Source organism: Sarcophilus harrisii, chromosome 2, assembly GCF_902635505.1.
Source record: "Sarcophilus harrisii chromosome 2, mSarHar1.11, whole genome shotgun sequence".
Taxonomy (NCBI): domain Eukaryota; kingdom Metazoa; phylum Chordata; class Mammalia; order Dasyuromorphia; family Dasyuridae; genus Sarcophilus; species Sarcophilus harrisii.
This window is the reverse complement of record NC_045427.1, coordinates 225578929-225651017: the sequence shown is the minus strand read 5'-3', so window position 1 is coordinate 225651017 and position 72089 is coordinate 225578929. Positions and strand designations below refer to the sequence as shown.

General features: G+C 39.6%; 1 protein-coding gene across 1 annotated transcript; it reads left to right on the top strand.

The window, feature by feature from the left end:
- Positions 1-33485: 33485 nt before the first annotated feature.
- On the top strand, positions 33486-64829 carry LOC100934390 (transmembrane protein 189). Its single transcript, XM_031951620.1, has 6 exons — positions 33486-33681; positions 43482-43601; positions 58865-58956; positions 59835-59979; positions 61852-62064; positions 62926-64829. Exons 1-6 carry the CDS (start codon positions 33501-33503, stop codon positions 63045-63047), a joined length of 873 nt encoding a protein of 290 aa, XP_031807480.1. The 5' UTR covers positions 33486-33500; the 3' UTR covers positions 63048-64829.
- The last annotated feature ends 7260 nt before the right edge of the window (positions 64830-72089 follow it).

The following is a 72089-nucleotide window of genomic DNA, read 5'->3' as shown; positions in this document are numbered from 1 at the left end:
CTGATTCTTTTGGACTCCAAGTATTCTTTCCACTGGTCCACCTGTTTCTTGGCAGGCTGTTTCCCTCTACCCCCAACCAGGCTTTATTGTACCAAATTAAATTCATGAACATTTTGTCACCAGGGATATATTTCTGGGAATCACAATTAAGAGCCATAACTTATGTAGGGGGAGAAAGAGGGAGGGAGGGAGAGAGGGAGAGAAGGAGAGAGGAAGAGAGGGAGAGAGAGATAGATGAGAGAGAGAGAGAGAGAGAGAGAGAGAGAGAGAGAGAGAGAGAGAGAGAGAGAGAGAACACCTTGTGTTTTACAAAATATACTAGGGTTTATATTCAGACCCTGAAACTCATTAACCATATGACAATGAGCAAATAATTTAAACTCTTTGAACCTCCCTTTCCTTCATCTGTACAACAAGGATGATTATAATCACACTACCTTTGGAATCTACAATTGAAAGCAATTTTAGAAAACATAAAATCCAGTCTTCTTCTTTTATAAATACCAAACCCAGGCCTAGAGAGTTAAACAGACTTTTCCCCCCAAGGCATTTAGTTTGCAGAGCAGAGATTTGATTTCTTGTCTTCTGGCTGAAAAATCCAGTAATCTTTCCCCACCAGCACATAGCTTCATAGTAAATAAGTGTCATATGGGATAATGCATGTGAAGTACTATCTAAATGTCAGCTATTATTATGATTATGTCTGTGTTTGTATATGCTTATGGTTATGTGTGTTTATATGTCTGTGTTTATATGTATAAGTATTTAAGGACATGCCTGGGCAAACTCTGACATGCATCCAGAAGAGTCTGGTAACCTCCCTTCCCCTTTATTGTCTTCTGAACAAGAGGCCAATGCATCTGTGCATCCTCTACAGGGAACTGGGAAGAAAGACAAAACCTGAGAGAGAAATAGACACAGAGATACAGAGAGAAGAGAAGAAAAAAAAAGAGGGGGAGGAGGAGAGAAAGAAGAAAGAGGAAGAGAAAAAAGGAGGGAGGAGGAATAAAAGGAGGGGGAGAAGGAGGAGGACAAGGAGAACAAGAATAAAAACAAAAACAAATACCTAGCCATAATTTGGATCTGGAAATAAGCCAACAGGGTGCCTCATCTTTTTTTCAAGCTTTTTATTTTCAAAACATATGCATGGATAATTTTTCACCATTGACCCTTGCATAGCCTTGTGTTTCAGATTTTCCCCTCCTTCCCCCCAACCCCCTCTCCTAGATGGCAAGCAATCCAATATACATTATACAAGTTAAAGTACATGTTAAATCCAATATGTGTAAACATATTTATACGATTCTCTTGTTGCACAAGAAAAATCAGATCAAAAAGGAAAGAAAATGAGTAAGAAAACAAAATACAAGCAAATATCAAAAAGAGTGAGAATATTATGTTGTGATCCACACTCCGTTCCCACGATCCTCTCTCTGGGTGTAGATGGCTCTCTTCATCACAAGATCATTGAAACTGGCATCAAGTATCTCATTGTTGGAAAGAGTCACTTTCATCAGAATAATTGTTGTATCATATTGATGTTGCTACTACAACGATCTCTTGGTTCTTCTCATTTCACTTAGCATCAGTTCATGTAATCCCCTCCAGGCATCTCTAAAATCATCCTCCTGATTATTTCTTATAGAACATTAATATCCTTTTCATTCATTCATATACCATAACTTATTCAGCCATTCTCCAACTGATGGACATCCACTAAGTTTCCAGTTTCTTGCCACTATGAAAAAAAAACTGTTTCATCTTCAAGACCCCAAAAAGAAAGAACAATTAACACAGCAGAGAAATATGCTTTCATAGCAAGGGATGACCTGGGCCTTTGCCTCCTGAATCATGTGGATTATACAGATTCAGAGAGAAGAGAAGGTGGACCCTCTGAGTGTTCAGGGCTTCTGGTATGAGTTTATGCCACATTTTTATTGTATTAAATAAAGCCTGTTTTGTACTGGATACCTTATAAACTTGAATATCTGTAGGGGAGTTACACAAGCAAAATGCTTATATTCCTAAGGGAACCCTGAGTTGAGACATGAACAAAAAAATTACTGAAGGCAACCCTCAAGGTGAACTTCATCCTGGGCAAACAGTTGACAAATAAGTTTCATATGAATATTTATATTCCTATAAACATAATTGTATGTGTATATGGAATGTATAGGGTGTTCAGGAAAAACCATTATCTTTGATGTGAAGACTTTCAGTTTGTTTTCGGGGTTGTCCATCCATTTTCGGTGTCCGTGTTTCACTCAACTCTCACTTGTTGCTCCAAGAAGCTGCAGCATGCACAGCAGCCATACCCTACTAAAACCATTTCATCAAACAGGGTAGACCAGGTTGAATGTAATCAGTGGAGAGTAAGACTGACAACTCTGAGCAACTGAGCCTCACTTAGATCTAATTCATGAGTAAGTCTTCAAGAATTAAGGATAAACAACATGTGCTTATATAAAATAGAGGTGGAGTTGTGGTTGGATGGATAGGTAACTAGTATGGTACAATATTGGATGTCCTTTCCCTCTTCACTCATCTACACATTTCTTTCCTTCTGTGTGTCCCCAGTAGGAAAAACTTGGGAGGATTCAATATTTAATACCAGGTGATTTGGGGAAAGCTATTTTGAATCTTTAGGCCTGCTTTCACAAATGTCAAATGAACAGGTTTTACCAGATAATCTTTAAGGTCTCTCCAAGTTCTAAACAATTTAACCAGAATTTATAAAACTTTAGAGATCATAAATCCCAGGATTGCAGAAGCTAGTTTTACTGAGCATTGCATGCTGGGTTTTGTAGGTGTAAGTAAATGGAACTAGTCACTCATGTGAAAGAAGATTGCATGGTATAGAGGAAACAGAATCTGAAAGACCTGAGTATGAGTCCTCTCTCTGCCACTTCCTATCTGTGTAACTTTGGACAGTCTTACTTGCTCTGGACTTCAGCTTCTTTTTCCATGAAGTGAAGGAAGGGCTTGGACAAATTACTTAGGCGCTCCTTTTCAGCTCAGCCTCTATACACCTATAAGACAACTTAACTGTTCTAACCATCTTCACCAACCTAACTCCTCATTGAGAGAAGCCAGAACCAGGGAAGCAGCTAGTGCACTGACTACATAAATGAGGTATGAGTAAGACTGTCTCTAAGCAAATCCACTATATGAAAATCCACATTTACACAGATGTTCGGGATTTTTTGCTTTACAAAAAGATTCATAATTCCTTTAAATGGATAGACTACCTTAATCCTGAGTAGTGGAAAGATTATTCAGTTTATAAAATTTTGACAAATGCTGTATGGAGCAATGGTGTGGAGTCAGGAAGATCTGAGTTCAAAGCTGACTTTAGTTAAGTGATCCTAGACAAGTAATTTAATCTCTGCTTGCCTCAGTTGCTTCATTTGGAGTATATTAGAGGCATAAGATAGGATACACTCTTAGAACCTGGAGACATAATCAGAAAGAATCACTGTAAATTGTTGTCCAGTTATTTCAGTCTTATTCTACTTTACATTACTCTATTTGAGCTTTCTTGAAATAATTTGTTATTTTCTTCTCCAAATCATTTTCAGATGAGAAAACTGAGGCAAATTGGGTTAAGTGACTTGCCCAGAGTCACATAATAACTATCTAAGGCCAGATTTGAGCTCAGAAAGAATGAGTTTTCCTGACTTCGGGCCCAGCACTCTATCCTTGTGCTACCTAGCTGTCTGTACCACCTGCTAAAACTGAAGCTAACAACAGAAGTCAGAGACTGTGGTTTCTCTCTCTGCAATGTCTAGCCCTTCTGTCTGTTCTTTCTCTTTGTTCACACCACCATCACCTGAGTTCGGGTCCTCCTCACCTTTCACTTCTGACTTGGCTTCCCTTCCTCTCATCTCTCTCTACTCCAATTCACCCTCAGATACCAAAGTATTTATTCTGAAGATTGACCATGTGACCTCCTTCTATTTAATAACCTTCAATAGCTCCCAATTCCCTTTAGGATCAAATATAAACCCCACTGTTTATAATTTAAAGTTCTTCACAATCTTGCTCTTTTCTATCCCTCTAGTTTTCTCACACATTACTTCCCTGCACAGATTCTATGGTCTCATCACGATGGTTTATTTATTATTTCTTACACACCATAGTCAGTCTCTTACTGGTCCTTCTCATTTTGAATGCTCTCCCTTTAATCCTTTATATCTTAGATTCCCTTATATCTAATTTCCTTCACAACTCATTTCAGAAGATCTCTCCCAGTCAGTTTTTTCCCCCTGTAAAGTTATTTTGTATAAATTCCAGAGATAGTTTGTACCTATGTACAAGTTGTCTCTTCTATTAGAGTATGCAAATTTGGGGGAAATAAATTACCAACTTGCCCAGAGTCACTTAGCTAGTGACTTTCCAGTGTGGGAGGCTGGATTTGGAATTCAGATCATGCTAATTCTATGGCCAGTGCTCTATCCGATGCACCGTCTAGCTGCCCCAATTAGCATTGATTCAATTCATCATGTATTGAATACCTGTGATGTATAAGGAATGTGATATATTCTACTGATGCAAAGACAAAAATAATCAACAGTTCTTTCCTTCAAAAAGTTTATATTGGTGGTATAGGGATTTCGGGGGCAGGACAGGGAGGGAACAATGTTAAAGACTACATCATTCCATTGTTGGTGGAGTTGTGAACAAATCCAGCCATTCTGGAGAGCAATCTGGAATTATGCCCAAAAAGTTATCAAACTGTGCATACCCTTTGACCCAGCAGTGCTACTACTGGGCTTATACCCCAAGGAGATACTAAAGAAGGGAAAGGGACCTGTATGTGCCAAAATGTTTGTGGCAGCCCTGTTTGTAGTGGCCAGAAGCTGGAAAATGAATGGATGCCCTTCAATTGGAGAATGGTTGAGTAAATTGTGATATATGAATGATATGGAATATTATTATTCTGTAAGAAATGACCAGCAGGATGAATATAGAGAGGCTTGGAGAGACTTACATGAACTGATGCTGAGTGAAATGAGCAGAACCAGGAGATCATTATATACCTCAACAACAATATTGTATGAGGATATATTCTGATGGAAGTGGATTTCTTTGACAAAGAGAAGATCAAACTCAGTTTCAATTCATCAACGATGGACAGAAGCAGCTACACCCAAAGAAAGAACACTGGGAAATGAATGTAAACTGCTTGCATTTTTGTTTTTCTTCCCGGGTTATTTTTACCTTCTGAAACCAATTCTCCCTGTGCAACAAGAGTACTGCTCGGTTCTGCACACATATATTGTACCTAGGATATACTGTGACATATTTAACATGTATAGGACTGCTTGCCATCTTGGGGAGGGGATAGGGGGAGGGAGGGGAAAAGTTGGAACAGAAATGAGTGCAAGGGATAATGCTATAAAAAAATCCAAGCATAGATTCTGTCAATAAAAAGTTATAATTATTTTTTTTAAAGACTGCATCATTCACACAGGTAATTTTTAAGAAGGAAAGGACATGGGAGGATCAGGAAAGGTTTCATAGAATAGGTGGGGCCAAGCTTCTAAGGAAGATAAATATTATAAAAAATAGATAGGAAGAAAAAACTGTCAGATTAAGTTATGATATATGAATATGATGGAATACTATTATACTGTAAGAAATGAGAAAATAGATTATTAAAAAATATGGAAAGACTTGAATGAGAGTAAAGTAAGCAGGATCAGAACAATTTATACTATAAAATTAACATTATAAAAATGAAAAATTTGAAGACATTTGTAAACTGATAAAGAATGAAATGTGTAGAATCAGAGGAATTTATACCAGGACAAAAATATGATAAAAACAAACAACTTTGAAGACTCTAAAAAGGATGATTGATATAATGATGAGTTGTGATTTTAAAAACTAATGATCAAACTTAATATCCATTACAGATGAATGATGGATTTATAATGTGTGTTGTATTGCATTGAGCCACTAGAATACTTTATTTTGTTTGACTTCACATATTTGTTAAAGAAATTTCTTTTTTTTTTATTTTTTCCTTCCAATGTGTCAGAGGATGGGAGGGGAAAAAAAATATTTGTTCATTAAAAAAAATCCAGGCTGTCAATAAAAAGTTATTTAAAAAAACAACGTAAGAATATTGCAGTAGTTCCATATTTGATATATTAGGTAACAAAGCACAAAGCCCAGCACATCATAAATGTTGAATAAATGCATTTTTCTTCAAAAAAAAATCCAGGGGAAGGGATTACAGAAGTCAAGTATTATATTCATTTTCAGATGAGGTCATTGTATTATTAGTTTTATATAACTGTTTTACCTTATTACTAGAGACCTCTAACAAAACAAGAGTAATCTGTAAACATGTGCAATTGTTAAGCAAAATATAAATAATAATAATAGCAGTCATTTATATAGCACTTTAAGGTTTGCAAAATGATTTGCAAATATTGCTTCATTTTATCCTCACAACAATATAATAGAGAGGTGCTATTATTATCCCCATTTTATGGACAATGAAATTGAGGTAGGCAGGTTAAATAATTTGGCAGCTAATAAGAATCTAATACCAGATTTGGTTTTAGGTCTTCCTGCCTCCAGGGCCAAAGTTCTACCTACGCTTTCATCTCAATTCCGGATTTCTTTCTAAGAAAACTAAAAATAAAATATATTTAAAATATCTAAAATAAATAAAATATCTAAAATAAAATAAAATATCTAAAATAAAAAGGCAGTACATTCAAGGCATAAGGGATGATTTATGCAAATGTGCACTGGTGGGAAATGGACTGCTGACTTTGCAAAAAATTAGTAGTTAACTTTTGTTTGTATAGAATTTTTTTAAAAATGAATGATCTGAGATAAGGCTAGAAAGAAAACCAGATTGTGAGGGGGTGAGGCTAAGTGCAAGACCATGGACTTCGTACTTTATTTTAGAGGCAATGGGGAACCCCACTAAGAGTTTTTAAAAAAAGGATACAGATATGTGCCTTAGGAAATTTTGGTAACTGTGTAGAGGTGATTCTATAATAGCTCACAATGCTACATGACTGCCAATCATAGAACACCATTGTGGAAATAAAACTGACATATCTCCAGAAGTGATATTAAAAAGAAAGTTATTATCAAGGACATATATAACTGAGAAAATGAAGTGGGCTACTCGTATAGTGAGAATAAAGGATAACAGATGATATACACAAAACCAAAAAGTTTTTGCATGGAAAGCAGAACTTCACTGGAAGACTAAGAATCCCACACAGCAAGAGAAGATGAATGGACTGAACTTTGGTCTAGTGTAAGGAATACCCATAGGAATGATGTCATAGATCTACTTAAAAGAATGTACATTTCTATAGTATGTGAAGGTTGACCAATTCTTTTCCTTATAACAGAGAAGGAAAGAAAGTAAGTAGTAACCTCATTTTGCAAATAAGAAAACTGAAATTGAGGGGTTGAATGATATGTTCAAATTTACATAGCTGAAGCCAGATTTTAAATCCAAATTTATTAGCTCCATATCCCTTCTAAGATTCCATAAGATTTCATGACTCCATTAGTCAAGTGCAGAATTAACTTACCTAATGTGTGAATAGGTTACTAATTTGATCCCATCAAAAGTATAAGCAAATGCAAAATTAGTCATGACATAAACAAGATTGGTTTATTATGACAATATCTTCTCAAGGTGAAAGTGGGGGATGAGGATTGAGTAGAATTCCTCTAGTTTAGCAGCTAGGTTTGATCCTAGAATAATCTACTGTCCCTAATTCCACAGACTGCTGGGTGCTTTCCTGCCTGAACCATCTCATCCCATACAGGATTTGAACATCTATTCTGCTCTAAAATGATAAACTGTCTTTGTTAGGTGGTAACCAAGATTTTGTTATTTAAGATTTAAGCAGAGCAATGAATCTGTACAAAACACAGAGCTAATTATGAATCAGCTTTGAATCTGCACTCTAGTTCATAGGATCATAGAGACAATGTTCAAAGATAATCTGTTCTAACTAGATAAGTGATTCAACCCATTGTACAGAAAAGAAAACTGGGGTCTAGAGACATGAAATAATGCCCAATTTCACACAGGTGAGAGAGCCATGTTTCAAATTCAGCTCCTCTGACTCCAAATCCTGAGTTGTCTCCCCTGAACCATATTGCCTCTCAAAGACAGGCCATTGTCCATGCTCTGTTGTATTTTATATTCTATGAGAGAGAACGAAAACACCTGCCCCAACATATATGATGTTAATGCATTAGAGAATTGTAGTTTCAAATCTTTTGCATATAGTAATAAAAATTTATTGTTTGTAAGCTAAAATGCATTGTAGTGCTGTGAAAGCCATGAGATGTACAATTAGAAGACCTGGATTTTAATCACAGCTTGGCTCCATAACTTGTGTGACTTTTATATCTCCTTTTCAACTCTAATTCCTATAAGCCAAGTTCATAGAAGGAAAATTGAAGGGATCTCTATTGGGCTATTATGCAGAATCTTGGCATCTTGGAATATTTGATAGAGTATATACTTTAAGGATTCAATGCCCTGAGGAACTCCACCTCTGCACTATCTGATTATCTCCCTTAACTTTTTAAATAGGGGGCCAGTTCACTTTGTTTTGTGGGCCTTTAAATAAAGAAACTTCATAGCCCTGGGTAAGGGGGATAAATCTCCTCAGCTGCTACATCTGGCCCGGGCCATAGTTTGAGAACCCCTGATTTTAGTCCATCTTTCATGTGGAACATGATACTGTGAGATGACTACCACTAATCTAGGGTTGGCATATCAAGTCTCTGTTCTACTGAGGACTCAAAATAACTTTGGGTTAGTTAGGTTCTTATCAGATAAATGGATTAGAATGAACGTTAGCCCAGAAGCAAATTATTTTCCACCAAGAGTTGGGCAGCTATGTAATGCACAGGATGCCAGGCCTAGTGTAGGGAAGACTCATCTTTGGGAGTTCTGGCTTCAGATATTTACCAGATAGTGACCTTGGGCAAGTCACTTAATGCTATTTGCTTTGTTTCCTCATATGTAAAATGAGCTGGAGAGGTTTTTTGCCAAGAAAACCCCAAAGGGGGGATCACCAAAAGTTGGATGCAATTGAAACGACTAAGTAACTTCTGCCTGAAACACGGTCCCTATCATTATCTGCCAGTAGAGGGAGTAAACCCCAAGGTGATGAAGGAGCTGAAGCAACCATGTCCTCCGCATAGCATCCACAAAAAGAAAGATTTGTACTTAATGGATTGTAAAATCTATTCCAGCTCTAATAGTCTATGTTCTGAGGTTCCTCCCAATACTGGCATTCTGCATTTTAAGGTTGCTTCCTGCTCTGACATTTTTGGGGAGGTTGTTTTGGGGGGTTTTTGGCCACTTATGTAGCACTTTAATAGCAACATCACTTTTTATCTTTTAAAGCTTTTTATTTTACCAAATACATTCAAAGATAGTTTTCAACCATATACCAAGATAAGGTTGAAATGGATTCATGATTTAGACATAAAGAGTGATATTATAAGCACATTAGAAGAACATAGGATAGTTTACCTCTCAGATCTGTAGAGAAGGAAGGAATTTGTGGTCAAAGAACTGGAACTCATTATTGAACACCAAATAGACAATTTCTATTATATTAAATTTAAAAGTTTTTATACAAACAAAACTAATATAGATAAGATTAGAAGGGAATCAATAAATTGGGAAAACATTTTGACATTTAAGGATTCTGATAAAGTCAGATATATAGAGAATTGATTCAAATTTGTAAGAATTCAAGTCAATCTCCAATTGATAAACGGTCAAAGGATATGAAAAGACAATTTTCAGATGAAGAAATTAAAACCATTTCTAGTCATATGAAAAGGTGCTCTAAATCACTGTTAATCAGAGAAATGCAAATTAAGACAACTCTGAGATACCACTACTATCTCTCAGATTGGCTAAAATGACAGGAAAAGATAATGATGAATGTTGGAGGGGATGTGGAAAAACTGGGACACTAATACATTATTGGTGGAACTGTGAACAGATCCAGCCATTCTGAAGAATAATTTGGAACTGTGCTCAAAAAGTTATCAAAATGTGCATACCCTTTGATACAAGAGTGTTTCTACTAGGTTTATATGCCAAAAAGATCTTAAAGGAGGGAAAGGGAAAATGTTTGTGGCAGCCCTTTTTGTAGTGGCAAGAAACTGGTAATTGAGTGGATACCCATCAGAGAATGGTTGAATAAGTTATAGTATATGAATGTTATGGAATATTATTGTTCTATAAGAAACGATCAGCAAGATGATTTTAGAAAGCACTAGAGAGACTTACAGGAACTGATGCTAAGTGAAATGAGCAGAACAAGGAGATCATTGTACATAGCAATGGCAAGATTATACAATAATCAATTCTGATAGTCATGGCTCTTCTCAACAAGGAGACAATTCATGCCATTTCCAATGATCTTGTGATGATAAGAGCCATCTATACCCATAGAGAGGACTGTGGGAACTAAGTGTGGATTACAACACAGCATTTTCACTCTTTTTGTTGTCATTTGCTTGCATTTTTGTTTTCTTTCTCTTTTTTTCTTTTTTGATCTGACTTTACTTGTGCAGCAAGATTATTGTATAAATACATATACATATATTTAATTTAACATTTTTTTGGCTGAGGCAATTGAGGTTAAGTGACTTGCCCAAGGTCACACAACTAGTAAGTGTTAAGTGTCTGAGGCCAGATTTAAATTCATGTCCTCCTGACTTCAGGGCTGGTACTTTATCCTGACTTCAGGGCTGGTACTTTGGGGCTAGCTGCCCCAAATTTAACATATATTGGATTACTTGCCATCTAGGAAAGGGAATGGGGAGAAGGAAGGGAAAATTTGGAACACAAGGTTTTGCAAGGGTCAATGTTGAAAAATTATCCATGCATATGTTTTGAAAATAAAAAGCTTTAATTAAAAAAAAAAACAAAGAGAGTTTTCAACATTAACCTTTGCTAAAGCTTGTGCTCCAGCTTTTTTCCCTTCCTCCCCTCACCCATTCCCATAGACACCAAACAATTCAATATAGGTTAAATATGTGCAAATCTTTTAAACATATTTCCATATTTGCCACCCTGCACGAGAAAATCAGATCAAAAGGTGAAAGGAAGTGGATGCCTATCAGTTGGAGAATGGCTGAATAAGTTATGATATATAAATGTTATGAATAGTCTTGTTCTATAAGAAATGATCAGCAGGATGATTTCAAAGAGGCCTGTAGAGACTTATAGAAACTGATATGCTAAGTGAAGTGGGCAGAACCAGGAGATCATTGTACACAGCAATGGCAAGATTATATAATAATCAATTCTGATGGTCATGGCTCTTCTCAACAATGAGATGATTAGGCCAGTTCCAATGATCTTGTGATGATGAGAGCCATCTACACCCAGAGAGAGGTGTATGGGAACTGAGTGTGGATCACCTTTTCACTTCTTTTGTTGTTGTTTACTTGAATTTTATCTTCTTTCTCATTTTTCTTCTTCTTTTATCAGATTTTTCTTCTGCAGCAAGATAATTGTATAAATATGCATACCTATATTCAATTTACATATGTTTTACCATAGTTAACATATATTGGATTATTTGCCATCTAGGGGAGGGGGTAAAGGAAGGGGGGAAATTGGAACACAAAGTTTTGCAAAGGTTAATGTTGAAAAATTATCCGTGCATATGTTTTGAAAATAAAAATCTTCAATAAAGAAAAAAAAGTGAAAGGGAAAAAATGAGCTGGGGGGGGGGGGGAGCAAACAACAACAACAAATAAGGTGAAAATACTATTCCATATTCAGTCTCCATAGTTCTCTCTCTGGATGCAGGTGAGTTTTTCCATCAAAAGTCTATTGGAATTGCCTTGAATCACTTCATTGTTGAAAAGCTTCCCTGGTATTTTATGTTCTGTCTGCATCAACTAGTCAACCAAATAGCATTTTAAAGTATCTACTTTGTGTCAGGAACAATAGATTCTCAGGAATACAAAGAAAGACAAAAATCAAAAACAGTCCCTGCTTTTGAGGAGCTCACAGTCTCAAGAGGAATAAATGTGCAAATAACTATGTGTATAATCAAGTTATATACAAGATGAATTGGAGATAACATCAGAGGTAGATCATAACAATTAAGAAGGACTAGGAGAGGCTTCTTGCAGAAGGTGGAATGAGAGCTGAATATTGAAGGAAGCCAAGAGGTAGAGGGGGAGGAGAGAGAGCTTTCTAGGCATGGGAACATACAGTGAAAACAGGGGGGGAAATGAGGGAGGAAAGCAAGCAAACAACAACAACAAATAAGGTGAAAATACTATTCCATATTCAGTCTCCATAGTTCTCTCTCTGGATGCAGGTGAGTTTTTCCATTAAAAGTCTATTGGAATTATCTTGAATCACTTCATTGTTGAAAAGCTTCCCTGATACTTTATGTTCTGTCTGCATCAATTAGTCAACCAAATAGCATTTTAAAGTATCTACTTTGTGTCAGGAACAATAGATTCTCAGGGATACAAAGAAAGACAAAATCTTTCTTTTTGAAATGGATTATGAATCACTAGATTCTAGAGTATATGGAGGGGAATAAGATATAAGAAGGCCGGAAAAAGAAGGATCTGAATTATGAAGCCAAACAGAGAATTTTACATTTTGATCCTGGAGGTAAGAGGAGACCATTGGAGTTTCTTAAATAAGGGATGATACTTGTACTTTAGGAACATCAGTCTGAGTGGAGTATGGACTGGAACAGAGAGAGACAAGAAAGAGAGACCAACCAGAAGGCGATGATAATAGTTGAGGCATGAATTGATGAGGGCCTATACCAGAATGTTTGTAGTCTCAGGAGAGAAAAGGAGGCATGTAGAAAAGATGTCATCAAGATAGAAACACACAAGACTTGACTACTAATTGGTGATGGAAGGCTGAGAGGGAGTAAGGAGATAAAGATAACACCTAGGTGTTAAATCTGGATGGAAGAATGGCAGTTCCCTCATCAGTAATAGGAAACTTAGAAAGAAAGGGAATATTTTGGTGGAGAAAGTTAATGAGTTCAGATTTATACATGTTGAGTTTAAAATGTCTGCTTGTTATCCATTCAAGATTTATGAAAAGCAGTTGGAGATTCAGGATTGGAGGTTAGCAGAGAGTTTGGGGCTGATTAAATAGATTTGAGAATCATCAGCACAAAAAATATTTGTGGCAGCCTTTTTTGTAGTGGCAAGAAACTGGAAACTGAATGGATGGCCATCAATTGGAGAATGGCTGAATAAATTATGGTATGTGAATGTTAGGGAATATCATTATTCTATAAGAAACGATCAGCCGGATGATTTCAGAAAGATGAGTTCAGAAAGAAACTTATATGAACTGATGCTAAGTGGAATGAGGAGAAGCAGAAGATCATTATATACAGCAATAAGATTATATGAAAATCAATTCTGATGGACATGGCTCTTTTCAACAATGAGGTGATTCAGGCCAATTTCAGTGGTCTTGTGATGGAGAGAACTGTCTACACCCAGAGAGAGGACTGTGGGAAGTAAGTGTGGATCACAACATAGGATTTTCACTCTTTTTGATGTTGTTTGCTTGCATCTTTTTGATCTGATTTTTCTTGTGCAGTATGATTAATTGTGGAAATATGAATAGAAATATTGTACATGTTTAACATATTATTAGTTTACTTACTATATAGGGGAGGGGGTAGGGGAAGGAAGAAAAATTGGGAACACAAGGTTTTTCAAGAATCAATGTTGAAAAATTATCCATGCATATGTTTTGAAAATAAATTTAATTTAAAATTTAAATTTTAAATCTAATTTAAAAAAAAAAAAGGAAAAGCAGAGAATCATTAGCACAGAGATTACAATTAAATTCATGGGAACTGATAAGATCATGAAATGAAATAGTACAGGAGAATAGAAGAGGACCCAGAAAAAATCCCTGGAGTATATTTATGGTTAGTGGGCATGACCTAGATAAAAATCCAACAAAGAAGAGAAGCAACCAGATAGGGTTTTTTTCTCAGCTTTAACATTCATTTTAACTAACATTTATTAAGTACCTACTGGGTATAAGATACTGAACTCAGTTCTGGGGATTAAAAGAATAAATATAGCAGTCCCTGCCCTTGAAAAATTTACTCATAGATGGCAGAGCACTAGACTTGGAGTCAGGAAGATGGAGGTTCAAATCCTAACTCAGATCCTAACTTGCTGTGCAGCCCTTAACCTCTATGAGCCTCGTTTCTTCATCTATAAAAAGGGAATGATAATAATACCAATCTCAAGGGTTATTAAAAGGATCAAACGAGTTGATATAAAGCATTTTCAAAACTTCAGTACTAAATAAATGTGAACTATTATTACTTTATTATTATATAATTATATTATTACTCAGAGAGGATGCAACATTTTCATAAGTAAGTAATGATATGAAGTGAGAGTATAGTGGGATAAAGAGAAATCCAACCCAAAAACTCCAGGCAATTTTGAGACTAGAGAGATCACTTTTATCAAAGGAAAGTTTTATGGACCATTCTATGTTCTATGTTCTAAGATTCCTTTCCAGTTTTGGAAATTCTGTTTTAAGTTCCTTTCTAGGTCAACATTTTAGTGCCCAAGGTCTCTAGCAGTTTTAAGATATTCTGATTTTTGTTAATAATTATTTGTTGGTGTTTTCCTGCATTGTTCAGGGACACAAATATTCAGGGCTCCTTGGCAGTTAGTTCTCATTATAAATGAATAAATCAGTATTTTGATTACTCTGTGCTTTGTGAATTTAGTAAACATGAACCAATCATTTCTCCAAGGCCTAGTTACCCCCAGATGATTTGATGAAATTGAATTCCTGAGCTTAAATCACTGAGGATTAGAACCTTTACCTGTAGTGATCTAGTCAAGTTTTTGCCTGCTACGAGACTCAGCCCTTGCAGCTGAACCTTCTCTCGCATAATGTCCTAAACTAAAACAAAAAAGCCTGAGAATGTCAAAGAATGTGATGGGAAGTGGGGGGATTCGGTCTTGGATATACCAGTGAACAATTATGTGACCTTAGGCAAGTTAATTCCATTTTCTAGAGTTTGTTTTCTTCTTCTCTACACACTGTACAGAGAGAGTGCTGCTAAAATCGGGAAGGGGAAGGGGAATCATTTTATTTCACATGAGCAGATAATTTTAGAGCCAGGAAAGACCTCAGAAACCCTCTTCTTGTTGTTGAGTGGTTTTCAGTCATATCCAACTTTTCATGACCCCACTTGGGATTTTCTTGGTAAAGACACTAGAGTGGTTTGCCATTTCCTTCTCCTGAGGTGAGGAGGGTTAAGGAGCTTGTACAGGGTGACACAACTGGCAAGTATCTGAGACCGGCTTTGAACTCAGGAAGATGAGCCTTCCTAATTTCTGAGCCACTGTGCACTATGGCGCCACCCAGCGGTCCTTTAGAAAACTTCTAGTAAGTAGGAAATTACTCAGGTTCCCTGATGGCAAAGCCAAAGTTCTTTACACCTTACCACACTGTCACCTCAAACTGCCTTCTAGTTCCATTAGTCTGGTCTGTGAATAAGGGCTGGAGAAAGTTTAAATTTGGGGTCCCAAAGAGTAAAACACGACTGAAATAATTCAACAAAAATAGATATATTGACAATAATATTTCCCAGGGGTTATTGTGAGAAAATTGATTTGTAAATTTTAAAGTACTGTCTACATATATATATATATATATATGTACATATGAGTTATTGCTATTATCATTGCATGTTATCTCATCTAGAGGCCACTACCAGGGTGATAGGAACAACGGACCTGAAATTAAGAGAACTCAGTTTAGATCCCATCTCGGCCACTTAGTTGCATAGTCTGGATATATGATTTCAACTCCCTGAATCTCAGTTTCCTCATGTGTAAAATGGGAGTTATACATAATACTACTAATAACTGCCTCACTGAGTCACAAATACTTTAGAGACAGCTAGGTGGTACAGTCCATAGAGAGCAAGTCTGAAGTCAGGAAGACTCATCTTCCTAAATTCAAATCTGTTCTTAGATACTTATTAACTATGTAACCCTGTGCAAATCATTTAATCATGTTTCCCTCAGTTTCCTCATCTGTAAAATGAGCTGGAGAAGGAATGACAAACTTCTCAAGTATCTTTGCCAAGAAAACCCCAAATGGGTCATGAAGAGCTTTGGACATGACTGAAAATGACTGAACAATAAAAAGGTTGAGATGCCCAGCTAATGAATAGATCTAAAGTCAGAAAAAACCTGGAAACAAGTTAGACCAAGCTTATATATTTAAAAAGGCAAGCAAGTTATACATAACAGAGATCTTCAATTCTCTATATAATTCTATTTTCCTGTTCTACTATGTATATAAAAATGCCCTTATGGCGTTTGTTAATTCTGGAAAAAAAATTATAATTGAGAAATAAAGAAATACCCAGGGGCAACTAGGTGATAGAGCACCAGCCCTGAAGTCAGGAGGACCTGAGTTTATATCTGGCCTCAGACACTTAACTGTCCTAGCTGTGTGACCCTGGGCAAGTCACTTAACTCTAATTGCCTCAGCAAAAAGAAAAGAAATAAAAGAAATACCCAAATATAAATTTAAAGATCATTGTTGTCATTTCTATGATGTCAAAAATTACATTAGTAAGTAGCAGAGGTAGCACTTGGATCCACATCTTCTGAATAGACTAGTTTATCCTTATTGGCTGAATTTATGCAGTTGCCAAAATGATATTCTCAAAGCATGGCTCTGACCAAGTTAACCCCCTTTGTCAAAAGATTTAGTTGCTCCCTATTTCCTTCAGGATCAAATACAAACTCCTCTTTTTGGCTTCTAGACTAATCCTACTATTCCATTATCCAATTTAGATTCCAGACAAATTAGGTTATTTGTCATGCTTCAAACACAACTTTTAGTTTCCTTTCAGTAAAGCTTTGTATAAGCAGTCCTGTGTACCTGAAAATGCCTCTTTACCTTAACCTCATGGAATTTCTAGCTTCCTTCAAAGTTGTGATTAAATGCTGCTTTCTTTACTATATGAGGTCTTTCCTGATCTCTCCAGCTATTGAGATATCCTGTGCCCCAGTTATCTTGGATTTACTTTACAAGTTGCACCATTGTTTTGCTCATATAAATTATGCATGTTCACATGAGGTCTGCTGAGATATGATTTTTATGCGGGTAAAAATAGCTCTCTCTAGAGTATCCTTGTCCACTTCCTTCTTCGAAGGAGACTTTAGGAACAGCTAGATGGTGCAGTGGATAGAGCACTTGCCTTGAAGTCAAAAGGACTAAAAGAGACTTTTAATTTCTGTCAGGAGAGCAAACAGGAGGTTGTGACCCAGAGGCTGTCTGTGCTGCTCTCTTTAGAGCTCACTTAAATAGTGTTAGTTGAGAGGGGATTTTTTTTAGGTTCAAGCTACAGCTTCTGGTTGTTGTTCCATAATGGAAAAGGAAGGCCCAAGCTTTATATCCAACAATGACCCTCTTCCTACCAGATACCAGTTCCACATTTAACACACAAAACAAATTGTAAACAAACCTATTTGTTCAAGTTGACAGCAAACAGAAATCAGAGAAAGTATACATAGGAGAATATATATCAGATAATACAGAGACAATAAGCTCTTCCACTAGGAGGAAGATAACTCAGTTAGAGGAGAGAAAGAGAGAGCAAAAAAAAAAAAAAAAAAAAAAAAGAGAGAGAGAAAGACAGAAACAGACAGAGACAAAAAGAGAGACAGAGACAGAGAAAAGGAAAGTCAAGGAAAGTCAGTCTCAGATCTCGCCAAGTGGAAATTCCCTGGAGTTTCTAGAATACAAGCTGGAAATAGAGATATGATTGTTACTTCTTCCTTCTTCCAAAGTTTTCCTCTCCTTTTAGTGACCTGAAAAGTGGTTGGAGTCATGCATCTTCTCTAAGCTGAAAGCTAGTAGAGCCTGAAGAAACTTGTAGAGGGCTATAGATAGTAGGGGAACTCTGGGTAAGGTATAAGACCCTTCAACCTAGAGGAAACCTGCTAACAATATCTGGTTTGGCTTCCCATTTGGCCTTTGGTGCCCATCTCCCTTCCTGAGAAGTCAGGGAGGGCTTGACCACCTATGTTCTACTTGAAGCAAGGGATACTTACAGCAGGGTACTTATAGTTAGCACTTAGTGTGATTGATGAGATAATGGTTCTCTAGTTCACACATACTTACTTAGTGTGCTGTAATGATGTAATCATACTGAAGTATTTGAGGGCTGAGAGGACTAGAAATGGGAGAGTCCATCCTTGACCATCCTCCCAACTCTCTGTCTAGTTCACCCCTCTACTAAGACCAAGGCTGGTCCCAAGATCCTCCAGAGAGCTAGTTCGGACACTACAGAAACTAGATCTCTCTCTTCTCTCTCACTTTTACTAGCTTTGCCCTGCCCTTTACACATGCATAACCAATTATATTTTAACTTTAATAATTGAGTAATCAATTTCTACCATTGAGGAGTCTTAGGCAATTAGCCCTTTGAACAAAAGATAACATTCTTTTTCTGAAACCAAAACTATTTGCAGTTCCCAGCAAAGATCAGCTGGCACAAGTTAAACTTGAAACCTGTAACTATACAGTGCAAACACATTTATCAGCACTTTAAAATATACACTACAAATACAATTATCTGTACTTTAAAAACAAGAGGTAATCTCTCAGTATCTTGGTTACCGACTTAGGATGCCACTGCAAGTATAAGAAAATAAATGCACATTAACAGACATGCATTATACAGGCATTATACAGAGCAGAGCCTGAATGGATCCTACAGTAACAAATCGTCTAATTCTATAAAGGACTCAGCACAAGCATACCTCTGAAGTGATGAGGTTTAGATTTAGGGAACCAAAATGAAATTAGGGTTTCTGGTAGTCAGGGAGTTAAATGACAAGGTTTATGCCTCAACCAGGAGGGGCTGGAATCTGAAAGGAATCACAGATCAACCTGAAAAGAATCACAAATCAATAGGAAATACAGTTTCTTAAAGGGACCACACCGGCTTCAAAAGTACATGCATATCTGTAATATATAGCAGATTAATCAAAAGCAAAAGCAAAGTTAGCAACATAGTCAAAAGAACATAATAGCAAAATAAGAAACAAATGATCAAATATTTACATATGAGGCATGTTTCACAGTGACATCTTCTAATAGTATTTCATAATACATCTTCAGATTTACCTGTAGCATAATTTAACCTAGTAAACTATCTGATATGCCTCTTGTTCTGTCATGTCTTATTTTTCATGAACCCATTTGAAATTTTCTTTACAAAGATAAAAGAGGTGTAGGTAGGTGATACAATGGATATAGCACCAGTTCTCAAGTCAGGAGGACCTGAATACAAATCTACCCTCAGACACTGGACATTTACCACCTTTGTGATCCTGAGCAAGTCACTTAACTCCAATTGTTTCCAAATAACAAAGATACTAAAGTGATTTGCCATATCCTTTTCCATTTCTTTTCACAGATGAGGAGCTGGAACAAGCAGGGTTAAGTGACTTGCCCAGTCACACAGGAAGGATGTGTCTGAGGGCAGATTTGAACTCGGGAAGATGAGTCTTCCTGACTTTGGTCCTGGTATTAGTTCTTTCATTCTTTACTGAACTTTCTACTCCTGTGACTGAGCTAGTAGTAATCCTGATGGATTACCATCAGGATCATTATAAACTTGTTTGACTACACTAGGACTAGCGGCCATGTCAGGTTAGCTATCACTGTGTTTCTGCTCTCTGAATTGAATCCACACTCCGAGTCTCTCTAGCAATTTTGGGCAGGAAAGGAGTTACTTCTACACTCAGTTCTCTTGCCCTGCAGTAAAATACACGATTTCCTTTCCTGGATGCATCACTTTCAATATCCATATCTGGGTCAAAAAGTCTGTGCAATCAGTGGAAATCTCTCAATTTTTGCCTCGGTGAGTGTCCAACTGTTCTCTCCACCTGTTCATATCTCCCTCTAGTTTTGTCTTTCTAGGTTGAGCAAACATTACTAGTCAATCTACCTTCTACCTCAAATCAAATCAACAAATATATTAAGCCCCACAGCCTTCTTACTACGGCCTCTTTGAAAGCTTTGTTCAAAGCTCCATCAATCACTGCCTCCCACAGGAAGTCTATCTTGATGCACTTCCCTGTTACTGCCTTCCATGACTATACCTTGTTTTTACTTTGTATTTATTTTGTATAAAGTGTTGTTTCCTTTAATAGAACATAATTTCCTAAAGGCAGAAACTTGTTCATTTTTTACTTTGTATATTCAATTGCTTAGCCAATTTCCTAAAGTGCCTGATACATAGTAGGCATTTAAAAATGTTTATTGATTGATTGATATAATGTTCTAAACTGAAGATATAGAGATGAGTAACAATCCCTGCCTTCAAGAAGTGTACACTCTCATGGGGGGGGGGGGGGGGGGAGAAACATATTTTACACAAATAAGTATGATACAGATTGGGGAACAGGCAGGGGCAGGGAGGGTCACAAATTTTAAAAAGGCCCTGAGATAGCACTCCAGGAATACTTGAGAAAAGATTGTTTCTAATTGGATGGGTTCAGAAAAGACTTCACACAGTCTCATCAAAACGGAGTCTTAAAAGATTTTAAGGAATAGAGAGGCAGAAAAGAGCATAGGCGTGCAAATGAAAAAGATCCTTAGAGATCTAATGGGTCTTATTTATAGATGAGGAAATTGAGACCCAGAGCATTTAAATGACTTGCCTAGGGTCAAATAATTATTAGCAGAGCTGGAATTCAAATTCAGCTTTCTTGGATCATTAAAAAATGTCCTAGGGGCAGCTAAGTGGATAGAGCACTAGCCCTGAAGTCAGGAGCACCTGAGTTCAGAGCTGGTCTTAAACACTCAACACTTTCTAGCTGTGTAACCCTGGGCAAATCACTTAATCCCAATTGTCTCAGCAAAAACAAAACAAAACAAACAAAAAATGTCCTTTACACCATGCCATGCTGCATCCTAGGCAAGGGTGAGGGGTAGGGTGGTTTTCATAAATGAAGGGGGATAGAAGAGGGTAGTGTCAACAAGATCAAGGAACAGTCTAATTTGGCTGGAACATAGAGTGCATGAAGGAAACGGATAATAAATTAGTCTAGTTTGGAGGCAGACAGTAAGTCTTAAACTTCAGAATAAAAAGATAATATTTTCAACAATGAGGTATATTTCAACTAGAATCTTAGATTTAGAAACTGAATGATACATCAGAGATAATTGTGTCCAATCCTCTCATTTTACAAATAGGGAAATTGAGGCCCAAGGAAATAAGTGGCTTGACTAGGTCAGAAAAGTAAAAGTATTGGGACAAATATTCAAACCCAGAACCTCTGACTCCAAAACAAGCTCTTTTCATTGTGACAGGATGAATGGACTCCAACAAGATCATGTTCTTGCTAGCAACCCAAGAACTGACTGTAGGATTATCTTGTACTGTCAGAATTACTTCTGCAGAAAGAACTATCCTGTATTCATACCATTGTTACTTTATACAATCTGGAGATTACGCTATAGATATCAACTCCTGAGGCTGTCTTGTACAAATAGAATGGGCAGACCACCAGCAGATTTACTGAAGCACAGAATTAACAAAGTTAGCACACCTTGTGTGTTCTTTCCAGTTAAAGGTCCCACTTCTTCTTCCCTTGTTAATTTTGAGTTCATTAAAAGATGCTCCAAGTCATTATTAATCAGAGAAATGCAAATTAAGACAACTCTAAGATACCACTACACACCTGTCAGATTGGCTAAGATGACAGGAAAAAATAATGATGATTGTTGGAGGGGATGTGGGAAAACTGGGACATTGATTCATTGTTGGTGGAGTTGTGAACGAATCCAACCATTTTGGAGAGTAGTTTGGAACTATGCTCAAAAAGTTATCAAACTGTGCATACCCTTTGATCCAGCAGTGTTACTACTGGGATTATATCCCAAAGAGATTATAAAGAAGGGAAAGGGACCTGTATGTGCACGAATGTTTGTGGCAGCCCTTTTGTAGTGGCTAAAACTGAAACTGAATGGATGTCCATCAGTTGAGAATGGCTGAATAAATTGTGGTATATGAATATTATGGAATATTACTGTTCTGTAAGAAATGACCAACAGGATGATTTCAGAAAGGCCTGGAGAGACTTACACGAACTGATGCTGAGTGAAATGAGCAGGACCAGGAGATCATTATATACTTCAACAACAATACTATATGATGACTCAGTTCTGATGGACCAGGCCATCCTCAGCAACGAGATCAATCGTAAATCATTTCCAATGGAGCAGCAATGAACTGAACCGCTATGCCTAGAAAAGAACTCTGGGAGATGACTAAAAACCATTACATTGAATTCTAATCCCTATATTTATGCACACCTGCATTTTTGATTTCTTCAAGCTTAATTGTACAATATTTCAGAGTCTGATTCTTTTTGTACAGCAAAATAACGTTTTGGTCATGTATACTTATTGTGTATCTAATTTATATTTTAATATATTTAACATCTACTGTCATCCTGCCATCTAGGGAGAGGGGGGGGGGTAAGAGGTGAAAAATTGGAACAAGAGGTTTGGCAATTGTTAATGCTGTAAAGTTACCCATGCATATATCCTGTAAATAAAAAGCTATTAAATAAAAAAAAAAAGAAAAAAAAATTTTGAGTTCATTAGGAATTTTGTCAGCTTGTTAAATTTCACAATAAAGCTTTGTCCTTTGACTTGAAGATGGTTTGAGGCTATGAATTCATTCCAGAAGACTTCACACCTTCCTAACTTAATTGTATCTCATCAATTATACCATGATACTTCCCTTAAAAAGGGCTTCCCTCAAAGGGACCTGTATGTGCACGAATGTTTGTGGCAGTCCTTTTTGTAGTGGCTAGAAACTGGAAACTGAATGGATGTCCATCAGTTGGAGAATGGCTGAATAAATTGTGGTATATGAATATTATGGAATATTACTGTTCTGTAAGAAATGACCAACAGGATGATTTCAGAAAGGCCTGGAGAGACTTACACGAACTGATGCTGAGTGAAATGAGCAGGACCAGGAGATCATTATATACTTCAACAACAATATTATATGATGACCAGTTCTGATGGACCTGGCCATCCTCAGCAACGAGATCAACCAAATCATTTCCAATGGAGCAGTAATGAACTGAACCAGCTACGCCCAGAGAAAGAACTCTAGGAGATGACTAAAAACCATTACATTGAATTCCCAATCCCTATATTTATGCACACCTGCATTTTTGATTTCCTTCACAAGCTAATTGTACAATATTTCAAAGTCTGATTCTTTTTGTACAGCAAAATAACATTTTGGTCATGTATACTTATTGTGTATCTAATTTATATTTTAATGTATTTAACATCTACTAGTCATCCTGCCATCTAGGGGAGGGGGGTAAGAGGTGAAAAATTGGAACAAGAGGTTTAGCAATTGTTAATGCTGTAAAGTTACCCATGCATATAACCTGTAAATAAAAGGCTATTAAATAAAAATAAAAATTTTAAAAAGGGCTTCCCTCTTATACTCTTTGTTGTTGTTCAACCATTTTAATTGTATGTAGTTGACTCTCCATGATCCCATTTGGTATTTTCTTGACAAAAATACTGGAGTGCTTTTGCCATTTCTTTGTCCAGCTCATTTAACAGATGAGGAACTGAAGTAAATAGGATTAAGTGATTTACCCAGGATCATGTAGGTAGTAAGTATCTGAGGCCATATTTGAACTCATAAAGATGATTCTTCCTGATTCTAGGGTAGGTACTCTATTATGCCATCAATCCCCCTAATCACTTTTTTTAAATTTTTAAATAGTATTTCTCCCCCAAATATATGCAAAGATAGTTTTCAACATTCACTTTTGCAACATTCTCTTCCCCTTCCCTCTTCCTCAAGAAAGCAAACAATCCAATATGTTCAATTCTTCTAACATATGTTGATATTCATCATACAGCACAAAAAAAAAATCAGACAAAATTAAAAAAAAAACATAAGAAAGAGAAAAAATAAGCAAACAAACAACAACCAAAACAACAATAGTAAAAATACTATGCTTTGATCACATTCAGTCTTCATAGCTCTCTCTGCATAAGGATGGCACTTTCCATTCCAAGTCTGTTGAATTTACCTTCAGTCACCTCATTGTTGAAAAGAGTCAAGTCCATCACAGTTGATCATGATATATGCTGTTACTATGTACAATGTTCTCTTGGTTCTGCTCACTTCAATTAGCATCAGTTCATGTAATTTTTCAGGCTTTTCTGAAATCTGCCTACTCATCATTTCTTATAGAACAATAATATTCCATTAAATTCATATAGCATGACATACAACAATTGATGGGCATCCACTCAGTTTTCAGATCTTTGCCACTACACAAAGGGCTGCTACAAATATTTGTGCACATGTGGGTCCTTTTCCCTCTTTTATGATCTCTTTGGGATTCAGACCCTGTAGAGACACTGTTAGATCAAAGGGTATACACAGTTTGATAGCCCTTTAGGCATAGTTCCAAATTGTTCTCTAAAAAGGTTGGATCATTTCACAACTCCACCAACAATACATTAATATCCCAGTTTTCCCACATCCCCCCTCCAACATTTATCATTATCTTTTCCTGTCATCTTGACCAGTGTGAAGAGAAGTGTAAAGTAGTATCTTAGAATTATCTTAGTTTGCATTTGTCTCATCAAGAGTGATTTAGAGCATTTTTTTCACATTATTAGAAATGGCTTTAATTTTTTCATCTGAAAATTGTCTGCTTATATCCTTTGACCATTTATCAATTGATTTCCCCCTAGTCATTTTAAGGACTTCCCTAAAACCTCCATCTCCACTATTTCCTTCATTAAGTTTGATCACCCCAATAGCACATTGTCAAAAGAAATTAGAGATTTCACTGTTTCTGATTTAGAGAGTCAAGCAGTCAGTCATTAATAACACAAATGTACCATATCTGTAAAACTTTTATTCCTGGACCAAGGGCTAAAGTGATCTCACAATAAAAAAAAAAACAAAATAAAACAAAACAAAAAAGCTATCAAACATCACCCTGTCCTTAAAAAACTTGTAGAATGAGTTAGTCCTGGGAAGAAGTTTCTCTGGAAATAGAAATAAACTTCATGATGTATAAGCTCCTACTACAAAAGGTTTTATCAGTCCCTTTGTCTTCTATAAACTCTTAATCTCTTGAAGGATCAAATGTAAAATCCTCTGTTTGGCTTTCAAAATCCTTCATAACCTGGCCCTTCAGACCTGCCCAAGCTTCTTCTACCTTAATTTACTTCACATTCTTTGCTATGTAATAATACTGACCTCCTTGGGGTTCTAACTCCCAATTCCTCCCATCTCCAAGTTTTTTCACTGGCAGTTCTATATGCCTGGAATTTACTCCCTCCTCATCTCTACCTCCTGGCATCTCTGGCTTCCTTCAAGCCTTAGCTAAAGTCTCTCTTTTGGTAAGAAAATTCCCCTAGTGTTCTTTAATCTTAACGCCTTCTCTCTGAGACTATCTATTAAATAATCCTGTTGATATTTTATTTGTACACAGTTATTTACATGTTGTCTCCCTCTTTAAATTGTGAGGTCCTTGAAGGCAGGAGTTATTTTTGTCTTTCTTTATATTCACTTTGTATTTCTTTTTTGGTATCGTTTTATATTTATCAGACACTGTGTTTGCCTGGCATATAGTTAACATTTAATAAATGCTAATTGACTGACTGGCTGACTTTTACATTAAGCTGAAAAGTGAAACATGACATTGGCTAAATGGGGTTTTTTTACACTTGATTAAAAAAAAACAAAAACAAAAAACAAACTTCGTGTTGTTTTTTTCCTTACTGGTTTCACCAGTTATTCTGACGTAGGAAAAAATAAGATTGTAACATATTACTGAATCCTTTGGGTCAATGCAGCTTTTATTGAGCTCCTACCACGAGCAAGGAAAAGTTTTGTGCTGGGGCTGGGAGAGCCAAGGAGATATAGTTTAAAAGATCACGAAATTTGGTATCAGAAGATCTGAGTTGGAATCTAAGTTCTACTCCCCCAATGGCTTTTGAGTAGATTCCGATCTGAACCTGTTTTCTTATCTATAAAATGAAGAAGCTGGAGGAAGCAATCTCTAAGATTTTACTCCGCAATAAATCCTAATCAATCCTATTCCTTTGTTCTCATGCAAAAGGTTAGTAAGAAACTCTACTTACCACAATTCAGCAAACGTTGATTAAATTCCTACTATATTTAGTGCTGGAACAAAGGTGAAAAACACCATGGTTACTGCCCACAAGTTGTTTACAATTAGCTGAGAGAAAGATGTATGCTTAGATTACTTTAATGCAGTATGAGATTTAAATGCATAGAAGAGATCAAATGTATTTTTTTTTTTTTTTTTTTTTTTTTTGCTGAGGCACTTGGGTTTAAGTGACTTGTCCAAGGTCACACAGCTAGGAAGTGTTAAGTGTCTGAGGTCAAATTTGAACCCAGGTCCTCCTGGTTTCAAGGCTGATGCTCTATTCACTGTGCCATCTACCTGCCCCTTAACATTCTTTTTTTAAAAAAAAATTTGAGTTCCAAATTTTCTCCCTCCCTTCTTCCTAAAATGGTAAGCAATTTGATATAAATTATATATGTATAATCACGTAAAATACATTTCCATATTAGGCATGAAAGAAAAAAATGGGGAAAAAAAGAAAGTGAAAAATTGGATGTTTTGATCCGCATTCAGGCTCCTTCAGTTCTTTCTTTGTAATTCAAATGCACAATTATCTAACAACACTATCTCTTCACTACCCTTCTTAAAAACTAGCTAGTTTTCTTCAAAACTTATCTCAAATACCACCTCCTACAGAAAGTCAATACTATCATAGATTTCTTTGCCATCTCTAGAGGCAATTCTTAGATACCACGTTAAGAACCCCTGATGTCAACAAATATCTTTATTTTACAGATGAAGAAACAGACTTTTCCTTAAGTTGTGACTTGTTCAACAGTAGGCAACTAATAATTAGGGGCAGGATTTGAAGTTAGGGCTTTCAGCATTCCACGATGTTCTGTTACTGTGTAACAATTCTTTTTCTGGATGCAGATGGTGTTTTCTATTCAGAGTTTATTGGGATTGCCTTGGATCATTGAACCACTGAGAAGATCTAAGTCTTTCATAATTGATCATCCCATAATTTTGTTATTGCTGTGCACAATGTTCTGGTCCTGCTCACTTCACTCAGCATCAGTTCATGTAAATCTTTTCAGTCTTTTCTGAAATCTGCCTGCTGATCATTTCTTATAGAACAATAATATTCTATAGCATTCATATATTATAACTCATTCAGCCATTCTCTGATGGGCATCCTCTCGATTTCCAATTCCTTTCCACTACAATAAGAGCTGCTACAAACATTTTTGCACATGTAGATCTTTTTCCCTCTTTTATGATCTCTTTGGAATACAGACCCAATAGTGGCACAACTAAATCACAATTTCATAGCTCTTTGTGCTTACTTCCAAATTGTTCTCCAGAATGGTTGAATAAGTACACACCAACAATGTCAATTTTCCATATCCCCTTCAACATTTATCATTATCTTTTCCCATAGTCTTAGCCAATTTAATTTCTTTATCTGAAAATTGCTATTCATATCCTTTGACCATTTATCAGTTGGGGAATGACTTGTATTCTTATAAATTTGATTCAGTTCTCTATATATTATTGAAATGAGGCCTTTTTATGGAATACTATTGTTCTATAAGATCACAGCAGGATGATTTCAGAGAGGCCTGGAGAAACTTACATGAACTGATGCTAAGTGAAATGAGCAGAACCAGATCATTATACATGGCAACAACAAGACTATATGATGATCAATTCTGATGGACATGGCTCTCTTCAACAATGGTATGATTCAAATCAATTCCAATTGTTCAGTGATGAAGAGAGCCAGCTATACCCAGAGAGAGGGCCATAGAAGCTGAATATGGATCACCACACAGCATTCTCACTCTTTCTGTTGTTCTCTTGCATTTTGTTTTCTTTCCCAGTTTTTTTTCCTTCTTGATCCTATTTTTCTTGTGCAGCAAGATAACTATATAAATATGTATACATATATTGGATTTAACATATATTTTAACATATTTAACATGTATTAGACTACCTGCCATCTAAGGGAGGGGGTGGGGGTAAGGAGGGAATAATTTGGAACAGAAGGATTTGCAAGGATCAATGTTGAAAAATTGTCCATGCATATGTTTTGTAAATAAAACCTAAAAAAATAAAAAAGCTTTAATTAAAAAATTTTTTTAAATTAAAAAAAAAAAAAAGAAATGAGGCCTTGATCATAAAAAAAAAATTGGCTGTAAAAATTGTTTCACAATGACAGGGAAAGATAATGCGGTATGTTGGAGGGGATGTGGGAAAACAGGGACACCAATACATTGTTGGTGGAATTGTGAATACATCCCACCATTCTGGAGAGCAGTTTGGAACTGTGCTCAAAAAGTTATCAAACTGTGCATACCCTTTGATCCAGCAATGTTACTACTGGGCTTATATCCCAAAGAGATCATAAAGAAGGGAAAGGGACCTGTATGTGCACAAACGTTTGTGGTAGCCCTTTTTGTAGTGACCAGAAACTGGAAAATGAGTTGATGTTCATCAATTGGAGAATGGCTGAATAAATTGTGTTATATGAATATTACGGAATATTATTGTTCGGCAAGAAATGACCAACAGGATGATTTCAGAAAGGCCTGGAGAGACTTACATGAATTGATGCTGAGTGAAATGAGCAGGACCAGGAAATCATCATATACTTCAACAACAATACTATATGATGACCAATTCTGATGGACCTGGCCATCCTTAGCAATGAGATCAACCAAATCAATTGCAATTGGTTGATGGAGCAGTAATGAACTCAACCAGCTATGCCCAGAGAAAGAACTCTGGGAGATGACTAAAAACCATTACATAGAATTCCCAATCCCTATATTTTTGCCCACCTGCATTTTTGATTTCCTTCACAGGCTAATTGTCTACTATTTCAGAGTCTGATTCTTTTTGTATAGCAAAATAATGGTTTGGTCATGTATACTTATTGTGTATCTAATTTATATTTTAATATATTTAATATCTACTGGTCATCCTGCCATCTGGGGGAGGGGGTGGGGGGAAGGAGGGGAAAAATTGGAACAAGAGGTTTGGCAATTGTCAATGCTGTAAAGTTACCCATACATATAACCTGTAAATAAAAGGCTATTAAAAAAAATTTTTTTAATTGTTTCACAGATTTCTGCTTCCCTTCTAATCTTGGTTGCATTAGTTTTGCTTGTGCAAAAATTCCTTAATGTAATGTAATCAAAATTATCCATTTTGTATTTCATAACATTTTCTATCTCTTCTTTGGTCATAAATTCCTCCCTTCTCCAAAGATTTGACAGGTAAATTATCCCTTTCTCTCTTAATTTGCTTATAATATCACCTTTATGTCTAAATCATGATACCTATTTTGACCTTATCTTGGTATGGGGTATGAGATGTTGGTCTCTGCCTAATTTCTGCCATACTATTTTCCAGTTTTTCTAACAATTTTTGTCAAATAGTAGATCTTATTCCAGAAGCTGGAATCTTTGGATTTAACAAACAGTAGATTACTATAGTCATTTACCATTGTGTCTTGTGTACCTAATATATTCCACTGATCCACCACTTTATTTCTTAGCCAGAACCAAATGGTTTTGATGACTGCTGCTTTACAATTCAGTTTTAGGTCTGGCATGGCTAGGTTGCTTTCCTTTGCATTTTTTTTTCATTAATTCCCTTGATATTCTTGACCTTTTGTTCTTCCAGATTAATTTTGTTATTATATTTTCTAGCTTTATAAAATAAATTTTCAGTGGTTTGATTGATGTGGCACTGAATTAGGTAGAATTGTCATTTTTATTACATTAGCTTGACCTATCCATGAGCAATTCATATTTTTTCATTTGTTTAGGTCTAATTTCATTTATATGAAAAGTGTTCATTTTCTGCATTTGTCTTGGCAGTTAGATTCCTAAATATGTTATAGTCTTCAGCTGTTTTAAATGGAATTTCTCTTTTTATCTCTTGCTGCTGAGCTTTATTGATAATATATAGAAATGCCAATGATTTATATGGATTTATTTTATATCTTGCAACTTTGCTAAAGTTGCTAATTGTTTCAAGTTTCTCAAGTTTCATTGATTCTTTAAAATTCTCTAAATATAGCATTATATTATCTGCCAAGAGTGATTGTTTTGTTTCTTCATTGCCTACTCTAAGTCTTTGGATTTCTTTTTCTTCTCATTGCTAAAGCTAACATTTCTAATACAATACTGAAAAATAGTGGTGATAATGAGCATCCTTGTTTCACCTCTGGTCATATTGGGAATGCTTTTATCGTATCCCCATTATATCTAAAGCTTGCTCATGATTTCAGACAGTTGATACTTATCATTTTAAAGAAAATTCCATTTATTCCTATACTCTCTAGTGTTTTTATTAAGAATGGATGCTATACAGGACCAGGAGATCATTATATACTTCAACAACAATACTAGATGATGACCAGTCCTGATGGATCAGGCCATCCTCAGCAACGAGATCAACCAAATCATTTCTAATGGAGCAGGTAATGAACTGAACCAGCTACGCCCAGAGAAAGAACTCTGGGAGATGACTAAAAACCATTACATTGAATTCCCAATCCCTATATTTATGCCCACCTGCATTTTTGATTTCCTTCACAAGCTAATTGTACAATATTTCAGAGTCTGATTCTTTTTGTACAGCAAAATAACGTTTTGGTCATGTATACTTATTGTGTATCTAATTTATATTTTAATATATTTAACATCTACTGGTCATCCTGCCATTTAGGGGAGGGGGTGGGGGGGGGGGTAAGAGGTGAAAAATTGGAACAAGAGGTTTGGCAATTGTTAATGCTGTAAAGTTACCCATGTATATATCCTGTAAATTAAAGGCTATTAAATAAAAAAAAAAAAATAGAAAAAAAAAAAAAAAAAAGAATGGATGATATATTTTGTCAAATGCTTTTTCTGCAATTGTTGAGATAATCATATGATTTCTGTTAGTCTTGTTATTGATATGGTCAGTTTTGCTGATTGTTTTCCTGATATTGAATTGGCCTGGCATTCTTTCATTTTTAACCTTAAGCCACTTGGTCATATTATCTTGATGATAAATTTCTGTAATATCTTTGCTAATATTTTATCTAATATTTTTGCATTTATAAATGCCAGTCTTCTTGCAGTTTCACTAACATTGCCAACATTTGCTAACCTTCTATTTCTCTGTCTTTGCACTTGCTGTTCCCAACACCTCTCATTTCAACTCAAATCCCACTTTCTCTGGGAGGTCTTTCCTAGTTTCTCCTCTCCCCTACCAGGTGCTAGTTTTTCCTACATTCTGATTGTCTTCCACACCCTGTAAAGGTTTTGTATATCAGCCTAGGAGTTGATTTGTTGTCTCATTCATTAGAATGTGAACTCTTTGAAGGCAGGGAATATTTTAACTGGGTTTGTTTGTTTTGTATGCTTAGGCCTTACTTATACAGTGCCTGGGACAAAGTAAGTACCCTAATGAATTTGCTTGTTGACAGTTTAAACAAGTTTAAAGAGGGAGGCAATTTTAGGGCAGAGAGAATAGGTTGAGACAATGCTTTTTAACTGAAATATAGAACAGAAAGAGATAAAGCTACAGAAAAATCAGAGATAATTGTCCATTTATCTTAACGAGGAGGGTGATATAAGCTAGAAAAGAGATTTGACTTTAGAGGACAATGAAGCCAAAACGGTTTGGATGTGGTGACTCGGAATAAATTGACTAGGAGAGGACTTTTATAGCAAGCATAGAAAAGAGAAGCAACTGATTAATCCCAAGTGTTAAGTGTCAGCTTTAGGTGTTACTGATCCAAAAGTAAGAGTTCCGAAAAAGAGACAGGAGGGGGCACTTCACCCTTCAGAAGCACTATGCCCTTCAAATGTCATTCTGTATCCTGCCTCTTCGCATGATAGAATTAAATTTAGTCCTCCTTGCATCAATAGTATCATACTTAGAGATAATTATTTCATAGCTGAGGAAATCCAGCTCCAATCAATCAAAAACTTGTTTATAACTGAACCAATACTGGGGAACAAGAACCTACTAATTGCTCCCTACAATGTTTCTTTGTTTGGAAAGAAACCAGAGTTTATTTTCCTAGCATGACGGAGCTAAGAAAAAATAAGTTTGGGGATTAGGGTTTGGGAAAAATGGGCTTTAAGTGACTTTGTATGTACCTGTGGATCATAACGTCAGTAAGGTTTTCTAGGCAAGCAAAGTCCAATGAGCGGTTTGCCATTTCCTTCTCCAGTAGGAGCGACTTGCTTAGGATGTCACATCTCTAGACCAGTCCCTGTCACTTATTTGCTGGCAAACAAGTCCCTCGGACTGCCTGGATCTGCGCCTCTCTGTGTGTAAAATAAGGGTTTGGGGCTGTAGAGGTGGTCTCCGAGCTCTCTTCCAGCCTGGGAAGGGTTTGATAAAATACTCGGAATGGAGACGAAAGCGACGTGCCCGGGCTGAGGCCTGAAGGAGGCGGGGCGGAGCGGGGCGGGGCGGGGGGGGCGGGGGGGGGGGAGGAGACCCGTCGCAAACGAGGGCCGGCAAAGAGCGGGGGGCGGGGCGGCCCCGGAGGCAGAGCGCGGCCTGGAGCCGGCTCTCGGACGGTCCCCGGCTGTAGGGTCCTGGGCGCGTCACGGCGTGCCCAGAAGGAACGGCTGGCGCGCCGGGGTCGTTCCTGGCCCCGGGAGTCGCCAGGACTGGGCGCGACGGGACGACAAGCCCAAGGGCTGCACTAGCTCAGGGACTTCCAGCTTTGCCCGGAGGAGTTCTGCTTCCAGCCCTAACGCAGCCCCGCGCGGTTCCGGCGCAAGGTCACAAGCAGCCCCGCCGTTCAAAGCCGCCTCTCCTTTGGCCGGAGAGCGAGGCGTCACAGCAACTCTGCGGCTCTGCAGTTGTCAGGGCTTTCGTGGGCCACGCTGGAAGCCCCCACCCCGAGACCCCCGGAGAGCTCGCAGGGAGGGAGTCTGGGGGAGCGGACTCAGCCAGGGGCGGGGGGAGGGCGCCAGATGTGCCTGGGGCGGCGCCAGATGTGCCCCTCCTCCCTCCCTCACCCGCACGCGCCGGATTGGCCAGGTTTTCGATCGCGCCCGCAGCTTGCTCTCCATTGGCTGGGCCGCCCGTGGCGAGGACTCCGATTGGCTATGACGCACAGGGGCCCGGGCGAGGCCCAGTCGCGGCGCCGCCGCCGCCGCCGCCTCCGCTTCGGCCCCTCCAGTTCTTTAAGATTCGCGATCGGTCCATGCGGTTCTGCTGGCCGCAGCTGCTGAGCCGCTAGCGAGCAGGGCAGGGGTCGCGGCGGGGAGGCCATGGCGAGCGGCGGGGGCGGCGGGGAGGAGGGAGGCGGCGAGCGCGGCTGTCCCGAGCCCGGAGACCCCTCGGAGCCGGGACGCGGGCCCGAGGGGGAGGAGGCGGCGGCGGACGGCGGGGGACGGCGCTGGGGAGCGCAGCACGCAGGGGCCCGCGAGCTGGCCCAACTCTACTCTCCAGGTAGGACAGCCGGACGGTGCCGGGCCCTTGTCCGGCCGGCGCGGCATCCCTGCCCCTGTCAGGACCCCCGACCTCGCCCAGCCCCCTCCCCCTCCTGCGTGCCCACCCCCGGGCAGCGACCTCCACCCCGCCCGGCGCTCTCCCGGGGGAGGGACCGCGAACCCTCCCGCCGCAGCGTTCCTTCCCCGAGCCCTCGGGGGCCCGCTGAGAGACCTGCCGAGCTCTCCCCCGCAGTAACCCTTAGATTAACCTCGCGGGGAGAAGGCGATGGATGCCCTGGGCCATCTGGTGGGACTCGCCGTGGAATACCTGCAGGCCCTTCCTTCCAGCCCCGGGACCCCCAGCTCCAAAGAGATCGGGGCGTTTGGTGACCTGCACGGGGAGAATCCGGTGCCTGTCTGTAGCCTGGGGGGCGGATGTGGGAGAGACCTTGTTTTTCCCCCCCGTCCTCTGGAGGTGGGGGGGGGGGGCTTTCATGGTTTGTTCCCCTAAAGGCCTGAAGTTCATCCAGCTTTATACCGAGATCTCAACCCTCCCTTCTTTCCCTATGCCCAGCTAACCCCCCTGCCTAACTCCCCACCCATGGGCTGCTCACCCCCTGGGCCTCCCTCTGGCTCCTGGGCTCTTTTCACATCACAGATTGCACCCTTCCAGCCAAGGGCAACAGCAGCATCCCCAGTGCCTCTTCCAATGAACTCATTTCTTAGGTACTTTTACTTTCCCCCTCAAGGTCTTCCTACCCAGAGGTTTCCAAAGCTTTGCCATCTTTATATTGAGGACCCTACTTCCTTCCTCCAGGGGACTGCAGCCCTGTGCCCAGAGGAACCTCCATCCTCTCCATTCTTTGGCCTTTGCTCCAGGCCTAACCCTTTTCCTTATTCAAAGCCTCTGGGGTTCTCTGGCCTACCTCCCAGCAAATCTCAAGCGATGTGATTGTGATACCTAAGAGGGGAAAAGGAAGTTGGCAGGGTGCTACTGACATTTCAAAAGCTAGATGATTGCATTTCTTCCCCTGTAATTGAGGAGGAGGATGGGAGCAGTGCTTTAATAAAGACATCATGACATTTGGTCAGGTGGCCAAACTCAGTTCCTTCCCTATCCTGCCCAAAGCTGAAATTCTCAGAGTTGCTGCTGCTGCAGTGAGACAGTCCTTTGTTTGCAAAATGCCTTGTCATTTTCCCCCCTCATTGGTCCATCATCCAAATTAATTGGGCACCTACTGTACATAAGAGGTCTGTGTTAGCTGTTGTGCAGAAGGAGGCCTGGACATGGGTTGGTATCACAGAGCCAGGGCCCTGGCTCAGTTAATGGCACAGCTCCTCTTATTCAGCTTTGGAGCCCTGAGGCATGTCTGGACTCCCCCAAGTTCATAGGATCACTCAGGTAGACTAATAGCAGTGTCCCCACCTCATAGTAGTTGTGACAAAAATTAGTTCTTTGAAAACCGTAAATCTCTAGATAGGCTAGGTTTTTTCCTCAAGCTCTGTGAGGCAAGGGCTGTGTCTTATCTCTTAATGTTCTGCACAATGTTCTGGGCATAATAGTTTCTTAGAATAAATGAATGTTTGAATAAATGAGGTGGGAGCCCCCAGCCTTCTTCTGGGCTGCTTATCACTAACTAACCTTTAGCTTTGAATAGGGGAAAGAACATAGAATGGGAAATCAGAAGACCCTGGTCCTAGGCCCAGATCTGCTATTATCTAAATGAATGACCTTGACAAGTCCTTTGTTCTTTTTGAACATCAGTTTTCTTTGTTAAAATGAATTTGGACTAGATGTTACCTGAAGTCCTGTCTATCAGCAGCTGGTCTAAGATTCTGTGATCACTGGGCTGTGACCCTCCGCCTCATTCTCCAGCCTAATCACAATACTTCTTAACTCCTGCCTCTCTCCACCCTAGAGAAATAGCATATATCCCTTTCCCCAGGGCTACACACCAAACTCTGTACTTTGGTCATCTGGTGACTGACCGCTGTTCTCTCCACCTTAAAGCCTACCTGAACTGTGACCTTTCTCCAACCCTCCCAAAGGGAAATGCCAACTTGCTTTCTTCCCTCACCTAATTTTCTGATTACTGTCTGTTTTACTTTGACTACGGCCCAAGTACCTGGGCATCTGATTTCACCAAGTACAGTCCCTAGCAAGGGCCCAGTTCATAAAAAAATGGCTGTTATGTTTTCACAAACCTCATCACCAGACCTGATGTCTTAGACTCCAAGAAACAAGATAAATTTGGGAGAGAAGACAGGCTAGGGCAGAGCTAGAATGAGAAATGTGTTAGCACATTCTTGCTCCTGACTTTTGGTCCCTGGTTAGTCTGGTTTCTCTGAATTCTTTTTTAGTAAGATCTCCATCCTGATGACTTTTTTTTCCTGACCTTGAGACTACTTTGTGATCAAATAGTTCTTGTATTTGCAGATAATCCTATAGATCAGAGTAGGAGATGAGTTTTGAAATATTATTTCCCCATTTCTTTTAGAGCATCTATTTTTGACATGTTTGGGGATATGGGAAATCTATGACCCGGGAAGTTTAAAGCCCTTTGGAACACTTTGTTAGTTACCTTTCTGACATACACCAGTAGGGATGGTAAACAAACTGGATTACTTCTTATCCCCTCTCTGGGCCTCCCTGTCCCCTATAAAACTAAGAGGTTGAACCAGAAGATCTGTCAAGAGTTGTTTAAGCATTTTTTTGGAGGGGAGCCAGGCAATTGGGGCTAAGTGACTTGTCTAGGAACACATAGCTAGTAAGTGTCAGGTGTCTAAGGTAGAACTTCAGTTCGGGTCCTCCTTACTCCAGAGTCAGTGCTCTATCCATTGTGCCACCTAATTACCCCCAAGTATATTTTGTGATGATACAGAATGAGCAAGTAGTTGTCCAGGATAATCATGGCTGTGCAATCTCCTTCTGCACTGCCACCCTATAAGGGCAGGATATTGGCCAGCAGTTGGATCTCATTTCAACTCTCCAAACAGTTAACATGCTGGGAAAATCAGCTCCCCTGCTACACGGGATGGTGAGGACACCATGATCCCACCATGGGAGTCATGGAATGTGTCATAATTAGAAGAGACTGTTAGTAGAATGTTATTACAGCTTCACAGATCATCTCTGGGAATCTTGGTCATAAAGGCTTAACTTAGTTATCAGCTCCTACTTGAAACCTTCCCCAACTCTCTTCCAACTCTCCTTTCAGTTAAATATTCACTCCCTCCTTAGTTGTGCAGTTATTTCAGTCTTGTCCCACTCTTCATGACCCCATTTGGGGTTTTCTTGGCAATGTTACAGGAGTGGGTTCCATTTCCTTTTCCAGCTCATTTTACAGATGAGGAAACTGAGGCAGGCACAGTTAATGGTCTTATCCAGCATTACATAGCTATTCCAATGCTCTATCCACTGTGTCACGTAGTTGCCTATATTATTTACCTTCTACTATATTCATTTGAGGTAAGACTAATTCAATTTTGTTCTGTATCCTCAGCAGCTTTGAGGATATATAGCTTTGCCTGTAAGTGTGTGGAAGCCCTCTTTTTTAGAGAAGGAAATTCATTCAGTGATATATTAAGATGCCACATATATAAGTTAGATTTTTAGTCATGGAAAAGGAAGAAGGCTAGCTAGTTCTAGCCCGATTCCCTTTTTCTTAAGATCCCTAAGAGGTTAGGTCATTTCTGTTATAGAGGTGAAGGGGATCAGTCCTGAGGCTGACCTTTAAACTCAGGCTTCAGTATTAGTCCCAGGACTGCTCTGCTTTTCAGTCAGACATTACCTAACCCTTGAGAGAGGCAGGGAAGTTAGGGGATGATGAGAGTGGTGATTGCTTACTTTATTTTTCTTCTCTAATGAGAGAATTTTCACAGGGATAGGAGGGACATCTCTTAATGGCCTGCCTGAATGGTGTTTGCTAGGGTAGAGTTTGTTTTGTGCTATTTGCACAAGTCTAACCCTGAGCCTCTCAGGCACCTGACCTCCCTTCTTCCCTTTAAAGGTTGAAACCTCCTTTGCTGTCAGGCCCAGATCTGGAGTAGTTATGAGAATGCTTGGCCTCTTCAGGGATGAGAAACCTAGGCTTCAGTCACTAGGGAGTGAAGAGCTGGGTTCCCCATTTCACCTTGCTTTCTATCTTCCTACAGTAGGAAGTTTTCCTATGACTGGACCTGAGGCCAGCCCAACCCTCAGTTTCATGGGGATTTGAAACACTAGCAGGAAGGAGCATCCAGAGGAAATATGTTGGTGACTCAGCCAAGTGTCTCCTTAGGACTGGGAGGGTTATTTATTTTTTTGTTCAATTACCAGCAGGGTAAGACAAACTATTGAGACAAAAGTAAAGTCTCTTGTCCCAAGGTGCTATTTCTTTTGACCACTGCAAGTAGATAAATGCAGGACCAGGTTCCCTTCGAAACCTGGAATTATGTGAAACTTACATGTTCTAGTAAAAGAGGATTGGTTTAGTGTCAGGAGCTAGATTTAATTCCCAGGTCTGCTAATTACTGCCTGTGTTCTTGAGCAAGTAACCTCACTTCTCTGGAGCTCAGTTTTCTCATCTGTTAAATGAGGGAGTTGTACTGGATGCTGTCTAATGTTTCTTCCAGTTCTAAATCAGATGATTTTCTGAATGACAAGTGGGTTGAGGCCAGGAAGGAGAGGGTGTATTTTGATAGAGAAGACATCAGACACAGCTTCCCTTCCTGCCTTGTTATGGTCAAACAGCTACTACTTCTTCCTGCCACCTTTCTGGCTCAGTATCTGTCTTTGAAACTCAGCAGGAGGACTAACAAACAAAAATCACATGTATATATTTCCTCCACATCCTATCCTTTGGTTCCAGATCTCCTTTATTTTGTTACTGTTGTTCTCTAATTAGATTTGAAACTAAGATTTCTAGATGAATAGGAATCAGAAAGGGAAAATAGGTTGACGGGGCTCAGAGATGCCTTCTAAATGCCAAATGGCCCAGCCACCCCTTGGGAAATGGTGAAAGTCAGGGGTTGAGGTGGGGATGGGCAAGTGAGAATTATAAAGCTGCCTCTGTATCCCAGAGGCCATTAAGCCCCCATCTAGCTATTTAGGTCCCTGCACCCTAGTTTCTGGCATTTCCAATGTTGTCTTTTTTTTTTTTTTGGTCGTCATATAGATCCTGTTGGATTGAGGGAAAGTTAGCTGGTAATCAGTCTTCTGTCTCTAGAGTCATGGAATGCCAGGATTGGAAGTGTGAGAGATGTAGAAGACCCTTACCCAAAATGACTATTCGGAGATCACTCAGTAGAAAGCAGAAAGGTTGTTTGTTAAACCTCGGGAGATTGCGTCCCCTCATGAGATAAGAAAGAAACCTCGTGGTAGGAGGGCTCATTTAGATTTAGAACATAGAGCTAAGAGGAGCCATGACTATCTAACTGGTGAGTAACAGCTAGAATTAGAACCCAAGCCTACTGCTTTACCCATGGCTATTCTGTCTTAGACTTTCTCTCTCTGCTCTGGTTCTGATTCTGCCTCTGTCTGTCTGTCTCCCTTTCTCTTTTCTCTTTCTTCCTCTCCCCATTCTATACAGCTCCCTCTCCCCCTCAAAGAAGAGTCATTCCTTTCTCTTCTGGGTAGAGATGTGGGTGTGAATAGGTAATTGTTCTAGTTGTTGTTCATTTGTATCTGACTCTATCAACTATATCACATGTTGTTGTTCATGACCCTGTTTGGGATTTTCTTGGCAAAGATACCAGAGTGTTTTGCCATTTCCTTCTCCAGCTCATTTTACAGTTGAGGAAATTGAGGCAAACAGGATTAAATGACTTGCCCAGGGTCACACAGCTTTTCTCGGGCTGGGTTTGAACTCAGGAAGATAACTCTTATTGATTTTTAAGTCCACCACTCCATACACTGCACCACTGAGCTGTCCCATTGTTGTCATATAAGAATATAATTTTAGAAAAATATGATGGGAATTTAGAGGCCATTGAAGCTAAGCACCCATTTTACAAATGAAATTGAGGCACAAAGAAAGTAATATATTTAAGGTAAGGGAATATGGGTCAGAATTATGGGTCTCCTGACTACAGGTGGAGCTAATCTTTATTTTCTACCAAAGCTAGATTGGTGGAAAAGACTCCCCCAGCAGGAGAGTGGGCACAAGCTTAAGCATAGTCAGATTTCTTTAGGTCGTTTTCCTCCTGGAGCCCATGTTCCATATTATCAACCTGAATCTTGGCCAGCCTCTGCAGAGTTCCATCGATAAATTGCCTGTGTCTGCTTCCTTTGTCCACACTGATAAGCTCTCTCCTTCAAATTAAGTAGTTCATTGTTTCTGAACTGCCCTCTCAAAAAGCAATATGGTGTAGTGAAAATAATATTGGATTTAAAAATCATAAAATCTATCTCTGCCAGTTACTAGTTGTATGAGGGTTGTAGGGGATGTTCAGAGAAGACTAGCATCTTTAGTAATGACATCCACCCTCAGTGTTTATCTTTAAACCAACTCTCACCTGTGGCTCCAAGAAGCTGTAGCATGCACAGCAGCTATACCCTAAACTAGGATTTAGGATGGGCTAACCTAGGTTGAGGATATCTATCTTATCCTTTGGTGAGATAGAGGGATGTCTGCCCCAAGCACATGAAGACTCCCACCTTCCCACAGATGAAAATAATTTGTTCCAATGACCATGAAAGGCAACTGAAGCAGGTGTTATGGAGTAATTAGAGCTTGGTAAGACTTAGAAAATTCTGTGGAAATATACTACATCCCAAACTATCGTCAGTGGTCCCGACTTCTGTCTTGCCACTGGACTTCGATAATCTGAGTGAGGCTTTTGACTTTCTGCAACTGCCTCGCTTAGATCCAATTCACACTCGAGTTAAGACATCGTCTCTGATGCATCATTAGGATAAACAGGAGTAACAGCTGCATGAGTTTGAATCTCACTTTCTTCATCTCTAGAATGAAGAAATGGGACTAGATAATCTTTAAGATCTATTTTTATTTACCAGAGTGTTTACTGTTCTAGTTATTCTAAATCTCTGAAATAGCTTCCTGATTTCTGTATATATCTAGCTGCCTCCTTAAGTCACTTCTTATTACTCACTGTTTCTGAGCTGCCTTCTTGTTTGTCCTTGTTTTCCCTCACTGTTCTTTGTACCTGGTAGATAATTAATAAGTGGTCTTTGTTCTTGGGGGTCACCTTATGAAAGGTCTTGAGACCCTAATGATTTAGAGTTAGGATATAGAGTTGGAATAAACCTTAGGGGTCATCTGGTCCAGGGGTTCTTACCATAAGGATCATGAATTTGTTTTTAAAGTTTTGAGGGTTGTATTTCAATAATAATCCTGTGTGTTTATTCTGTGCATTTAAAAACAATTCTGAGAAGTGTTTCATTAAAAAACTTTGATAGGAGTCCATGACATAAAAAAAGTTAACCTCTGGTTTGGTCCATACTCCTTTTAATGTGCTGTTTTTATTTTCAGTTAAATGTTTTATTGATGACTTTTTAATATTACTGTCTACTTCCTGATGATCCTCTCCCTCTGCACCCCCTATCCTCCACACACATACGCAACTCAGTAAAACTCTACCAAGTAAAGAGAAAGTTCAGGAAACAAAACAAATACACACATTAGCCATGTCTGACAGCATGAGCTTCATCCCACACTTCTGCTCTTCTACCTCTTCTCTGAAAGGAGAGAAGCATGCACCTGCATCAGACCTCTGAAGTCATTAGTCACAGGCAGTGGTGTGTGACAGTTCCTATTTCTTTCAGTGTTGTTTCCCTTGACATTGTATGGTCATTGTGGAAATTATTCCACTGGTTCTGCTTACTTTCTTGTGCTTTAGTTCATACCAATTTTCTCCAAGTCCTTCACATTTGTCATTTCTTACAATCTTATATATTCTGCTATGATCATATACCACAATTTGGACAGCTGCACTCCCTCCCTAGTCAAAGGGTAACCATTCTGCTTCCAGTTGCTTACTACCACAAAAAGTGCAGATGGGACTTTTCTATCTTTAGTCTTGAGGTATATACCTTGAAGTGGTTTCCTTACATCAAAGAGTAAATACTTTTTACTTATTCTTCTAGTGTTCAAACCCCTCATTGAATAGAAGAGAAATAGAAGGAAAGTGACCAGAGTCTCTTGGGTAGTAAGCCAGTATTTGAACCTTTTTAGGAAGACATGTCTGAAAGTATTATTTCAGGGAGATCTGTTAGGCATTCATCAAAGTGGTACATACAGTCATGGGGTGATGAGGGCCTGGAGAAAGATGCAGGCAGTGGGACAGATAAGAAGTAACAGTGGAGTGACATTAAAGGAAACAGGAGGAGGAGTAAAAAATTCCAATTCAGTTTTTTGTTCAATAGATACCTATTGCATGCAAGGAGAACTGGAGAATTATGTTGCAATTGACAGAAAAGGTCCAGAAGGAGAGCTCTTTTTTTTTTTTCTTTCCTGAGGCAATTGGGGTAAAATGACTTGCCCAGGATCTCACAACTAGGAAGTGATAAGTATCTGAGGCCACATTTGAACTTGGGTTTTCCTGACTTCAGGGCTGGTGTTCTATCTACTGTACTAACTAGCTGCCCCAAGGAGACCTCTTTTTAGGGGCCTGTTCATGAGTTCATGGTCCTGGTGGGATGGCAAGGCAAAGATATCCAGTAGGCATTTGGAGATAGAGTAATAGAAGTCAGAACAGCAGTTAGCTCTGTGGATGTAGATCAGGAGATACTGCTGGAAATGCAATAGTTAGTGAGATTGAAGGAGGGAGACAAAGCAAAAATAAAAGGGCCAAGGACTGCATCTTGGGAGCTGTCTGCATTTATTCCAAGAGGTAACAGAACAGGCTAGAAAGGAGGAGAACCAAAAAGATGCTCTATCATTTAAGACAGGAGAAGGGATGGTCTATACATGTAACCTGAGAAAAATGCTTTTGGATATGATCAATAACACCTGCTTTCTAGAGAGAAACTATTTTCAGAAAGGTGGATGGAGTTCATAAAAACTTAGGATTTAGATCTGGAAGGACTTCAGAGATATTTAGACCATGCACTTATTTTCCATTTGGAGAAAGTAAAGCTCAAAATAGAGGTAATGATTTACCCACAGTCATATGAGTAACACATAGCAGAGGCAGGATTTACATACAGGAACTCTGACTCCAAATTCAGTGCTCTTTTTACACCAATGCCTCCTGGAAGCCAAGAGTGTAAAGGGTTAAGGTATAAAGTGAGAAAGTAGAAGCAGTTGAGAGTATAGACTTCTTTTTAGAAGTTTCATGGCTGGACTGTCCAGCGTCTTTTACATTGAGAAGAAATAATGATCATAACAACTCCTTAACACTTTAAAATTTATTAAAAAAAAAATTCTTTATCACAGCCTTCCCCTGTAAGGAGTACTTGTTAGTAACTCTACTTTTCAAATGCAGAAACTGAGACTCAGAAAGTGATTTGCCTGAGGGAGGTTTCACAGCTGGCATATGTCAGAGCCAGGTTTCAAAGCAGGGCCTGCTAACTAAGTCCACTATTTTTTTCCACTGGGGCAGGGTAGGAAGGGCAGTGATTTCTGTCTCCGTCTGACCTCTCCATGGGAACACCCAGTTCTGTTCCAGCCTCCAGAAGCTACAGTGCACCCTGCCCAGCTCCTAGCAGACAAAGCCTGCCAAAAGTCCTCCCTCGGACATAGGGGATAACCCAAAACTCTGAGGGGGAGAGAGTGCTGGCTGAGCTCCCACCGTCAGTCATTCCCAGGTCAGGTCTGTGTCCCTAACGGGAATGAGCTTCAACCTGCTTCAATAGCCTCTCTTCTGTGCCCCCCACAGGCAAGCGGCTCCAAGAATGGTGCTGTGTGATCCTCTGCTTCTCCCTCATCGCCTTCAATCTGTGCCATCTCCTGCGGCTTGCCAGCCTGGAGCACACACATCTGGTGCTGCTGGGAATATGTGAGTGTATGAAAAAATCAGGATTTTTTGTGATCTGAGCAGGGGAAGAGGGAAGGGAATGTATTTTTTGTGCCTTCAATCTGTGTGCAATGTTTACCTATAAAACTGTATAATGGATCATGTGACACCTGGAAAAGGTGGCCAGGGGAAGGGATAGAGAATCATATTCATGGAAAGGTCAGGGTGATGTAGTAAAAAGAACATTGGATTTGTCATGGATCCTGGCAGTGACCTTTCTCCCTGTTACTGTGTGCCCCTGGACAAATCTGGTCTACATCTTTGGACCTTCTCTTTTAGAGAGAAAGAGATCACCCTCATTGAACTCTAAGGATTCTTCTTGCTATACTGATGATTTATGTAACATAGTCTGCAAAGTACTTTTCCTCAATTGTGTAATGTCATCAAATAATGTAGGCCATAACAGGAACCAAGAATCTAAGATCTTTTTCTAGATAAGATAGAAAAACTGTTCTGAGTAACTTCTTCCCTCTAACTATTTGATTGTTAGTCTCAGATTATTTCTGAATTTAGACTTTTTTCCTTTATAAATCAAGATCCTCTTTTTCAATTTAAGATATCTCAGCTGTGGATGAGGGAAAGAGGTAAAAGATTCTAGTGGTTTGGGTTGTCTAACATCCTACCTCTAGAGAGTAACCAGGCTAGAATTCAGGTCTGGGAGTCTGAGAATGAGGGAGGGAGTCAAGTTCCTAGTTTTAATATGTATTTATTGCTTGGAAAAGGGGTGTCAGTATGGTATAGAGGAATGACCACTGGATTCAGAATCTAGTCTTAAATTTCTGCCACTTTGCAACTTCAAACAAATCACTTTAATTCAGTGCCCTCGAAGGTTCCTAAGAGCTTTCGATCCTGTGAGCATTCCTTTGGGAAGATATTTCTTGCAGCAGGGCATAAAGCAAGTCAGAGTGAAAAGGACCATTGAAAGGCTTTTGCATTTGTCTGCGTGTGTGGTATGAAGGCCCAGACAAGAGTTGTGATAGTGGGTTGAAAAGGAAGTAAGAAATGTGGAGTCATTATAGAAGAATTTACAGGACTTGGTAGGGGCTCATGGAAGTCAGAAACCAATATGGCATAGTAGAGGAATGAACCCTGAATTGGGAAAGAAGGAAGCTTTTAATCAAATCCTGTCTTTTTTTTTTTCTTTTCCCCATTAATTTGGTGTCTTTGGATTAGTCACTTTTTTCTCAGTGTCAATCTGAGAAATTGGGCTAGCTGAATTCAAAGATCTGTATAGAGTTCTGAGATGTTCTGATTCTATAAGCTTCTTTCCCAGTAGAGAGAGGACAGGGACTCACTGGCTAACTGCCCAACCGCAGCCTCCCAGGCATTCACTTCCTCCCATCTCCCATGGACGTTATGCTGGGCCTTTAATGCATCCTTTTTACTACTCTGGGGCTTACTGTCTTTAGGCCTTTATGTTAAACCACTTCCTGCCTCCCTCTTTTTGAAGGACATGACTAGAACTATTGGTCCTAGCTCTATTAAAATGAATAGTTGATTTAGGTGCTGTGTTGGAATAGATCAGGTGAGAATGAGATGTTTGGTGTGGGGCTGGGAGGAGGTTGTGTTTTCTCTTTAACTCCAAATTGGTCTGCTTGAGTTTTATGACCTGGGGACTTAGATAACGAGATCAGGGTTCTGTCTCTCTTGTTCTGTAGTCCCTTTAGAATAGAAATTGTGGTTGTCAGAGTAATGCAAAAAGACTTCTCTCATTCTGATAAACCACTTGGATACAGCTGGCAGGCAGGAATTTCCAACCTGAGTTTAGGATGCTGGCTCAGCATAGTTTAATAGAACAGAACATTGGATTTAGAAGACCAATCCTGGTCCTGCAAGCCATTTAATTGTGGGGGGCCTCAGTATCCTTCTCTGTCAAGTGAGGGGATTCTCCTAGATTCCTTCTAACATCTATTATTTTTTAAATTAATATTATACCATTTTGAAACTATATTAAAAGAACTATAAAATTGTGCAATTGATCTGACACAGAAATATCACTACTAGGCTGTATCCTAAAAAGATTAAAGAAAAAGGAAAAGAACTTCTATTGAAAACATTGGTTATTAATAACTAATATCTTGGAGATTCAGAGGTCTCCCCTTTTTCTAAACCCATTTTTAAAAGTTCATTTTTCTTGAAGGAAATTATTGATAATGAGATTGCATTGGTCAGATCCCAATATTCATAATATTACAAAGAATTTAATCTAGAGTAGGGAAGCCCATTGTCTAGATAATCCTAGACTGCCAGTAGTCTGAATCTTAATCTGTATATAGTTTGCTTTGTTTTTTCTTTTATATCTTTTCTTTACATTTAACATTCATTTTAAAAAATTTATTTCTAAATTCTTTCCCTGTCTCTTGCCCCTTCAGTCCCACCCATTGAGATGGCAAGCAATATGATATAAATTACACCTGGGAAATCATGCAAAAAATGTATTTTCATATTAGCCATGTTATAAAAAGTAATAATAAAGGCAAGAAACATAAAGTTTAAAAAAAAGTATGTTTCAGTCTATATTCAAGAATTCATTAGTTTCTGTTAGAGAGCATTTTTTCATCATGGGACCTTTGGAATTATCTTGGATCATTGTCTTGATCACAGTAGCCAAGTCTCATAATTGATGATTGTTACAATATTGCTGTTACCATATACAATGTTCTCTTCACTTCAGTTCACCTCACTTTTCTTTAGTTTACTTAATCTTACCAGGTTTTTCTGTCACCATCCCCTTCACCATTTTTTATGGCACAATAGTAATCTATCACAATCATATCTCCAGTTGTTGGGTGACCCTTCAATTTCCTGTTCTTTTGCCACTATAAATATTTTTATACTAACTTTTTAAAAGATTCAAGAGACATAGTTTCAGGGTAATTTTTAATCATTGATTTTCATTATTAACTATTAATAAGGCCAGAGAATTATTAATAAAAGGATGGTCATTTGCCTGTCTCTCATAGATCAAAGACAGTCTTGGTGATAGTTTCACAGCTTATATGTCTTTTGAAACAATCGGTGGTCAGTGAGGGGTTGAAAATGACCCTTGCTCAGAGAAATTATTTGTGTTCAGACTACTCCCAAAGTCTAGGGTTATCTAGACAAAATGATCTGTCTATAGAAAACAATGTACTTCCCTACTCTAGATTAAATTCCTTGAAATGTTGGGTGCACCATTGCAATCTCATTATCAATAATTTCCTTCAAGAAAAATGAACTTTTAAAAATGAGGAGTTTAGAAAAAGGGGAGGCCTCAAATCTCCCCAAGATATTAATTATTAATAATCATTTTTCTCAATATCAGTTCTTTTCCTTTTTCTCTGATCTCTTTAGGATATAGCCTAATAGTGATATTTCTGTGTCAGATTGATTGGCATAATTGTATAGACCTTTCAGATTGTTCTCCAAAATGGTATATTGGCTTGGTTTTGTATATATATTTGTTTGCATGGTGTCTCTCAGTTTAGATTGTAAGCTTCCAGTGGATAAAGACTGTCTTTTGCTTCTTTTAGTACCCCCAAGTACTTAGCATAATGTCTCCTATAATAATAGGTACTTAATACATGTTTATTGAATTGAATCTTTTTTAACTGTTACTTTTATGATCCTGTGGCCATCCATCCTGTCTCTGACCATTGTGGACTTGTATGCATTAAGGATTTTAAAGAAGCACCTGGGGATGATGAAAGGTCCCTCTAGTTCCAAACACCTCTGCAGATGGCCTAGAGCTGTCCCAGCTGACTAGGGTTGACAATAGAGAGCGGGCCATGAGAACACCCAGGGATGCCTCACCCAGTTACCTGGAGGTTTCTGGATTCTTATTCCTGAGCTGATTATTAAAGGCTTATCTTTGTAGGGGAGAAGTCAGAGGCTGGGTACATGTCCCTCAGGATAGCTTTCTGATGTCTGCCAGCCAGCTACTAGCAGCCCTCGTACTTAGGTCTTTTGAGAAAGCATGAACACCATCATAGTTTAGTTGTAAAAAAATTTAAAAAGTAAAACTCTCAAAACTGGTTTTAGAGTCAGAAGCCCCATCCAAGTCACAGCCCAGATACTTAATAGCTATGTGACCCAAAGCACACACTTCACTTATACTTAGTGTTCTGATCTATATTTGTACTCTTGCCTTATGAGGGATGTGTGTTTGTGTGTGTTTGTGTAATGGCACCTTGGTACAGTGGAGTGTGCTCCAATTAGTATCAGAAGGTCTGGGGTTGAACCCCAGTTACTCACTGCCTTTGTGTCCTTGGACAAATCTTCCTCTGTACAATGAGTATTGAACTAGATGGCCTCTGAGATCCCTTCCAACCTTACGTTTATGATCCTACATAAATGTGGATTATTGTTGTTCATGTTATTGAGGTTGAACTGTTTTCGTGGGAGTCCTGTGGAGAGGTTTTTCCCAGTAATCCCAAAAATTCTTCTCCCCAGCCTTTAGCTGTTCTAAGCAAAGTTCTGAGGTTATCGAGACCTACAATGGCAGAACTGGAAAAGTCTTTAGATAAAGCTCATCTGGCTCATTTCCTTCATTGATCAGAGGGAGAAACTGAGGCCCAGGCCAACTGATTATAAGTCCAGCATTTTTTTTTTCCTCTTTAATATGATGAGGAGGTATTGGATTCAGGTAGATCTTGGCAGTCCTGGTAATATTTAAACTTCTTGACCTGCAATTCCAGAATCACCTATTTGTTCCTTTTCAAAGGGTCCACAGCTTCATTGATCAGAAGGTACCCATAAAGGCAGTTATGGAGCAGTTATTGCTACCAACCCCTCCCTTCCCCCCCCCCCCCCCCCCAAAATGTGGCCATTGAGCTCTGCCCTTCTCGATCTCATTAAAGAGCTTCTTGTTAACCTAAGCCGATACCACATAATCGGACTAATTTAAGCTGCTGGGGCCTATGCCTGAGCTTTAGGAAGGAGGGTAATGGAAGAGAGAGGGTGGGAGAAGGAAAGACCCATGTCCTTTGGAAGTTTAACCTTTTCAGAGTCCATGACTACTCTATTTCAATCCATCCCTCCTTGACTTTATGGTCTGTTTTTAAGTGGCCTATCATCATTCCAGGCTGTGTTGACACAGAATCTCTGGGCAGCTATTCTGATTGATTAGGGCTTATTCAAACAGTATTATCAGTGAATTGTCAAGCCTTATCTGAGTAGCTACCAGGATTAGCTGGATGTGGGGGAAGGGCAAGTAGAGGGAGGCAAATTTCTGTACTCTCCAGAGAAGAGTCACAGAGTCTGTCCTTTCTGCCCCAATAATAAGTATATCACACTCTGGAACTAGGTGCCTTTCAGAGTCTGGGCGCTCTGCCAAGCGGAGGTGCCATACTGAAGCCTCCTCTGAAGCTAAGGAATGCTGATGATCTTGATCTGAGATTAGGCTTTATTGGGTTGAGGGCCCACAGGACCCTGCCCTAGAGGATGATGGTTGGAGTGGGCAGAGACCTTTAAGGCCAAATGATCTACCTCTTCCCCTTAGAGATTCAGAGACTCATTTTCTAGGGTACTTTTCCTTGGGACCCAGATGGGGGAGTTCTAAATTTCTTAAAGTGTAAAAAAAAACCTTTGTCATTGCTGAGGATGTCTTTAGTTCCGAGTACTCCCATTACTATGGAGCTTTCAGATTTACAATACACATTCTTCCCAACAGACTGGTGAAGGAGAGGGTATAGAGATTTATCTCCATTTTACAGAAAGGGATGAATGAATGAAGCCCCAAAAGTTTGTTATTTACCTAAGGTCACACAACTAGTAAGTAATGGGCCAAAGTTCAAACCCAGGTCTGCTATTGCTAGTCCAAGGCCCTTTCAACTGTACAAAGACTTGTCTTTAAATGCCTCTTTCCCTTTCCCAAGTCTGCCCTTCCACCTCTATCTAAGCACATTTCTATATGACTTTCAAATTTACAAAGCACTTCCCCCACAACAACCCTGTGAGATAGGTATCATAAATGTCATTGTGCTCATTTATAAAAGATAGAGAAGCTAAAGCCCAGAGTTGAATTGATTTATCTGAGATTATCTGGCTGGTAAATGGTAGGGCCAGAACTTCCAAGTAGTTCCTGATTTATGAGGACTTTTGTACTTTCTCCTGGGCCTCTAACATTGCTTCTCTTGGGGCAGGAACAGTCACATCCCTCCACCAGCAGCAGTTATTCATTTTCTATTCTACAAAGTATCCAGCCACCTGTACAAGGGGTAGATGAGATGGCAGGGTTCTAGATGGTGCCCCAAGTGTGTGTGTGTGTGTGTGTGTGTGTGTGTGTGTGTGTAGCTAATTCGGGTACTGGCCCTGCAACTAAACCTGTGTGACATCAGTCAAGTCTTTTCCTTGTTCTGAAGCTGTTTCCTCATTTGTAAAGTGAAGAGGTATTGGACCAGATGAGCTGTAGATGGGTGATGGAACTAGATTAATTTGGAGCACCAGCCCCTGCCACTAGAAAATTCCATCTCCAATCTGTTCTCTGCCCAGTCAGTCATTGCTGGAAAAGAGAGGCTTGAGTTGCTGAAGGTTACACTCTAAGTGACAGAGCTGAGATTTGAACCCACTGGCTTCTAGTCCAGGGTTGTTTTTTTGTCTCTGCTACAGAGTTTTGAAAGTATTCAGCAGCTTGTAGCCTCATTAGCCTGCCTTTCCCAACTGCTCCCCCCCAACACACAGACATATAGCTGCTCTCTGAAGTCCCTAAATTGTTTTGATTACACAGTATAGCTTTGTACTACAAAGTTAGGGAATCAGGGAAGCAATATGTAAAGAGTGGTATAGCCTGAACTGAGTGGAGGTTAATCATTGTGTCCCTAGGGGTCAGGTGAGGAAATTGGCCATCGATAGCAATAGGTTCTACCTGAGTCTGGGTGAATCCAACAGCCTACCTGTCTCCCTCTCCTTTTTGCAGTCTCCCCACCTCTTTTGAATGGGTAGGAAGAGAGGGTCTACTCTCTAAGCCACAGGAGAGGAAGTCCTTTCTGAATTGGAGTGTTCCAAGAGGCCTTGAGATACTCATTAATGAGTATGATTTAAATAGGTAATGAAAGTTTTACACTGGGCAGCTTTCTGCAGAAGCAAGGCCTGGCCCCTGGCCATCTCCCAGAGGGCTTGGCACAGGGAGAGGCCTATTTGGTGAGGTCCGCCCTGCCTTGGCCACTCTCCCAGCTTTGGGCCAGAGTCCTGTAGAACCATCACCAGTTTATCTACCTGTATTGAAGGGACAGGTCCAGACCTCATTAGTAAGATTTAAGTTAGTCTGTCCCAACTAGGTCAGAAGTGCTTTCCAATGCTTATAAATTACAGAATTGAAAGTCATGTGGTGCCTTCCCCTCATCTTAGAGGATGAATCCAAAATCCAGAGATGTGTTGCCCAAGATAACACTACAAGTTAGTGTTAGTGTCAGAGCCAGAAGTAAAACAAAAACAAAAATAAAACCAAAAACTGCATACTCTTTGACTCTAGCAGTCAGGAAAGGCTAATGAACCAGTATATCTATATACTACCTGCATGTCTAGCCCTGTCTTGAGTACCATGGAGGGAACACAGAAGAGAAATTGTCATTGCTGTCTTAAAGCTCACAGTTCAGATAGAGGGAAAGATTTATGCTTTCACCTACATCTATATTATTTTTTAGAACTTAATGATGAATGAGAGTAGTGAAAAACAAAATGAAACACTCTGGCTTGGTGGTCTAGAGACCTTAGTTTGAATCCTAGCTGTACTTGCAAATAGCTCTGATTCTGAGCCCATCAATTCCCCTCAGAGTCTGTTTTTGTCTCTGCTTGTGAGTGGATCCAACTGGATCACTTTTAAGATCCCTTCACATTTTTAAGCAGTTTAGTGATGTAGGATTAGTTCTGGATTGGAAGAACTCTCTTTATTTGCTATGTGACTGGGAATGCCTAATAATTCAACCTCACCAAGCTTTTGTTTCCTCATCAGTTAAATGGAACTGATATTTTCATTACCTACCTCATGTCATTGTTATAAAGTACTTTGTAAATTTTACAACATTTTAAAAATGTAAGCTGTTATTTTTACAGTTTTAAATGGGTGGGGAGTCGTAAAAGATTTTTGAATGTTACCTAAGCATAATTGGACTGGTTTTAGTAAAATTAATCAAACATCATATTCAGGGTGGAATTAAGAGGAAGAGAATGATGAAAAATCTGTTTCTGGTATTTTTCTCTTTTTCCTCTCCTGAAACCTTCAGTATTCTGTATTCATGCCCCATCTTTCCTTTCTCACTGGGCCTTCCAATCTCTACCATGTTTGGTAGTTTGGATTCTTCCTACCCCATCCCCCTTTCCTGGGGCGCAGAATAAGGGGACCAGCCCCAAAACCTCCTGCATTCAAAGAGGTGTGGGAGCTTTCCTTTTTGGGGGTATAAAGAGACAAATTGCCCATTGAAGGCCTTTTTCCCTGCCCCCTCATTTTAATATGGGGCCTTTTTGGGTTACATCTTTCTTCCTGGGACCAGGATCCCCAGCAGTCACCATCCTGGTTTTGGTTTGACTCCTCCATGCTAAAGGGTGAGCTGAGAAAAGGCTAGAGACAGTGGCACCCAGGACGAGGAATCCCAAGATCAGGGTTTCCATAGTAGCTCTGTCATTATTGCATATGACTCTGAGTGAGCCATTTTCTTTTTTTCTGAGGATTAATTTGTCAAAGGATAAGTGACAACTGGGAGAGCTCTAGGTGTACTTTCAAATCTACTGGGCAGCCTTTGGGGCAGAAGCCCTTGAGAACATTGACTTTTGAGAATTGGAAGGCTCCTTAGAGATCCTGTAAGCCAGTCCTATTGTTTCACAGGACAAATGGATTGCCCAAAGTCACCCAGAATTAGTGGAAGAGTTGAGATCCAATATTTCTTGTCTTTCAACCTCCAGTCCTTGGTCTCCCCACTCCACCCCAACCCCAAAACAGGTGCTCTGTAGGAGGTTGCTGGATAGGATGGAAAGGCCAGACCTTAGGGATCAGAGAAGAGCCACTGGACCTCAGATATCCAGTCTTCAGTTGGTTGTAGCTGTTTGCATTGACTGCATTCTATTTATGGCCCCCAGTTGGGGACAAAGAAAGGCCTGTCTGCCTATCCTCCCTTCCCCCATTAAAGGGACTATGGGCATTTTGTAGCCTAGGAACTAGCTTTTTTTTCCTCTTTCCTTCTAATTTTTTTTCTTCTTTCCTTCCTTCTTCCTTTCTTTTTTTCCTTCTTTCTTCTCTTTGTTGTTTGAAGCAAGATGTTTCTTTACAAGGCTGAAAGAGACACCCTAGATCAAAAAAACTGAGAAAAAATTAATAATAAAATAATTAGTATTTATATAAACACTTAAACTTTGCAGAAAGCTTTGCTAGTAATAGATTATATTATTGGCCCCATTTTATGGATGAGATAATTGAGGCAGGTATTGGTTAAGTCACTTGACTAGCTATGTAGCCAGTAATTATTCTATATGTTTATCTCAATTAATGCAAACATAAAAGGGTCATACTCTTTGTAACTTAGACTTTACCCTTTGGTCCCATTTGTTCCTTAAGTGTGAGCAATGTCTTCTGTGAGGTATGTGTGTGTATGTGTATGAGGAGGCTGTGTTCCTGGCTTGGGGGAAGGGGTGTGGATATTTCTGTAAGAACTATCCTTGCTATATTTGTTTAGCAAATATCCTTTGTAAAAACTGATAAAATCTAGCTTGGGTAGAGCCTTTTTTATTTTAATCTTATTTTTGTTTTATTCTTTCCTACAAAACTCCTAAATTTCACAGTTTAGCAGTTCAAAACACAGGACACAAACTATATTGTAACTTACTATAAATGTATCAACCACTCTGGAGCTACTTCCCCTGTTCTCACTCCCACTGGCAGCTTAATCCCCAGAGGATAACTGACTCCTTTTCCCTGCTGGGATCTAGGGGGTAAAAACCTACGAGGCTGGGAGTTTCAAGTATTATAGCACAGGAATCTCTAGGCAAAACACTTAGAAGACTTACTGAAGCAGAGAGGTGAACACCTTCATGAGGAGGATGGGAGGAGCAGTTTGAGTGGAGAGAAGGGTTGTGCAGGTAGACAGGAGAAAACTTGACAACTATTGGATATATGGGGAGAGTGCAAGTGAGGAGTTAAAGTAGATCCCAAAATGGCAGGCTTGAGTGACTGAGAGGGAACTTCCTTTTCCTTTATAGTAGTCATTTCCGTTTGTTGGGGTGCTTTAGATTTTTTTTTTTTTACAAGGCTGATTGCAGTGTCCACATTTAGCAGATGAGGAAACTTATCTACAAAAGTTAAATTGCCTGATTTCATTAAGTAGGGTTACTTTCCCCCTCCAGGATTGAATGTACTTATCATATGTTGAGGGAATTGGTCTCCATTCCAAACCTTCCAGTTTTAAATACCTCGAGCTTAAGTCCTGTGAAATTATTCTTTCCTCCTTTCCTCAACCCAGGCTCCCCTCCTTGTCCCAGCCTTAACAAATGTCTCAATGACTTACAATGGCCAACTTCCTCTTTAGTGATCTATCTGTCTTTGGAGTAAAGAGGCAACTTTCATAGCCAGTCTCAGGGTCCCTTCTGACTAATGGTTTTAGAGTCTATTTTAGAGATAGGCTAACATAAGCACCTTTTCCCCTGAAGACTTGTCAATCTGTCATCCTATGATCCTAGTCTTTAGCAGAATTGAGGGCTTGCTTTGCCAATGACCAGTTAATCAGCAAGAATTTATTAAAAGTGTATCATATGCCAGGGCATTGTACTATATACAAAGAATGGAACAATTCTATTTGAAAAGAGCTTTTGTTCTTAATGGGGGAGATATGTATATGTAAAAATATATGCAACATAAGTATAAAATTTATCAATACAGAATTACAAAGTAATTAAATAGAGAGAGGGCAGTACTTCGAGAGGGGATCAGGAAAGGCTTACATGTAGGAAATGATATCTGAGCTGCATTAGTTGGCATTCTGCCTTTGAGTCTGAATCCCGTGGGTTTAGCCCTCCACTTTGTGTATTGGCTGAAGGCTGTGAATAGTGGCTTATGGGGAAATGGTGTATAAAGTCAGGAGCAGCCATCATACCTTGTCCATCAAATACACTGGAGCCAACAAGATAGACTTTTCTCTTGATTTGCTCACCTTTAGCACATACCCCTACTCTAACCCCAATGTGCATGGTGTAGATACTTTCCCTTTACCTGATGTGTCTCATCCCCTGGGTGGCCCTCTGTGATCATTCTTGGGCTTCTTTCCACCTACGTGCATAAATCATTTTCTCACACAAGGGGACTTACCAGTGACAGCAGGTGTTCTAAGGCCTTGGTTGTACCTAAAATTGCCACTTCTTGGTCCTCCTTCCACACATAGTACCTATCTTCAGGGACTTGAGGCCTTTTGTTGTCTAAAACAGTGATCTTTGCCCAAAGCAGTGAGTAGAATGCTGGACTTGAAGTCACCCTGTGTGACCTCAGGGAAAATACTCAATGTCTCTCAGTGTTTTTAATTCTTTAATGTTATCTTTGAATTAGGTATCATAACACCCGAGTCATTGGATTACTGTGGAGCATAAATAAGATCTATCAAGCAATTTGCAAATTTTAATATACAACAAGAATGTTGGTTATTTTTATAAAAAGGAAACAGGCCCTAGCAAGGCTTTTGCATGAATATCTGAGAAAGGCTCTTGAGTAAACTGAGGCTTCCAACATATGTTCTCTCTCAGAAATCAGAGAATCCTAGAATTATCAGGATTTTAAGAGGTACTTTCATCCAAATTGCCTGAACACGTCCAGTGAGGATTCCAGGAAGTTGGACAGCTCTAATTATCAGAAAGCTTATTATATTATTGAGCCGAATTATGACTCCTTGTAATACTCGTCCTCTCCCTCTCCTGATTCTACCCCCCTCCAAAGGACCTCATTCTATCTTCCAGGGCTACTCAGAACAAATCTGCTTGACTAAAAACCATTACATTGAATTCCCAATCCCTATATTTATGCACACCTGCATTTTTGATTTCCTTCACAAGCTAATTGTACAATATTTCAGAGTCTGATTCTTTTTGTACAGCAAAATAACGTTTTGGTCATGTATACTTATTGTGTATCTAATTTATATTTTAATATATTTAACATCTACTGGTCATCCTGCCATCTAGGGAGGGTGGGGGTAAGAGGTGAAAAATTGGAACAAGAGGTTTGGCAATTGTTAATGCTGTAAAGTTACCCATGCATATATCCTGTAAATAAAAGGCTATTAAATAAAAATAAAATAAAAAAAAAAAAAACAAATCTGCTTTTTTGTCCTGTGACATTTATCCTATTTTGATAGATGGCTTAGAATAGCCTTCTATTTGGAGCAATCAGAATTTCCAATAACCTAGAGGGTAAAGAAGAGACATGTAGTAGATATAAATAGGTTTCATCATTAGTGCTATATCATAGGTACATTGATTAAAAAAACAAAAACAACTCCCATTCAGGTATGATAAGAAAAGGAAGTTGGTAGGTTATATTGCAAAATCCTAGGTATGTCAGACAAACAGCATGTACACTGCATATGGTATTTACAAAAAAAAAAAAAATTTAATAGGACTGTAAGATATAGAGCCTGAAGGGAACTTAGAGGCTATTTTGTCTTTATTTATAGATGACATAAAAAGACCTAGAAAAGAAATCTTGTGCCTAAGGTCATGTGGCTTATGAAACTAACTGTTCATATTTACACAATTTTTCAAGCTTTGCAAAGCCACAACTATCCTGTGAAGTAGCAATCGGTTTTTATGAGCATTATTGATCCAATTTTATAGACATAAGCAAACTGAGGCTCTTATAACAGCATATATCCCTCCATAATTATGCTTCATATACAGTGTGACTAGACTAACATACTCATACACACACACACCTCACCCCAGTGTGGAGATAAGTAACTATCAAAAAGCTTTAAGTTAAAGTTGCCCATCTGCATGAAGGAATTTCCAATCAATGTATGAAATTAGAGGTTGAGGTTTAAAATTGGAATTTTTTAAAAATACATTTATGAACAAAAATCTCCCAGGGTGGGGACATTCACGGGTCATCATCTTACAGAGATAGAATGAATCATAAAATGAGATCAGCAATTAGTGAGCAGTACTTAAGAAAGTTTGATAGATTAATACATCTGAAAATCTTCCGGGGTTGACAGGTGTCCTAAGGAGAGGCTCCAATATTAGAAGAGTTGATATGTGACTATATTGGACATCAGTCATAACTCTGAGGGCCTGGGAGTTCCTTATATGCAACCATATTCTTTAAGGAAGTTAGCACATTTCATGAGAACATAGAATCCTACTGAGAATACCTGACTTTGTATTTTCAATATACCATACTCCATCCACTTCAAGTACTGAATAACCACTCTTCAATTAAATTGTAAAAATAATTGCTGATTCGGGATATAGTTCAGACTTGATGGGGTCCCTCCCAACACTGACATTTTTTGATCTTGTTGGTACCAGGGAGCTTCCAAGACAAAACAAATTTCCAAAGGTGGTTGTCTTTTGTGGCTTCAATATCTGGATCTCCCGAGTCTAGTGAGAGAACTTGGTCTAGGGAATAGGAGGAACAGATCAAATAGAACATCAGGAACACTGTGCAACCTGAAAACATTCTCAGGGTGGTCTCTGCCTAGCTAGACCAAACCAGGGGCATTAGTTGTCAGACTAATATTATAAGACGGAGATGTGCTAGAGTGAGGGGGGACAGTGCTAGAGATTGTTACCTTTTCAGAGTTTCCTCTTTCCCAAGAACAGGCCCTTCATTGGATCATATACTTGGAAAAAAGGAGACCTAATGGGGGAAATTAGACATATTCTATAAATTCTTCCCTTATTTCCATATAACCTATATGAAGATGTGTAAAACCTGTATGAAAGTAATCTCGTGCAAAGGAGAACAGAATCTCACCACTGGACAGGACCTTGGAGCAAGGATTCTTAATTATTTTTGTATCATAAACCCCTTGGGCAGTCTGGTAAAGCCACGGATTCCTCAGGAGAAGCTTCCATCTACATCATTCAGAATTCAATTAGGTTAGTGAAAATGAAAGGGCAATTTTTTTTCCCCCAATCTAGCTTTATTTTTTTCCCTAGGTTTATTATTTAGCCTAGACCCCTCAAGTCCAGGATAAGGAAACAAAAGCGATCACCAGAGATTATTAGCTGATCCCAACTTTCCCACTACAGTAGTGGGAGTGGGAGTGCAGTAACCCCATACCCAATACCTTTTCAAAAGCATGTGTTTAAGGCATGTACTCCTAGATCCTGAGCCCCACCCTCCTGGACTAGCCTACCTCCTAGCTAGGCCCACGCTCCTGGCGGTTTCACACAAGTATTCATGCATGAAGACACACCTCAGAGTCTGGATTCTATACCCACCCTGTGTACCCAGAGACTCCTGGCCCCAGGTTACCGAGTCAGGAGCTAGCTTACTATCTGGGACTGTTCAAACTCTTCTCTCTCTCCTCCTCTTTCTTCCCTGTAGCCCAAGAAGGCTGTGAAACCAGAGCCCACAGTTCCCTCCCACTGGGCACAGCACAGGGAGGGCAGCCCCCTGGCAGCTTCAGTGCTCAGCACCAGAGGCAGGATTTCCTGGGCATGGCCCCCGAGCAGCAGCTGCCTTCCAGTTCCGCTTGGGCAGAAAACAGCTACGCAGGGTGTGGACAGGGCATCGTACTGCAGGGCAGGCCTAGGGCCGAGGGCTCCCCTGAAGCCCAACCAGCCCACTTCTGGAGGGTGTGGAATGAGCCATCCCTATATACTAAGGTAGCGCCAGTGACATAGAAGGATCTGGTTGTGCATCTGAGCCGCTGTGAGAAATAGCAGCTTCCTGCTCTGTCGCAGGGTCTGACCCTCATGCCTGCAGATGGCTGAAGGGTGCACAATAACCATTTATTTGTATATCTTGCTTTAAATGGATTTTCTTTCGATCCTCAGCACAGCCTTGTGAGGGAGGGAGGGAATATAAATAGTAGTATACTCTGCTTAAAAATGAAGAAACTGAAATACTTGAAATAGGTTATTTTTCTGGAAGGGGCTGGGTAGACTGCATGGGGATGCTGCCCTGATCCCTGGCTGGGAGGGCTTGGAACAGACAGCAGAATGAGGAAGGGACTTCAGGAATAGAACTTGGTTTGGGGGGGGGTCTAGGAAGTTCCTAACGTTCCAAGTGGACGTCCTTCCCTCCTCTCTCCTTCTCCTGTACTCACTCCCTTCTCTTTTTCTCTCAGTTATAGGGGCGCTTATTGCTGACTTCCTGTCTGGACTGGTACACTGGGGGGCCGATACCTGGGGCTCTGTGGAACTGCCTGTGGTGGGAAAGGTTTGTACTCCAGCCTCACTGCTAGCTTCTAGGCCTGGCCCCTGGGGGCCACTGTCCTCGGCTAACTTCTTAAAAGAATAAGGTCCTGAGCTCCTAAGGGCATGGGACCATGTCTCCTCTTTGGCTGTCCTACTGTATAATACCTAGCCCAAGGCCACATTGATTCACTAGCAGAATGGACAGGGGGCATTCTCTCCCCGATTAGAGAGAGGGCAAAGGTGCAGAGGCCTCCGGGGCTTTCCTGTTGGCCAGGCTTCAGGGCAAGTTTATTCTGCCCACCCAATTAGTGAGATCAGGGTAGAACAGTTTTGTAACCACAAGCAGTAGTTTGTGGCTACTGGAGATTGAAATCTGGAGACAATTCTTTTGCTTTCTTTTCTCTCTTAGAGGGCACTGGCTATAAGCCAAGGGTATTTATTAAAGCCTACTTTCTGACAGTTTTGTGGGAGAGACCAAGATGCATGAGCTTTTGGTCCTGCTTTGGGGAGGCAAACTATATGGGAACTTAATAGAGAAAAACACTAGCCATCATAGATTCAATGATAAAGGGTATTTGGTAGTTTAGGTGTTCAGAGGAAGAAGCAAATATTGTTAGTTTGGGTGATCAGGCAGGTGTTTTGTGATTAACTTTGAATACAGGATTTGAGTAATGAGAGGACTTTCTAAGCAAAGGAAATGGCATGATCTGAAATGCAGATGGTCTGAGTGAATGCTCTGGTGGTGTTGGGGGGAGGGTGGAGTAGTAAGGAATCCTATCTGATAGAAAGATTGGCAATTAGGAATAGTAGCCAAGGTTGGCTGGGCAGGACTACTGGGGCTGGGAGGTGGGGAGGGAGCTTTACCCTGGTGCTGATAGAATGTTGTATCCCTTCTTTCAGGCTTTCATCCGACCCTTCCGGGAACACCACATTGACCCCACAGCCATCACTCGGCACGACTTTATTGAGACCAATGGGGACAACTGCCTCGTGACACTGTTGCCTCTGGTGAACATGGCCTACAAGTTTAACACCCTAAGTCCTGGTGAGGAGTATGGGCAATGGGATGGGGCACAGATTTAAAATCGGGGTAAGGTAGAAAGAAAACTTCATTGGGAATCGGAGAGGGAATCACAGAAAAGTAGTCCTTGAAGGCTGGACAATATCTACAAATGAAGTTCTGGTACTTAGAGCAAATGGGTAGGGGAGGAGGTATATAGCATGGGAAGAAGGTAGAGACCCAAGACGGATTGTGTCCTCCTTGTTACTCATCCCAGGTATCCTTGGTTTTGTCACTAGGCAGCACATGAGCATTATGCCCCAGTAGTGTACATCCCCATGGAAGGACACTGAGACTTGTGGGGTGGAGTGTCCCTAGATCAGGGAGTGGACAAGAGAGCACAATTCCTTCTTGTTGTCTTTTGCAAATGCTCTGGGACAAAGCCCTGGTCACCCAGTGTTGCTTATGGCTCCTCTGGGTAAGAAGTGAATTATGGGAAGGAGAACAAGAACATTCTAAGCATAGAGGACATGCTAGGTGGCACTGACAGGTGTCAGTAAACATGGTGCTTGAGGGAAAGTGGAGGTCCCAGTCTTGGGATTTCAAGTCTGCCCTACAACTTTTTGTCTGGGAGATGAAGCCAACATGGTGAAAGGAAAAAAAACACTGGGCTGATGTTAAAGGCATGGTCTCAGATCCCAGTGGACATTTTCTAGCATTGTGGCCATGGGCATTCCAAGCCTCAGTTTCCACATCTCCAGAAGTAGGATTATACTTTGAGAATTTGCCTCCTAGAATTCAAATGAGAGAAAGGAGGGGAAAAGGTAAAAGGAAGAGAGAGGGAGAGAAAAAGAGAGAGTGTGGAGGAGGAAGGGAGGGAGAAAATGAGAATGCATGTGTGACATTATCTTCTCTTCCTAGCTGCCACACAAACAGAATGTAAACTCCTTTAGATGAAAGTTTTTGTCTTTTTATTTATAGCATGCTGCACAGTGCCTTATACACACAGGCACTTAATACATGTTTATTGGATTGGATTTCATGATGTTAGTAAAGTCCTTTGCTCTTTCCTGGGCTTTCATTTCCTCCCCTATAAAATGAAGGGGTTGGACTAGACCAGTATTTCTCAAACTTTTGTTCTCAGTATCTTTATACTATTAAAAATTACTGAGGATCTGTCCAAAGAGTTTTTGTTTGTGTGGGTTATATTTATAGATGTTTACCATTTTAGAAATAAAAACTAATTTTGAATTTGTAGATTCTCTGAAAGGGTTTCAGAGACACCTTCTCCCCCTCACGCTCGTCCCAGGATTCTCTGGACCACACTTTGAGAAGCACTGGAGTAGATGATCTCTTACAAATCTTTCCAGCTCTAAATCCTGTGGTACCTTGGAAGTCATGATGAGACCATAGCCACCTTCTTCCTGCTTTGGGGGAGGGGTGGGGAGTAAGAGTGGGAGTATTATGAAATAGAGAGCTTTAAGTTAGCTCTAAGGAAAAACTAGCCTAGAGAAGCTTTCTTCCACAGATGATCAAGGAGTCAATGACATTGGATCTCTTCTTTGAAGGCTTTTCAGTTCTGACTTTATTTAGGGGAAGTTGTAATCCTTGAGGGTGGTGACATAACAAGACCCTTCTGAACTAGATCCCTAAAACACTTTTGGCCACTATCAGTATAGGAGTAATAAGGAAGAGGAGAGATAAGATCATCGGTCTTAAGAGTTGGAAATGATCTTAAGAGATCATATAATTTGGTCTCCTTCCTTATGTAGGAAGAAAATGGGTGTAGAGAAGTTGAATTGTGTCCAAGATCACGAGTAGTAATTTACAGAACTAAGATTGGAACCTTGGACTAGAGCATTATCCCATGACAAACCCTATGACTAGCATGGTGTCTGTTTCTTTGCCCTTCCACAGATGAACTTTATCAGCTCTATCCTTGGGAGTGTTTTGTCTTCTGCCTCATCATCTTCGGAACCTTCACCAACCAAATTCACAAATGGTCTCACACTTACGTTGGACTTCCCAGATGGGTCACTTTCCTCCAGGACTGGCACATCATCCTACCCAGAAAGCACCACCGAATCCACCATGTATCCCCCCATGAAACCTACTTCTGTATCACCACAGGTGAGCTGTTGGATTAGACACTGGAAAGTTCGACAGAGCCCATGACCTTAGGGGACTTCTAGGTTAAAGAAGGAACAGACAATAGAAACAGGTGAAAAGATCATTGACAATCTGTAATTAGAGGAGAAATACTTGTTAATGATTGTAGGAACTGAAGGGAGGGAGAGAAGATTGGGAATGGAGGAGGGGGAGAGATCAGGAGAGGCTTCCCAGCATAGAGGGAACTCCCTCTGGCCTTGAAGGACAGGCAGGATTTTGGATAGGTAGGGAATGAAGTTGCTACAGGAACAGGGTAATCCAAGCTGTTGAAGTTCATTCAGAGACAGTGAGGAGACCAGACTGACCCAGAGGGGAATTTCTGTACTACTGTAATGGGAGGTAGGACTGTACTGATGGTTTGGAGCCATATTAATACACTAGTCAATCGAGAACAATATCTGAAAGCATCCTTAAAACAATAGGACATCAATTTCAGATTTCATTCCTCTTTGTAAAATGAGAGTTCTCCAACAGGGTAATGTTGACTTTTAAAGTCTTTTTTACCTGTGTCCTTTGATTGGTGAATTCTTCTATTCCATCATACTTCTCAGCATGTGAAAAGTCAGGCTAAGAAGTTTGAACTTCAGAAGTTTTTGGCAATTGCTTGTAGCAGAACCCTGATTTCTTTTATGTGAAACGGTCTAGAATGGAAAGAAACCTCCTTCTCGGGAATATCCTTTCCTGGTGTTCAGGGTTGACCCGCTGGGTCAATGAATTGGAACGTGCCTTATCCTCCTTTACTGAAGAACAAATTGGATTTTTATTTGGAGCTCAAGAAAATAATCCAGGCTTCCCTATTTCTTTCTCTTCCCTGACATTCAGGCTGGCTCAATTACCCATTGGAGAAGATTGGATTCTGGAGACGGTTAGAGGACATTGTCCAAGGACTAACTGGAGAAAAGCCTAGAGCAGATGATATGAAATGGGCACAGAAGATAAAGTAGTCCCCAATAGCTTTCCTATGAGCTCTAACCTTGTTGCCAACCTTTCCAAACAGCCTCTCTCTCTCTCTCTCTTTCTCTCCTACACACACACACACACACACACACACACACACACACACACCCCATCCAACAAGTGCCAGACTTGAAGTGAAATTACTTGGAGACCTGTTCCGTAGATGGGCAGCACTGATGGCTTCTCTCTTTGAATCAAAGATGCTGCTTGACATGTAACAGATTAACATGGGAGAGGGGAAGGGCAGGGCCCATGTACCTGCTGGCCAGCATCCCTGGGGGTGCCCTTCATCTTTGGGAGTAGAGTGGCCCCCTCCTCACAGAAGCAACTCGAGGAAGCTTATGGAGAAGGAAGGAAAAAACCTGCTCATGAGGCTTGGTTGGCACTGTCACCATGTTTCTGTACTTCCTGGGAGAGCCTGGGGCCAAATGGAGACAGGAGGAAGAGCAAAAGGTGGAGGGTTTTCATGACTGACTCTGGGCCATTAGGGTTTTTAGTTTTTATTTTTGAATGCAGTCCCCCAAGGATGCTCTGCATGAAAACAGCCCACAGAGCCACAAGAGCCCACACAACAATCAGATCTTCATGCACTTAGTGGTCCATTCACCATAATGTCTCCTTTGTGCCCTTGGGGGTGGAGGTCATCTACAGGGCTGATTGACCTCTCTCATGGACCTGGAAAGCAAGGGGAGAAGCGTCCCTAGCTCAGCCTGATCTCCCCCTCAGCCAGGATTGAGGGAAGTCAATATGGAACCTGTGCTGGCCCCCCAACTCCCCACTCAGTTCAGGAACTCCTCCTCCTTATTCACCCCCAGGAGCAGACTTGAGCCGGACATTTCCCTATTCATCCGAAAGGCGATAATTCAGCTGGTGCTAGAGATGTTTCTTTGCACTTTCGAGAGCCATGAGCTAAGGTGATGACTGGATGGGAGGGAAATGATAGCCCTTTTGAAGAAGGGTTGTCAAGAGAGGAGAGTGTTGTTTTTTTAAGGTGCTTGCTTGTTTAATGTAAATAATATAAAGCCTTAATATCTTTTCTGTAACATGGAATAATATTTTACGGTGATGTTTTGAATGTATATAATATATTTATAACAAAGCAGCCGAGAATACTAACTTTGTTTGCCACTTGGTGTTTCTAGATTGGGAGGGATGGAGGGATGAAGTGAAAAGATATTTGTTCCTCCTAGGCTAATTAAGGCCTCACTCTGTCTTCTAGGGTATTGAAAAGGTTAATGGGTTCTGTTGTCTGCACTCTAGGGAATACTTGTTTCAAAAGGATGATCAGTTAAGATGATCCTTAGATCCTCTTAGATAGTAGAATTTATTATGATAGATAAAAAATAGATACATTTCCTTTGGAAACACTTATTAATCAATTAGTGTGTGCAAATCAATGGTCAGGAAGCTAGTACTCTCCATGCACTCCAGCAGTCAGAATAGATTAAAGTTCATAAGCCATTCAATATGGGGTTTGAGATGACTAACAAAACTCTCACTTGAGACAAGAACTTAAACACAGGCAGATGAAATGCTAATTCAGTCTTGGACTGAATTATTAGAAGTGGAGAGCAGATTTTAACTCGACATATCAGGCAATTTTTTTTTTTTTTTGGCAATTCATAATTAGAGCTGTATACAGCAAAGGAACACATTCCTCTAGAAATGGAGTTCTCCATCACTTCAAGTGTTCTGTTCAGATTGTTAAATCCATTATTCATTGTTATGAATGAAAAGTAGAATTAAATGACTTCTCATATCCCTCCCTATTCTGAAATGCTATAAATGATTGGAATATAAAAGCAATAGTCATCAATAGTCCAATTGTCTTTTGCAGATACATCTCCATGGTTGTGTTTCAATCTAAGCACCACATTTATGATTAGAAATGTTGATCTATCTGGAGCATATTTAGAGTATGAGAACTGGTATGGAAAAGAGAATAGAAATACCATGCCATATCACACAAACCAGGAATGGAAAAGAGATTTAGGGAAGACTGATCAGGGTCTTTAAATACCAGAGCTGTCCTGACAAACAAGATATATATTATATATATATATATATATATATATATATATATATATATATATATATATATATATATATATAAACTATGGGTAGAAGCTAAAGAAAGTTTGGGTGAGCTTATGCAAGAATTTGACTTCTTTCCAATTCCAAACTTAAAATCCTAAAAAATGTCCTATACATTAAGAATTATGCTGCAAACAGAATATGCTGCCTCATTGGATAATGAGTTTCTAATACTGGAGGTATTCAAGATGATTCTGGATAACCATGTATCAAATATTTTTATCTGGGATTCATGTATCCTACCAGGGAGTTTGCTGTGCCTTTGATGGCCTCCAAGATCCCTTACAATTATGCTAGTAATGTCATAGGTTTGAGGTTCGAACAAGAAAGTGAGAGAGCCAAGCCTGATGTCCATAGGTCAAGGATAGTATGTGTGAAAAATAGCTCCCTTGCCTCTTAAAGCCACTATATATAAACAGAAGCTCTTGGTAGCTGGGTTACAGGGGCTCATATTTAAGGCAGAAGAAAATAGAGCCAGTAAAAGCTTTTGACAGCCATTTTGAAGTCCTGGGAGATGTTAAGTCATCCAATCTAATCAATCTTCAACCAAGAATTCTCCCTATAGCTTCCTGTGATGAAAGCAGTACTGATCCCTCTAGATCAATTGCCCCATGTCCAGGATGGGCTGGGGGGGGAGGGGGGGGGGAGGGAAGAGAAGCCAGGTAGATGATAGGAAATGATTTCCTAATCCCATAATTTATGAAAAATTCAAAACTGTACAGACCTTGTAGATCCTTTGGCCCCTCCCTACAGAAAAAAGTTAATCACAGTTACTAAATTTAGACACTGAGCAGGAGGGAAGAACGTTTTTTTTTTGTTTTTTTTTTAAGTTTTTTTGAGAACTAAATTTCTGCACCTACAGGATATGGGTAAGTTCTTTTTGGTATATAAACAAAAGTTCCTGCTCCAATAAAGACAAAACATGAAATCAGTTTAAGGATTGAGAGCATGACATCACATTTACATAGTGTTTTATGGTTCACAAGGACCTCATGAGATCATATCCGGAACCAACTCCACAGGCCATCTATTCTACCTCCTTTTACAAGTCTGGGTTACTGAGACTTGTCCGTGGTCACATAAACAGTAGGGGCAGAAACTAGGTAAAGAACCTAGTCAGAGAATGACTCTGGATTTCCCATGTGATAGATCATCACCATTTTACAGGAGACAAAATGGGGCCAGAAAAGTGAATTGTCTTTCCTGCACTCGCACAGCTAATAAACAGCAAAGTTGGGATTTTCACCCAGGTTTTCTGACTAATAATAAAAATCTAAGTTTTTCTTATGGAGAACCTCAGTAATTACCAAAGGACTTTCAGGAGAAAAGTGGGTCAACTTGGCAAATTACGAGCTTGCTTTATGGGGTGGCTGTCTGAAGAGAAAAGGAGGGACACATAAACATCTTTAAAAGTTACATAGATAGTTGTGCATTAGGGAGAGTTCAAAAATACCTGGGATCTTAGTCATTGTTCACCTTAACATTTCTTGGAGAAATTGCAGATGAAGGTGAAACTCACCCCTACTGGCACTCAGAGTAACTAAGAACCATGGAAAGAAGTCTCAGCTGGCTCTTTTATGTCCTAAATTTTAGGGAAAGGGCATCCTCTTAAATCATGGGCCAGAATAGAACAATCTTATCCCCCCCCCCCAAAAAAAAATACCCAGCCCCATCTTTCACAATTAAAGAATCTTAAAGGCTTTAGACTTCCCCCTATTTCAAAGGATGGTTGCTTGATAGAGGGTTCAAAACCATGTTTTTTTCTTGTTTATACCAACTCCATTCTTACCCCTACAATGTGCTGCTGACAAATAAATGCCCAGGTCATTAGGCATAGAAATGGGTCACTGAGGCTGCTTGATGCAGTGCATTGGAACCTGGGTTCAAAACTTACTTCTGCTACTTAATTCCTTCATTTTGGACATTACCTTTCCACTCTGAGAAAAGGGAAGCCGGTTTCCTCACCTATAAATTGTTTGAATTTCAATAGTTCTTTAAAAGCACTTTTCTCATAATCCGTGTGAGGGAGGGAGGTAAATAAATTCTTTTCATCTGTTTACATAAAATTTTTTAAAGAGGAATAAGTGGGGAAATATTTAGCAACACCATTCACATAAAATTGATGTCATGTGTGTAATGTTTCATACTTTTGCAAAAAATTGGGGGAAGGTGTGTCTTATGTCTCTTAATTTGGGATCAGGCTTGTTCTTTATACTTTTGCAAATGTGTTTTAAATTGTGGCAAATATATGGACAAAAAGGGTGGGAATTTGGCCTATATTAAATGGGTATTAAGGAGGATTTTGTAAAACAATGGCCACTATTTTACCAAATGCTGTTTAGAGAAATTCCCTTTCAGCTCTGAATTTCATTCTATAACCATTCCTGTCATTGATTATACACTTTAGATTTGGATCTAGGAAGAGGAATGGGATTTTAGAGCTGTAAGGATCCCTTTTGGGGGTCCCATTAGCCCAATTGCTGTCAGAGGGTATTTTCAGTGTAATAAGACCCTGCAGGGGATAGCTACTCTATGGCAATAGTTAACATACATGATTGGATAAAAGATGATTTGTAACCCAAGCAAATTTTTTTTTTCTTAATTTTCTGAACTTGGTAAATCCATTCTGTTCAAGTATTGTCCCATAGAGTCAAGGATAGGCAAGTTTGGGAGGCTGTGTCTACTCTATAGCTATAGCCATTTTTCATCAACTCCAGTAGTCCTTCTCCTGACTCTTCTAATTATGTGACCTTGGACCATTTGCTGCCTTTTAAGGGTTAATCTATGTCTTCTATAAAATGAGAATAATAAAATGTATGATACCTCTTTGACGGTATTCAATTAAAAACACAAACCATTTATTAAGAATATGTGACAATCGCTATGTTTATCACTGGAGGCACAAACTAAAAAGGACATTCCCCAGCTTGAAGACACTTCCCGTACCAGTCTTTTTTAGGTGGATATAAAAATAAAATCCAGACTGAAGTGTAGGGATTTGGTTATTTTTAAATGTGTGGTTGTCCTGCCATCTAGTGGGGAGAAGCAGGTCATAGCTTAATTACTGGAGCGACGCTGGAGAGGGTTGGAATACTTCAGATCTTCCAGTCCTCAGTCAGGAACAGCTTCCTTAATGTTTAATTACTACCTCTTATCTCAATATGATATAGACTCTGAAAGGGTTCAAGAATAAAGACCCAGTCTTAGCTTCCTTTCTCTCACTACCTTCCATTCAAATTCTTAAACCTATTCATTCTTGCTCAATCAATGACTGTCCCAAATCCAAAGCTCATCACTCTAATTGTACTTCCTCCATCTAATTATGACTACAAGAATGATAACAGTGGGCATTCCTATAATGCTTTAATGTTTATGAAGTGTTTTCTTCATAGCCAATGCTGAATGCCTAGGTATAATTTTCATTTTACAGATAAGCAAACTTAAGAGTTACCTGAGTGATTCACTTAGTGTCATACAGCTACTAAGTCTCAAAGTCAAGATTCAGCCAGCCTTGTGAATCCAAGACCAGTATTCTTTATTATATCCATTTCATAAATGAGAATTACAACAATCTCACTGGTCTCAGTTTCTTCCTTTTCTGACCCTCCAATCTACCCCACCCATGCTTCAAGAGCAATTTTATGGGATAGCAGATCATACATATTCCTTGCTCAAAGTAGATCTACATTGCCTACAAAGCAGACATAAATGCAAGTAATGGTAGCTTAAATGTCTATGGTGTTTTATGATTTATAAAGTGTCTTCCTTAATGATTAGAACTAAGTCACGTTTCTAGAGCATCTACAATTAACACATTTTGCTTTCCTAACAATCATTCTGCTTGATAGGTTGTAAAAGTAGAACTTGCTCCATTTTACAGAAGAAGAAACTGAGGCAATGCGATCTAGAGTCACTTGATTTAGGTCATAGAGCTAATAAGTCCCAAAGCTGGGATCAAGGCTATTGGATTTATTTTCCAAGACCCTCAGTCTGGTCCATATTCACAACCTTCTACAATCTACCTTTCCGGCCTTATCTCCCACTGGTTCTCTTTATGAACTAAATTATATTCACTATTCCCTTTTCTGAGCTTTCCCACTCCTGTGGCTTTGTACAGAAGGTCTTTCTCCCTCTTTGCCTATAGAAATCATATCCTGCCTTCCAGGCCTAGTTCAAACTCCATGGCTTTCAGAAAGCCTCCCTTAACCCAGTCAGCCAAAGTAATTATGAATTCCTGTAACTTTTAGCAATTAATAAACAAGCATTTATTAAATAGTTACTATATGCAAAATGCTAGAGACACAAAAAATAGTTCCACCCTCTAGGAGCTTATATTTGATGGGAAGACTATCTGATCACGTGTTATGTAAGACAAATATAAGAATTGTAGGATCCATGATGAAATATGTCATCCATTTTCTGACCAAGGTGATGAACTCAAAGCATGAATTGAGACATTTAATTATAGCTAAAGTGGAAATTTATTTTTCCTGCCTATGCAGATAGGTTTACTTCAAGTGGTTATCTATATCCACAACTATCCCCCAGCTCTCCTTTTCCCCATCTTCTTCAGCATCCTCTCAATCCACCCCAAGGAGAGAAGTCAGTGGAAGAGAGGAAGACTTATTTATATGAGGGGAAAAAGAATTTTAAAAAGCAAATGTAAGAGATAAATACAAAGGACAGGACATTAACAATTGGGGAATCAAGCAAAGTTCTCTTGAAGGATGTGGGTGATTGAGTTGAGGCCTGCAGGACCAAGAGTTCCAAGAAGGAAGAGCATTCCAGTTCTGGGAGTAGGCATGAATACAATTTGTGATGGCATGTTAAACTCTGACCATGACATCTTAAAGAGCATCTGACTTTTCTACTAGATAGAAATCCCTATTTATGTTTGAATACAAGATCAGAATCATCTTCCCTTACATTTCTTAACAGTTGCCTTTGCCATACAGCACAGCTGAGAGCATTTCTGTAAATACAAAGTATTTGTTAAATAAGCCTGCTAACTTCTTCATGCTGCTAGAACAGTTTGGTATTCACTTTAGGCATGCTTCATTGTCCATACTTCTACTGGCCCCCTCAAAATTTGGGGGACTCCCCTCTTTTATACATGATTTCTGACTGATTATATCGATTGTCATTGGTCAGTCCCTAACTAACCCCTCATTCTCAAGTCAACCTTTAAATGTTGTGGAAAGAGTATTAGTTTTGAAGTCCAAGAACTGAGATTTAAATCTCCACCTGCTACTTACAATTTCACTAACTTCTGTACATATTTATTAAGTATACCGGGGATAAATGAAGTTCCTGACCTCAGGGAACAGTTTCAATCAATACACATTTATTAAACATCTGTGTGTTACTGATTAGACCTTCTGGTTGGAAGGCAGAATCATAAGCTCCAAAACTTCCATTTAAGGAGGGGCCTCTGGATAATCATCATTTCCTACTTGTTGGAAAAATGGAAGAGCTATTGGAATACACGGGAGCCACCTGACAGTGGCTGCTGGAGATCCAAGCCATAATGGATCTCCTCTTGTGAGAGAATGATACAAGGAGACTGAGAGGCAGGCAATTGTTCTCTGACCTCTCTGACTGAGAGGCTGACCTCTCTCCAATTCATTCCTGCTGCCTCCAATTTATCTCATTACTAGTCCGCAACACCCGTGTCAGGCCCTGCAACTCCTTCAGATGCTATGATCCACAGCTCTGGAGGCTCTTGAGGAATTGACCTGTCCCTTAACACCTGCTGGCTGCCCTGCTTTTGGACTTGCTTCTGTTGCCCAGCAGCTGGTACCTTTTTCTTCCCATCCTTTTGATTTTTCAGTTTTTATGTGATGTCTTTTCCCATTAGATTCTAATCTCCTTGAGAGCAGGGGCTGTTTGTTGTTGTTTTTTAATTTGCATTTATGCCCCCAGTACTTAACCCAGGGCCCAGCATGTAGTAGGAATTTAATAAATGTTTGTTAACGTGACTGTGCTAAACGCTGGCACTAAAAATACAAAAGCAGGATTAGTCATGCTATCAAAGAGCACAGACGATTAAGAGAATGAGGGCTTCCAAGAGGCAGAGGTGAAGAAGGTGAGCATTCCAGGCATGTTTGCAGCCTAGGAAAAAGCACAAGGTGATTGACCAATTTGGCTAAAATGTGGAATGAATAAAGGGAAGTAATTTATAATCAACCTAGAAAGGTGTCTAGAATAGACTGGGTAGGACTTTAAAAGCCAAACGTAAGAGTTTGTATTTTATCCTAGAAGGATTAAGAAGTTACAAAAATTCCTTGAGCAGGAATGGTTAGTCCCCCGATCTTTAGCAAAATCACTTTAGTAGCTTTGTGGGAAAGAGATTGATGATGGGAAAGGATAGATTTGGGAAGACCAAATAGGAAGCTATTATAATAGTCCAGGGGAGGGAGAGTACCTGTACTAGGATAATTATGGTGAAAAGTGAATTATAGAGAGAAGCTGAGTAGGTAGAATTGAATATAAGTTTTTTTCATTTCCAGTCATAGCCAACTCTTTGTGATCCTGCTCAGGGTTTTCTTGGCAAAGATATTGGAGTGATTTGCCATTTCCTTCTCCACTTCATTTTACAGATGCGAACACTGAGGTAAACAGGATTAAGGGACTTGCCCGGGGTCGCATAGTTCATGGTGTTTGAGACCAGATATGAACGGGTCTTCCTGACTCCAAGCCAGCCCTGTGTTAACTAATTGCTACCCAAACACTGTAATGAAGACTGAAGAGAAAAACCAACAAGCCTTATTCTCAAGGACTTGGCATACTCATTGGGAAAAGCAATACATAAAACAAAGTTCAAATAAAATATTGAGGAGGGGAAAGTTACCTGCAGGGTAGATGGAAGGATTTGGAAGTCCTAAAGGTAGTGGTGGAGCATTTGGCAAGGCCCAGAGATCCTTAAGATACATAAG

Bases quoted from the DNA above. Each gene is read 5' to 3' on its own strand.
- LOC100934390 (XM_031951620.1), top strand. From the start codon at position 33,501: ATGGCGAGCGGCGGGGGCGGCGGGGAGGAGGGAGGCGGCGAGCGCGGC. The intron at 59,980-61,851 runs GTGAGGAGTATG...GCCCTTCCACAG, and splicing joins GTTTAACACCCTAAGTCCTG to ATGAACTTTATCAGCTCTAT. The intron at 62,065-62,925 runs GTGAGCTGTTGG...CCTGACATTCAG, and splicing joins CTACTTCTGTATCACCACAG to GCTGGCTCAATTACCCATTG.